At 35.9% G+C, this 66,911-nt stretch overlaps 14 protein-coding genes and 1 pseudogene across 15 annotated transcripts in view; 10 read left to right on the top strand and 5 right to left on the bottom strand.

Annotated features, from left to right (window-relative positions):
* Positions 1 to 7,162: 7,162 nt before the first annotated feature.
* Positions 7,163 to 8,173, top strand: LOC108837740 (ethylene-responsive transcription factor 4). The gene has a single exon (XM_018610760.2). It carries the CDS (start codon positions 7,222 to 7,224, stop codon positions 7,846 to 7,848), a length of 627 nt encoding a protein of 208 aa, XP_018466262.1. The 5' UTR covers positions 7,163 to 7,221; the 3' UTR covers positions 7,849 to 8,173.
* A 2,446-nt stretch (positions 8,174 to 10,619) lies between these two features.
* On the bottom strand, positions 10,620 to 16,078 carry LOC130495007 (uncharacterized). The gene is made up of 3 exons (XM_056985894.1): positions 14,392 to 16,078; positions 13,482 to 14,158; positions 10,620 to 13,313 (listed from the first exon to the last, which is right to left on the bottom strand). Exons 1-3 carry the CDS (start codon positions 16,076 to 16,078, stop codon positions 10,620 to 10,622), a joined length of 5,058 nt encoding a protein of 1,685 aa, XP_056841874.1.
* Positions 16,079 to 18,121: 2,043 nt separating this feature from the next.
* Positions 18,122 to 21,171, top strand: LOC108861373 (probable protein phosphatase 2C 39). Its single transcript, XM_018635222.2, has 6 exons — positions 18,122 to 18,356; positions 18,781 to 19,026; positions 19,108 to 19,384; positions 19,465 to 19,619; positions 19,696 to 19,845; positions 20,842 to 21,171. Exons 1-5 carry the CDS (start codon positions 18,312 to 18,314, stop codon positions 19,831 to 19,833), a joined length of 861 nt encoding a protein of 286 aa, XP_018490724.1. The 5' UTR covers positions 18,122 to 18,311; the 3' UTR covers positions 19,834 to 19,845; positions 20,842 to 21,171.
* A 1,044-nt stretch (positions 21,172 to 22,215) lies between these two features.
* Positions 22,216 to 25,264, bottom strand: LOC108861372 (proton pump-interactor 2-like). Its single transcript, XM_018635220.2, has 8 exons — positions 24,916 to 25,264; positions 24,413 to 24,818; positions 24,152 to 24,328; positions 23,913 to 24,059; positions 23,637 to 23,831; positions 23,443 to 23,541; positions 22,831 to 23,352; positions 22,216 to 22,753 (listed from the first exon to the last, which is right to left on the bottom strand). The coding sequence occupies exons 2-8, from the start codon at positions 24,752 to 24,754 to the stop codon at positions 22,457 to 22,459; spliced, it is 1,779 nt and encodes a 592-aa protein (XP_018490722.1). The 5' UTR covers positions 24,755 to 24,818; positions 24,916 to 25,264; the 3' UTR covers positions 22,216 to 22,456.
* Positions 25,265 to 27,228: 1,964 nt separating this feature from the next.
* LOC130495266 (metallothionein-like protein 3) lies at positions 27,229 to 27,969 on the bottom strand. The gene is made up of 3 exons (XM_056986769.1): positions 27,816 to 27,969; positions 27,589 to 27,636; positions 27,229 to 27,511 (listed from the first exon to the last, which is right to left on the bottom strand). The coding sequence occupies exons 1-3, from the start codon at positions 27,863 to 27,865 to the stop codon at positions 27,412 to 27,414; spliced, it is 198 nt and encodes a 65-aa protein (XP_056842749.1). The 5' UTR covers positions 27,866 to 27,969; the 3' UTR covers positions 27,229 to 27,411.
* A 1,111-nt stretch (positions 27,970 to 29,080) lies between these two features.
* Positions 29,081 to 31,778, top strand: LOC108858914 (probable ubiquitin-conjugating enzyme E2 25). The gene is made up of 7 exons (XM_018632766.2): positions 29,081 to 29,231; positions 29,583 to 29,699; positions 29,783 to 30,448; positions 30,524 to 30,587; positions 30,672 to 30,811; positions 30,889 to 31,200; positions 31,309 to 31,778. The coding sequence occupies exons 1-7, from the start codon at positions 29,187 to 29,189 to the stop codon at positions 31,600 to 31,602; spliced, it is 1,638 nt and encodes a 545-aa protein (XP_018488268.2). The 5' UTR covers positions 29,081 to 29,186; the 3' UTR covers positions 31,603 to 31,778.
* Positions 31,779 to 32,735: 957 nt separating this feature from the next.
* On the top strand, positions 32,736 to 33,759 carry LOC108861370 (thioredoxin M4, chloroplastic). 2 transcript variants are annotated; one of them, XM_057010251.1, is made up of 2 exons: positions 32,736 to 32,982; positions 33,260 to 33,759. In XM_057010251.1, exons 1-2 carry the CDS (start codon positions 32,871 to 32,873, stop codon positions 33,571 to 33,573), a joined length of 426 nt encoding a protein of 141 aa, XP_056866231.1. In that variant the 5' UTR covers positions 32,736 to 32,870; the 3' UTR covers positions 33,574 to 33,759. The 2 variants fall into 2 exon arrangements, with proteins under 2 accessions (XP_056866231.1, XP_018490720.1); XM_018635218.2 differs by having other exon boundaries at positions 32,743 to 32,982; positions 33,254 to 33,759.
* Positions 33,760 to 35,168: 1,409 nt separating this feature from the next.
* On the top strand, positions 35,169 to 36,808 carry LOC108861369 (expansin-A12-like). Its single transcript, XM_018635217.2, has 3 exons — positions 35,169 to 35,361; positions 35,575 to 35,884; positions 36,206 to 36,808. Exons 1-3 carry the CDS (start codon positions 35,229 to 35,231, stop codon positions 36,516 to 36,518), a joined length of 756 nt encoding a protein of 251 aa, XP_018490719.1. The 5' UTR covers positions 35,169 to 35,228; the 3' UTR covers positions 36,519 to 36,808.
* Positions 36,809 to 39,348: 2,540 nt separating this feature from the next.
* LOC108861367 (choline transporter protein 1) lies at positions 39,349 to 42,440 on the top strand. The gene is made up of 8 exons (XM_018635214.2): positions 39,349 to 39,614; positions 39,699 to 40,203; positions 40,278 to 40,461; positions 40,547 to 40,620; positions 40,715 to 40,828; positions 41,091 to 41,717; positions 41,796 to 42,023; positions 42,112 to 42,440. The coding sequence occupies exons 1-8, from the start codon at positions 39,433 to 39,435 to the stop codon at positions 42,292 to 42,294; spliced, it is 2,097 nt and encodes a 698-aa protein (XP_018490716.1). The 5' UTR covers positions 39,349 to 39,432; the 3' UTR covers positions 42,295 to 42,440.
* Positions 42,441 to 42,552: 112 nt separating this feature from the next.
* On the top strand, positions 42,553 to 43,389 carry LOC108861368 (uncharacterized). The gene is made up of 3 exons (XM_056986400.1): positions 42,553 to 42,706; positions 42,873 to 43,007; positions 43,090 to 43,389. The coding sequence occupies exons 2-3, from the start codon at positions 42,929 to 42,931 to the stop codon at positions 43,200 to 43,202; spliced, it is 192 nt and encodes a 63-aa protein (XP_056842380.1). The 5' UTR covers positions 42,553 to 42,706; positions 42,873 to 42,928; the 3' UTR covers positions 43,203 to 43,389.
* A 479-nt stretch (positions 43,390 to 43,868) lies between these two features.
* LOC108861366 (ribosome biogenesis protein BRX1 homolog 1) lies at positions 43,869 to 45,420 on the bottom strand. The gene is made up of 6 exons (XM_018635213.2): positions 45,043 to 45,420; positions 44,762 to 44,965; positions 44,575 to 44,676; positions 44,401 to 44,469; positions 44,219 to 44,317; positions 43,869 to 44,131 (listed from the first exon to the last, which is right to left on the bottom strand). The coding sequence occupies exons 1-6, from the start codon at positions 45,382 to 45,384 to the stop codon at positions 43,994 to 43,996; spliced, it is 954 nt and encodes a 317-aa protein (XP_018490715.1). The 5' UTR covers positions 45,385 to 45,420; the 3' UTR covers positions 43,869 to 43,993.
* A 1,530-nt stretch (positions 45,421 to 46,950) lies between these two features.
* On the top strand, positions 46,951 to 48,238 carry LOC130512910 (NAC domain-containing protein 55-like; annotated as a pseudogene).
* Positions 48,239 to 54,606: 6,368 nt separating this feature from the next.
* Positions 54,607 to 56,607, top strand: LOC108861364 (NAC transcription factor 56-like). The gene is made up of 3 exons (XM_018635211.2): positions 54,607 to 54,975; positions 55,087 to 55,394; positions 55,773 to 56,607. The coding sequence occupies exons 1-3, from the start codon at positions 54,786 to 54,788 to the stop codon at positions 56,328 to 56,330; spliced, it is 1,056 nt and encodes a 351-aa protein (XP_018490713.1). The 5' UTR covers positions 54,607 to 54,785; the 3' UTR covers positions 56,331 to 56,607.
* A 7,551-nt stretch (positions 56,608 to 64,158) lies between these two features.
* Positions 64,159 to 65,666, top strand: LOC108861363 (auxin-responsive protein IAA19). The gene is made up of 3 exons (XM_018635210.2): positions 64,159 to 64,645; positions 65,020 to 65,113; positions 65,204 to 65,666. Exons 1-3 carry the CDS (start codon positions 64,246 to 64,248, stop codon positions 65,292 to 65,294), a joined length of 585 nt encoding a protein of 194 aa, XP_018490712.1. The 5' UTR covers positions 64,159 to 64,245; the 3' UTR covers positions 65,295 to 65,666.
* Positions 65,667 to 66,803: 1,137 nt separating this feature from the next.
* LOC108858912 (coleoptile phototropism protein 1-like) overlaps positions 66,804 to 66,911 on the bottom strand; it is a 2,039-nt gene continuing 1,931 nt past the window's right edge. The window contains exon 2 of the mRNA XM_057010365.1: positions 66,804 to 66,911. This exon is cut by the window's right edge and continues 516 nt beyond it. The gene's annotated coding sequence lies outside the window, so the exon portion shown is untranslated.

The raw sequence follows: 66,911 nt of genomic DNA, 5'->3' as shown, positions 1-66,911 counted from the left end.
TTGCTCCCTGGCATTTTGAATAGAACTTTCTTAATCTCCTCTTTCGAAACCTCTTTCATCAGCTTATCGCAATCTTGTGTATTGCACTGAAAATCCAGCAAAGCTTTGAGTCTGTCCACTGTAGCACCTTCAAAATTCAACGGTTGGGCAGTCATAAAATCTTCAAAAAAGGTCTCGGCTTCCTTCTTAATCTCCTCTTTAGTTTTTACCAACTGACCATCCGACCTCTGGATCTCATAGATTGTGTTATGAGCTTCTCTCATTTTAGCAACACTATGAAACACCTTGTTGTTTCCATCTCCAACATCAAGCCAGTGAAGCTTCGACTTTTGTTTTAGATACTCCTCCTCCAACCCAGCCAACCTCTGCCAAATCTTATAAGCTTTCCCTTCTTCTTTGATATTCTCCAATGTAGGATTTTCCAAAGTGTCCTTCTGTCTCACGCATAGATACTGATAAGCTTCTTTCGTTCTCCTTGACAAGTCTCCAAGTTTGATCTTACTAAGCAATCTCAAAGGATTTTTGAGTACTTTGAGTTGTTTAGTAAGTCGAAACAGGGCTGTCGTTGAGTGGAATAGAGGCTCTTGATTTTTCCAGTAGTCATCTATCAACGGGAGGAATTCCGGCATTTTGGCAATAACATTTGTGAACTTGAACGGTTTCCTTCTTCTCTCTTCCTCTTTCACAAACTGAATCCTACAACGAAGATGGTCAGAGCACCCACCAGCTTCGAATACACAATAAGCATTTGAACCATTCAGCCACTCTTCATTGATCAAGACTCTATCTAGTTTCTTGCAAATAAGCCCCTCTTCACGCTTATTACACCATGTATATAATGGCCCATGACCTCCCATGTCCGTTAGCCTGCATAAGTTAGCCATCTCCTGAAATTCTCTCATACCAGAGTGAATTCTCGATGAATTTTCAAAGTCCGAATGCTCCCTTCCATCTAGAATCTCATTGTAATCTCTCATTATTACCCATTTCGTATTTCGAAATAAAGGAGCTTCATCGTGATCCTTTATTTCTTCCCATAATCTTCTTCTCTCTTCCACCGTGTTCAAAGCATAAACAAAAGAACACATAAACTCTTCTGACTCCCCCGGTAGCAAAACTGCACATGTTATCATCTGATTGCTCTTGAAAACTGGTGTTACTCTAACTGTCGACTTCCAAACCACCCATAATCTTCCAAGCTGATTATGCTCATAATTTGCCATAAAATCCCAATCTTGAAAAACACTTGAAACAATCTTTTTCGCCTTACTCTCCTTAACTCTTGTCTCAATCAAACATCCAAACAGAAAATTATTATTCCTCACCCAGCTTCTAACTACATCATGCTTTATATACTTGTTGAATCCCCTCACATTCCAAAAGAAACCCGCCATCTAAAGATTTTTGGTAGAACCCCTTTCAGAAACAATCCGATGATTAGTCTTAGATTGTCTAGGAAGGTGTTGACGTGTTTTCCCCCTTTTATTCTCCTTCAGCTTCCCTTCTATACTCTCTTCAATTTTCCTTTGATATACTTCCTCAGCTTCTTCATTATTCACCTCTTCCTTATCTTCATCTATAACTTCAACCCCATTTTCATCAGTATTACTCAACGCAGCATATCTTGAAGGAGTTATTATTTTCACTTGACCATATTGCAGGTTTTGTGAATTTGGGCTTCTTCCTATCTTTTCCATCGAAACTGTTTTCCATTCTTCCACTTGACCTTCCTCTATTTCTTCTATTAGATCATTCTTTTCCTCACCTGTTTTCCCACACTCAATCTTCTTATCATCAGTGTCTTTACCCATCTCCACAGCATCCTCACTACTGCTTTTCTCCACTATAACTGCCTCCCCTGAACCTTCACTGCAGCTAACCACCATCTCTTTTTCAGCCTTCTCAATATCTTCTACTTCCACTACTTGTACTGTATTATTCTTCTCACCTCCAGCCTCCTCTTTGTTAACTTTGCAGAAAGTGACATAGTGTCCCCATCTTCCACACTTAGTACACTTCGGCGGCAACCACGGGTATGCGAAGTGAACCGTTGTTTCCTTCCCCTGAATGTTGTATGTTATCTTCTCCGGAAGTTCCTTTGTCAAATCTGCCAATACAAAAACCTTTGCCATGTCAAAGTTTGTACATGCTATGGTTTCTGGATGCAGATGATCTGGAATCCCTGTTGCACTGGTAATGAAACTCAATCCCTCCCATGAGTACATGTTCATAGGAACATTAGAGACATGAACCCAGAGAGGAACGAGTCCCGCCTTTGATTTATCTTCCTCCGGAGCCCAGTTTGATACCACCATCGGAACACCTGCTATATTCCACATCCCACGCCTAACAATCTTGTTTCGGATCTTCTCGTTTGTGATTCTTATCCTCATTGTAGTAGCATCCATCTCATAAACTTCGATTTTCTGATTTTTTTCACCAAACGCCCAAATCTTATTAACAATCATGTGAACCTTCGCGATGTGAGGAGCTGTTTCCAGGAACCTCGCGATCACGAAATCTTCCCACAATGGACTCGCCTTCTCGATGATATCCGATGGAACCTCCACTCTTTTTTTCCCCTCCGTTTCTGAAACTTCAAACTCGTATTTCTTCAGAACTTGTTTCTTCTGTGCAACCTCTGCCCATGAACCCTTTCCTTGCTTAATCGGAGGTGTAGAGTCCGTCGCAACCTCCTTCAGATCCATCTCAGCCGCCTTAGAAGGCAGCGGAGATCGAGAACCTTCGATCGCCGTTTTCGTCTCCAAAATCGCACTTTACCAAAACGCACCGTTTTTTCCGTTTTAGCTTTCTATGTTCTCCTTATCTTCCGATTCATGCTTCAACAGCGAGTTATTTAGGTCACAGCATTCGGAGAGCAACCTTCCTCACTCATCTTCTTGAATACTTCAAGAGCCTCTGCTGGGGTTCTCTTCTTCAAACACAATGCATCAGTGACGTTATTGGCTTTTATTGCTATGGATAGTTGCATGGCCTTCTTTGTCAATGCATTAAAATCATTGTCCCGTAGCTGACAACATCTGGCCTGCATTCAGAAGCAAATGATATCTTTCCAAATCATGTTGGCTTCGTTAACATTTCTCAAGACCCACATCTTATGTAGCTGAAATAAGATTTCAGATTTTACATTTCCCTCCCATTTTCGCAAACTTTCTGAGTTTCAATCTTCCAACTATTGCAGTTAACAAATTTTCCTGATAATTAATCATTGCATTTAACATATAAACTATTATCCCCTTTATATAAAAAAAATTGCAGTATATATATGATTGAGCAATACGTTAATTTTGTTTTTAGCATAGTTCAGTACGGGTCCTTATCACAATTTAATTTATTGTGATAAAATATATTTTTTAAATCAATAATGATTAAAACGACTTTTTATTTTATTATATATATTCTACATTAACTTATTTTTTTATTAATAGAAAATTTATTAATTTTATATGTTTTGATATTTATTCTAATTAAATATATAAAAATATAAATTTATTATAAAATTTTTGAAAGAAAATAAAAACCACAAAAGTGGACTTCATCCCATTGTTTCGTGGATTTTGGGTCAAGCCCGGCACTGGAATAGCTATGTTATTAAGGATAGTTCTTACTCTTTTTATAGATTGGTCATTGGTAAAATAAAGTTTTATGCAAAAATAGTTCTTGTAATACTTCCCTTTATTTATATATTAAATATACAAACCGAATATATAGGCATTATTAGTGGATATTAAATAATACCTTAAATGATAAATAATCCAATGTTTTTGTAGATCTTTGACAGTAATAAAAGACTACTACTAGTATTACAATATTTTAAAACAATAGATTTTAAATTTATATATCCAGAAGATCCTATGGCCCAAGAAAACCCAATCCATTATCCATAAAGTGGAGACATTATGTAGCTGTCGTTAAAGTGAAACAAAGAATATAATTAAATCAATTAATCATAATTTAATTAACTGATCTTTAATCTTAATCACACGTCTCCCTGCCGTCAAGAACAGATGGTGGGCCCACCGCCGTTGGAATCTTGACTAGCCAACACGGCCACCATTCTCTCCTTGTCTCCTGATCATTCTCCACGCGTCTGATTGACCGTGTGGCACTATATATTTGTTTCTTAAAATATAAATATTGATTAATTATTTTATTTAGTGAGTGCACTAGTGGGGCCTTGTTGCTTTTAATAAGTTTTTGGAAGAGGGGCGGCTATATTTTTTTTTTTTTCCGTCAAGGATTTTAAATTAAATATAACAATGGGCCAAGCCCGATTACACAATCGAATCCATACAAAAAGCCCAAACATAATAAGGCCCAATACAAAACCGGTCGACGAAAATCGGGATATGCGTCAAGGAAGCCTGTGGCTGGACACGTGGATGCATCTGCATCGTCAGCACGAAAAACAACGCCACCGCCTCGACTTGACCAACACCGTCTCTAACCGTCACCGGAGCACGACCACCGACCCTCGATTCATCGGAGCTCATCACCCGCAGAGCCTCTGACTAAACCATCTCAGATCTTCAAGCTTTGTCCTCTCGTCGGACAGCTTCATCACCGTTCGTCGCTCACTGTCTGCACGCCTGGAGATTCCATCGAACTATCGAGATCTCCTCAGCCTATGAACCACTTCAAACCCTAGACAAATGAGAGGCGAACCACCACCATCACCGGAGAACAGAACCTCTCCCAAACCTCAACCACGAGCGAAACTAACAACCCGATCCAAAAACGGATCGCAAACCCTAACCATAAAATTCTAGGAGACCTAAAAGCCGGCGGAGCAAGACCGTGGAGACCTTCACTCCCCGGGAACAGAAGCCGGCGACAGAGAAGTTGAAGAAACTTCCTCCTCCCGGAACCAAGAGCCGGCGGCGACGGAGCTGTTAGAGCCTCCGCCTCCCGGAAAACCAAAACACACGATGAGTGGACTTCCCCCTCCGAGCTTACACACGACCGCGTCATTACTCCAGACGCAGAACCACCGCTTGACTCGGTTGACTCAGTGAGTCACCGACATAAGAAGGCCTGGAACAGAGCTCAGACAAAGCAGCCATGGTAGGGAGATGAGAGGAAAGCACGAGACGGACGACTTGACGGATGGGTTAGGGCCTCCGGCGACGGCACGCACGCTCACGCGCCGGCCGTTCGCCGGAGCCTAGAGGGCAACTTTCTCTCTGACCCACCAACTTGTATTTTTTTAACAAAAGAAAATGTAATAAAAAGAGTCAATATCAACGTTGAACTAGAGTTGAGTTGAAGAAGTCACCCATAGGACTTTTTTCACGCGATCGCCGTCGGCACGTGTTTGACGGTGAGATTCACGCATTTACATGGAAACGCAGTTTCTGAGCCGCGCATCTCGCCACACGTTCAGATTTTTTTGCGTTATATGGTTATAGTTTTCTCACATCTTCACAGGGGCAACTGCAAATTTATTTCCAAGTTTTTGCATTCATTTTGGCATATCTGACTGTGCCTAATATTTTCTAGTTCTGTAGATACTTCTAATATGAATTAGATGGACCAGCTTCGCCTTAATGTATTTTTCAAAAACAACTGAAACAACCATGAATAATCTCTATTTTTCGAAAGCTAGACTACGATGTTGCCTATAATATCGACTCTGTAAGTGAAACTACCAACAACTAATAGTTTTCATTTATCAAAGTTGTAGCATAAAGCCTAATATTTTGGATAAAACCTATGCATTTGTATATATATTGTGTGTTGATAACTTATTTGAACAAATATAAATTCTAAGCATAAGCGTGCAAATTATCTCTTTTGTAAGCGTGCAAATTCAAATGCAGCAGTAGTAAATTGTATTCGTTATCTATTACTATTATTTATAAGAAAGCAAACTATCAAATCACGTGAGCAAGGCAACAGTTTTAACCAAAAGAATCTCTGATTAATGTGGAGGTAATGTGAGTGACTTTGATAATTAAAATGTGTGAAACAAGATCATTTTTGATATCAATGTATTGATATCTTTCAACCAAATTTCTACTGTAATCATATTTACCATATCATATTTTTGTCGGATTATATTATTTCTCAATTTATTGTTATTTTCTTAATATGATATATCATATTAACTGTTATATTATTGTTTCTGATAGACAGTATTAAATAAAAGAATCTCTAGACGAAAATAAAAATATATGAGATCTGGAACAAAACGATTCAAGTTTAGAGTATAACTGACCTCGTAAAAAAAGTGTAGATATGGGATTGCATTTTTAGTTCCATGGATTACAAATTGAAAAAAAAAGAGAGAAATTAACGAGTACACGGGAATTCATTATGTGGGAAAACAGCAAGCTCCGTGCATTTTTTCCGTTAAATGTGTGATATATTTTCCTAGTTTCTGTATACTGCCTTTAAAGTTTGAACCACTGTGCTCAAAAGAAAAAAAAAGTTGAACCACCTTTTGTTTACTTCGGATAGGTTTTCATTTAAAGTAATGATACTCTTGGTTATACGAAATGGATAAATGTTACATTTAACATCAAATATTTACGAACATAAGAGATACTATTAATTGAAGGATTTTCCACCAAGGGATAAATAGTTCTAAATATGTATTGATCCAAATATGTTTAATAGTAAGATCTGTTTAATAAAAAAATTGAATGCAAAGATAGAATGATTTAATTATATTAATGTTAAAATATTCATCAATTAAATGAAAAGATATATATATACACACACACATATATATTCCACGAATGTATTTTGTGTTCGTAAAAAAAATGTATTTTGTTAGTATATGTTTCTATTTTTAAAGCATGTATATGTGCAATACCATGTGCTGATATACATTTTAAATAATTCAAAAAAAAAGATATACATTTTAAATATGAGCTAAAAGAATGAAAACGCTTGGGTGGTAAAAAATAAAAACAAAACGAAGGGTTAATAAGAAAACAAGGAATCTCGAAGGAGGACAAAGACACACGTGGCAGAGGGTAAGTGGAAGATAAGAAGAAAACCATGAAAACCGCTGTTCTTGTAAAAGAAGCCGCTAAAACCATTTTCAGGCTTTGACTGTTCACAACAAAGCGCCCCAAAAGGAGCGTCGCTTTTACTCTCTCTCCATCTATATATAAACAACACCTCCTCCATCTCCCATCTTCAATTATCACACCACTCCCCTCCCTCTCACCTCCTTTTATTTATTTAGTTATTATGGCCAAGATTGGTTTGAAACCAGACCCCGTTAACACTAATGCCAAGGAGATTCGTTATAGAGGCGTTAGGAAGCGTCCCTGGGGCCGTTATGCTGCTGAGATCCGAGATCCCGGTAAGAAAACCCGAGTCTGGCTCGGTACTTTTGACACCGCGGAAGAGGCGGCGCGTGCGTACGATAAGGCGGCGCGTGATTTCCGTGGGGCCAAGGCTAAGACCAACTTCCCGAATTTTCTTGAGCTGAGTGAGAAGAACGGCGGTTTCGAGCGTAGCCCTAGCCAGAGCAGCACCCTTGACTGCGCTTCTCCTCCGACGGCGGTCACGCCGGCGAGTGATGGTATTGTTCCGCCGCAGCTCGAGCTTCGCCTCGGCGGCGGCTATCAGATCCCGGTGGCGCGTCCTGTTTACTTCTTTGACGTTATGGGAGTCGGCAACGGAGGTCGTGCTCAGCCTCCGGTGGCGTCAGCTTTTAGGTCGCCGACGATGCATGTGGCTGCAAAGGTGGCTTGTGTGGCTCGGAGCGACTCTGATTCGTCGTCGGTTGTTGATTTTGAAGGCGTGATGGAGAAGAGATCTCAGCCGTTAGATCTAGATCTAAACTTGCCTCCTCTGTCGGAACAGGCCTGAACTTATCGAAGGTGGTCGTGGTCGTGTTCATCTCCGACGGTTATGCGTTTTTTTTTTGTTTGGGAGCTGAGAAAAGTTCGTTTTTCTCGTAGTTTTTTTTTATTCTCTCACTCTACAATAATTATTATCGGGTTTAAAAAGTTAAATCGGGAGAGAAGAATATAATTTTAGCTGACATGGATCGTTATGTACATATTATTACATAACTGGAGATCTGAACTTTTGTTGTGTGCTTTTTTGCGACTTGGTTTCACCATGTTGTTCCTCTGTAGCCTTTTATTTTGTTATTGCAAATTTTATATCAATAATTTGGTAATCTTCGTAATTATGTTTATCTTAATTTTCACTCCGCAATTGTTTCTAAATATCTAAAATCACTTATTTTTTGGTATAAGTTTGATTAAAAATTCTGAAATTACTTATTTCTTCATTTGGCATTGATTTGGTAAAATCGCAAAAATAACTGAAGTTGGAGTATATGATAAAACTTAAATAGATACAATACAAGTTTCCGGCAGACATTTTTCTAAAAATATCAAAAAGAAAGTTTCCAGCAGACACGCAGCCGACGTGTGTGGAGCCCTTTTTCTCTGCGTACTTTAGAAAAAATAATTGCCGTTTACGTCACCATTTAGGGACTGCATAGAGAGTACGAACTACTCCTTTTCTTCTAATTGCTGAGTTCGAAATTTGAGTTTCGAAAGATGAATGAATTGTTCGAAAAGATGAATGAATAAAAAAGAAGATGAACGAATATTAATACTCTTAGGTTCTGACAGAAAGAACCTACATTTTTAAATAGATAGATTCTGCTGTTCAAAAGATAAGTTCAATACCAGATAACAAGAGAAGGTACTAGTTAAAATTTTCTTAATTAAAAAAGGTTCTCCGTTTGAGTAAAAACATAATTTAAAAAACAACTAGCAATGTGTTTTGTTTTTGTTTATATGAATACTTGTTAACAATACCAACCTATCAAGATTAATGGTACTATATATCTCAATCTCACTATTAAGATATTTCCAAAAATATATAAAACTGAGTGGTTTCTAGAGTCATTATACCCGTTAAACTAGTCATATACTCCCTCCGTTTCAATATAGTTGATGTTTTAGAAGGATAATTTTGTTTCAAATTAGATGAAGTTTTGAGATTTTAAGGTTAACTTTAACTTTATTGGAAACTGTTCAACCAATTAGATTTTACTAGTTTTTTTATTATTGGTTAATTGATTCTAAAATAATATTTTTAAAATATTTTTTTAAAAAAATCTAGTTTTCTTAATATTCGTGCACTAAGGCAAAACATCAAGTATTATGAAACAGAAGGAGTAATTTATAAAATATTTATTACCCCCTATTATTTTCCTATATGGACATGACATGGCTCGTTAATAAGTTTTTTTTTTATTCTTTCCATTGGTTTTGATTTTGAGCGTGAACACATTATTGTTTATTTCTGTGAAAGTATTGATAATGCGATGCATTTGAATATGGGTTGGTGTAAGACGAAATGCGGTTAGGAAAATGGTAATGGTTGTGGGCTGGAGCAAAACGGCGACGTATAAGAGGGTGTGGGAGAAAGCGGCTTCATTATGAGAGGTAGAGAAGATAGGTTTGATTGGATTCTTGTCCCCAACTCTGCAATCAAAAAGGCAAAGAAACCATCTCTTCGTGATTCCCGCGTAAATCCAATGGTTAGATTCAACTCTTTTTCCACGTGGATGGATCTGAACATCCTGGAGTAATAAATATCAAAAATAAATAAAGGGCAAGGCGGCACCGACGGTGAAGCAGCACAAGTAATCCTTTTCAAAAGACCGAATCAGTGACAATGGTGCCCACATTTCCTCTTTTCTTTAGTATTGATGGAAACTATTGGTAGCGAGCAAAATAAAAATTCTTCAAAAAAACTTATAGGAACCAAGTCTTTTTTTTTTTGACAAAAGGGCTAACCAGTCATTTCTTTTTCTGATACGTAGAACTACTCAACTAGTATTGTACGAACATTTTTATTTCGAAGTGTTTCAACCCTGACAATGAAATCTTTAACTATAAAACGGAAATTATATTAATATGTATAGTTTGATTTGCTAATGTATTTCACAAGTGATAAGATTATTGGACAGTAGACAGAGAGTATTAGGGCCGGCGCGCATGAAAGGGGCATGGGATGTAAATTCCCTGTTGACGAGGTTTATGTCGGGATTCTTGGTTGTCTTCACGTGCATCTCCACCGTCCGATAATGTTTGATATTAAGTTTTTTTATAGTAGTCTATCATGTTTGTTTATTACCCACCCATTAGTTTACGTGAGTACTCCACACATTTAAATATTTTCATTTTTTTGAACTTAAATAAATAATAAATATTTTCATTTTGGTCCCTCATTTTATCATCTTGTCGTCTCACTCTCGTTAACTTTCTATATTAGAACTACATAATAATTAATTTTAGATTATTAAAAATTCTTGCTTGATTAAGAAAAAATGGTAAGATTATGAGCCATATAAAGCGGTGTTTTTTTTTTTTTTGTAAAAGGCCTTCTTAAATTTAAATGCAGAAAGAAAGAAATACATAAAAGCCATGGGCTTAAGTCTGTTTTTTGAGGGCTAGGCCCAGTACTAACCCCTTAAAGAAACACATAATTAGGAACTAAAGCCCAGTTGATAGAAACCCAGTAAGAGATTATTGATTGAGGCGGAGAAGTTGAGAAGGCTGGCAGAAGTATCGAGAGAGAGCGAAACCGTGGTTGGTGAGAGGAATGGAGAGTCATGATCGGAGGAACCAGAGTTGAGACATCGCTGATGATGCCCTCGGGTTTGCATGTCGGATACTCTGCAATCGGTTCCTCACCTGCTTGTCGATCAGGGAGAAGAGAACCTCCGGTGGTCTGAAAACTTGGTGATGGAGTCTTTTGTTGCGCTCAGACCAAATCCAGTAGATACAGGCTTGCATAGCTATTAGTGTCAGGCGCTTTGAGTCACGGTTCACCTGCAGAGCTTGAAGTTGAGTCACGATGCAGTCCCAAGAAGTAGATGTATGGAATCCACAACGATCCATCGTCTGTCTCCAAATAGTGGCGCTGTAGACACAGTCAAAGAAAAGGTGATTTCTATTCTCATGGCTAGTATTACAGAGTAAGCAGAGAGGGGTGACATTCATTCCCCATCTGATTAATCTGTCTTTTGTAGGGCACCGATCCAATAACACCAACCAAGTGAGGAAGTTATGACGAGGAATCCCATAGGAGAACCAAACGATCTTAGCCCACGTAACCGTTTGTTGGGGACCTTTGAGATAAGTGTAGACTTCGCCCATGTTGTATCTGTTTCTCAGTTTACCCTCTATCATCCATTCATAGTAATCTGCCTCTTCCGATAACGTGACTGTAGTCAAATGAACCTGAAGAGCCAACTGATTTTCTGTTCTTGCAGGCGGGAGAGACCAGTGACCATTAGTGAATAGAGATGCCACCGTTGCTGACCTTGGTATTCCCAGACGAGAAGAGCTAGCATTTAGAAGTGTGTAGAGGTGACCCAAAGGTGACCAGTTGTCAAACCAAAAACGGGTTGTCTCTCCATTCCCTAAACGACGATGAAGCAACGGGTATACTTGATCTCTAACCTTTATCATCTTATTGACTAACCAAGAGTAATTAGTACTCGTCTTGACTGTCCAGTAATTTGAAACATCACCTCGTAAAATTACCTCTTTGAACCAGCAGACCCAAACAGATTTAGGACGGAAGAAGAGCATCCAGACAAGTTTTAGCAAGCACGCAAGGTTCCATTTGTGCAGATCCTTAACACCTAGCCCACCTTGATCCTTAGTAAGTGTCACTGTTTCCCAGCTTACTCTAGCAGTGTGATGACCATCAATGTTACCATTCCATAGAAAAACTCCACAAAGAGAGTTAATCTTATTTATGCATGCTTTTGGCAGGATAAAGGTGGAGCACCAGAAGGTAGAGACACCTGCAATCACCGTTTTGATAAGAAGGAGTCTCCCTGCAAAGGAAAGTGCCTTGGCAGACCAAGATGAGAGCCGCTGTTTTATCTGCTGAAGTAGGGGTTGACAGTTCTCTAGATTGAGTTTCTTAGTGCACAACGGGACTCCAAGATAGCGCATAGGTAAGCTTCCACAAGGCATGCCAGTAGAAACTTGTATGGCTTGAAGTTCTTGTTCCGATACTCCCGAGGCAAAGAAACTGGATTTTTGTAAGCTAACAGCTAACCCAGACCTCTTTTCAAACTCATGCAGAATCTGGAGGACTCTCTGAACTGACTCCAAGGATCCATCAATAAAGATCAGTAGATCATCAGCGAAGGAGAGATGGGTCAGCCTTGTCTTGTGACACTGGTGATGATAAGATAAGTAACCAGACCTTGCTTCTTTGTCTAACATTAGAGATAGATAGTTCATTGCAATCACAAAGAGGTAAGGAGAGAGAGGGTCTCCTTGCCTCAAACCTCTTTTCCCTTTAAAATAACCGCTTACTGTCCCATTATAACCGACCATGAACGATGGTGTGCAGATACACGCTCTCAGAAGCCTGACAAAAGGAGCAGGAAGCTCCAAGCTTTCCAACGCCGCAAAGAGGAAATCCCACGACAGAGTGTCGAAGGCCTTTGCGATATCCACCTTTATGGTAATCCTCTTACTCCCTCTGTTCTTGTGGTAGCCATTGACTAGTTCACTCGCCAACACCGTATTCTCTACAAGTAATCTCCCTTCCACAAAAGCAGTTTGATTAGGCAAGATCAGGTTCTGAAGTATAGGCTTAAGACGTCTCACTAATAGTCTTGAGATTACTTTATACAGCGTATTTAGACATGAGATAGGCCGGTAGTCTGATACTTTAGAAGCACCAGTGAACTTTGGGACCAAAGACAATATTGTTGAGTTTGTTGCTTTGGGCAGGAAACCTGAGTTGAAGAACGTTTGGATAGAGGTGACGCACTCTACTCCCAGCAGTGACCAGGAAGCTTTAAAGAAACCCGAGGTGAGTCCATCTGGCCCTGGAGCTTTGTTAGGATTAAGAGAAAACATTAGCTTGGTGATTTCCTCAACGGTTGGCATTAATAGTATAGAGCTCCTTTGTTGGTGAGTACAGGTGATGGATGTAAGGCTATGGAACCAAGCAGACGGAGAGAACCATAGCGTTTGGAGAGTTTCAGGACCGAGTACTGCCTGGAAGTGTGAAATTGCATGAGCGCTCATCGCCAGGGGATCAGTGATCACAACACCCGAAGCTAGGAGGAACGAGCGGATTGCATTGAAGCTAGCTCTTACTTGACAAACCCGGTGGAAGTAGGTAGTGTTAAAGTCTCCTTCCCTCAGCCACGTTATTCTCGACTTTTGCATAAAGTAACATTCTTCTATCTGTCGCAGAAACTGCCATTGCAGATTCTGATCACGTTCCGCTGCAAATGTTTCTGGAGTTGGATCATTAAGGGCCTGTACCTGCACAAGTTGTAGCAAACGGTAAGATTCAATAACTCTTTGCTGGATGTTTGAGAAATTTTCTTTATTAAGATTTTTGAGACTCCTTTTTATGTTTTTTAGTTTCCAACACAGCGACGCAAGGTCTGAGGAAGTGCTTCCGGCGTGCAACCAAGCATCAGTAACAACCTCTAGGAAGCTCGGGTGTTTGGTCAAGTAGTTAAAGAATCGGAAGGGAGGGGTACCGGCTTGAGGGAGTTGGAAGGCTAGGTCAGTTAAGCAAGGTGTGTGGTCAGAGGGAGCAGGAGGGAGGAAAGTCGCAGTCGCATTCGGAAAAACAGTAAGACACTCGTTGTTGATTAAGCATCGATCAAGCTTCTTTGCAACAGGTGTGACATCACGTTTATTTGTCCATGTATGCACAGGTCCATAGTAGCGCAGATCGAACACTCCTAGCTGCAGTAGACAGTCACGAAATTGGAACATAGGAGAAGCGTGCCTACTGTGAGAGAAGCTGGAGTGTTCATGAGAGTGAAGTATCTGATTGAAGTCACCTCCTATCATCCAGGGTCTAGAGTCTAACCCATGAGTGGAATGCAAGTTCAACAACTCAACCCAAAGGTCAGTTCTTTCCTCCAAAAGATTTGATGCATAGATAGCAGAATAGATGATAGGAGAGCAATTAGGCAACCGAACTTCACAGGTGACCATTTGTCTTGACTGAGAGATCATAGTTACTTTAGCCGGGTCCTTCCAAATAAGCACAATTCTGCCATCCTCATCAGAGAGGTGATTAGATAGATAGTGCCAGTCTCTGCACAGGGTAGACATCAAGCGGGGTAGAGATAGTTCTTTTATATGTGTTTCTAATAGAGCACCAAAAATAGGTCTATGGCTATAGAGCCAATCCGAAAAAGTCCGATGTTTATCCGATTCATTTAAACCGCGAAGGTTCCAAAAAAAGAGTTTTGCACTCATTAGGAAGAAAAAGGGGTTTCTCCAGAGGCCTGGAGGGGGTCAGAAATAGAAAGTAAAGGTAAAAAAGGGTTTTTTGTAGATGGGTTAAGAAAGGGGGTGTTTTTTAAGTAGCTCAAAGTACCAACCTCTGGAAAAGGAAGAGAAAGAGAAGGTTTAGAGGATTGGTATGAAATTTTTGGTGGTTCAGGGGGGGAGAAAGTCGGAGAAGAACGGGTACGTTTAAGGGATGGTTTATGTGGTTTGTCAGAAGGACTTTCAGTGGAGGGTAGGGGGTGTTTTAGAGCAGAGGGAGGGGTGAAAGAGGGCGTTTTAAAGGCAGTAGGACTAGTGGGGAGGGAAGCAGATTGAGCCAAAGTCTTTTCAGGCGTCTTAGGAGGAATTGTTTTCTTCGGAACATACTGCTTTCCAGTTGTAGATTTTGCTGAATGTTTTTTCGGATTTTCTGAAGTTTTTTGTTTTTGCTTTTCCACAGGAACTTTCTCCATTGGCGGTGTATCTTTTGGTGGCGTGTAGAGTAAGCAGTTTCGAATGACATGTCCAAGCTCCTGACAATGAGAGCACTTGGGAGGCAGCCATGGATAATCAACTTGGACCTCTACCACTTCACCGCTTTGTCTTTCAAACTCGACCACATTTGGCAATGGCTTGGTAAGATCCACTTCCACTTTGACGTGAGACAAGGTCAAGCTTACTAGATTTAGCGTGAAATCATCAGTCTCTTTAGGATCACCTATCAAACCAGCAACCAACCCAAGGCCTTTGTTGTAACGCAGGTCCAAGGGAACACCAGTGAGGTGAGCCCAAATCTTTATTGAGCTAAGAGGAGGGGTAGCAGAGGAGTGAATCGACGTCCATTGAGCGGTATGGAACATCGAATCACCTACATACCAGATATTTTTATCCAAAATTTTCTGTCTAAGAAATTCACTAGGAATTCTAACAAGAACAGAGCGCTGCAGGGGGTTATTATGCATCTCAAGCCTCCTTCCTTTGGCCCACATGTGACTCAGGACACTTTGGATGTGCTTGAACGGAGGAGGGCGACCATTAAAGTAGCACACAATGAAGTCTTTGTGGAGCTCAGCACCTTTCTCAAAGACAGCATCCGGTATGAGCACACGAGGTCGACCTGTATCAGAAAACATCACAGGAGCCTCTCTTTGAAGGGACTTATCACCTCTCAAGCGAAGTGTCTCAGCTAGCGTAGATGGATGGTTCTGAAGGGGTTGGGTCGAGGATGGAGGAAACTGGTGGGTTTGGACCAAGGGGGGCTGTGGAATAGTAGGAGCAGAGACAGGAATGGGAGATTGAGGGTTGATGGGTAGAGGCGGATTAGGGTTGTTTGCAGCAGGGTTTGAAAGTAAAGGAGAGTTTTGGTTTGGTGGAATGGTTTTAAAGCGGGAGTTTTGGTCAGTTGGTGTAGGAGAAGAGTGGTTCAGAGTGTTGAGAGAGCTGGAAGTTGAGATAATGGGAAGAGAGTTAGGGTTTCCTGTAGCTAAAGGAACAGTAAGGGTAGATTCAATTTCGGCAAAGGAGCCAAACTGAGTAGTAGTAGTAGAGATGACTGAAGCTGGGGGGGAGCCCAAAGCTGAAGCCATAACAGTATCAACTGGTGAAGAAGTAAGGTGAGATCTGCGGAGTTCAGAGCGGGAAGGAGGTGGGGAAGCGGCTAAAGGTGGGAAGAGGAGAGGAGAGAGGGGAGAGTTTGGATCAGGAGGGTCAGGGGGACGAGGGGGAGCATCTCCAGAGGTTGAAGACGATGGTTGCACGGCGGAAGCACGGCCAGGAAGCACCCAGCGAGATTGCATTGGAAGACGTGTCAGGGAGAGTTTGACCTTTCCACTATCCACTTATTGTTTTCTTGGTATAAAGCGGTGTTTTTTACTCCCTTAAAAAATCGTTTTTTCGAAAGAGAAAAACTATATAAAGCGATAAATTTATACGGAGTATTAGAATTAACAAGATAGACGTTAGTTGCAGATACGGCTATCAAGATCAAATCACAATAATTAAAAAGCTACAGATATAAATACGTATTAAAATATTACTATAGTGGGAATAATTCATTTAAAAGTTAAAGACACGTGTGAAACAAGATTAGCTGCGGCGGCCGCTTTACATGGGCTAGGACCCACACGCTTCATACTAAGGTCATCCAGAATCTCAATCCCAACCAACCAGATTTTTTCCCTCCTTTTCCTTCTCACCCGATGCCAAGTCGGCCATTTACACCACACTTACTATTCATATTATTGCTTGTTCGCCCCTCTCTTTCTGATATTTACTACCACAGTGCCATAATTATCAATAGAACTAACACAACCACTTATGGTACAACTGCATTAATCAAACTTCCCAGACCCAACAAGTACAAAATTAGTTTCAAAAGTAACATCAATAACCGGGGTAACATTAATTAGAGTTTTTGTAAGTTATTCTTTCTAAGCTAAAAATTAAAAAAAAAACTTTATACGACTTTAAATCTGGAATAAATAACGTACAAATTAAGTTATTTGGTATTTTTAGCTCTTAGCTTCTTCAGTTGTTGTTGTGCTGGTAGGTCTTTCTCTCTGCTATCTTTTGAGTATCTTCACTGTTTGACTAGTGAAAATTATTTAGAATCATTATCTTTGTTTTGCAATTTTGTTAGTACAGTTTAATGTTTTATTGTTGTTGCTCTTTTCTTAATTTTCCATGCTATAGCACTTTTTCTTATACTTTCAATAGAAAATCTGGCATTAAAAATAGGGAGTTATATGGCATTTTCATCAAATTAAGTTTCAATGCAATTTGTGGCAAAATATCACTAATAAAAAGGTAGGAGTTGGAACGAAGAAGAATAGAATACACGATGAGAAAATTTTGTTAAAAAGTTCCATCCAATGGGAAGCTGCCACGGTAGTTGCTTCACCTGGACACATGTTACCAATTATGGGAACAGGTGGCGCTTTACGATGTCGTAACGTGACAGACAGTCACAATAGAAGATGGTTGCGTCGGCTGAGTGCGCTGATATTCCCACGTGTGGCCGCGCGCGAAGTAGGTCCCATACATAGGCTATAGGGTCCAAGTGCTATGTTGACGCGGCGCGTGAGCCACGTGTTGGTGTTGTGGTTAGTACAAAACACCTTATTGGAACTCTGCAAACAAAAGAAGGACCACTTATTCCATTTACGTATGTATTTATATTCATACGGTAACACTCATTCGTGTTTCCTTTCATTTTATTTATTTATTTATTTATTTCGTTAATGATTGTGAGAGGTCACCGCTACCGTTAAAATGCCGTTAGGTCCGCTGAACTGTCGTCTTTCCGTGAAACTTCGAGGAAAGCTTATTGGGCTTCACGTGTCCTTTTGACATTTACAGTGACGCCGTCAGTTTCTTTTTTTATATATATATTAACAGGATTAGAATTATGTAAATAGTGTTTATGAACTTGTATAGTAGTTTGATTTCTGGTTCTTTTGGTTTAAGGCGTATCTGGTTGGTCTAATTGAGTCATTTATATAAACCAGGCCAATTGTACATTTGATTAATTAGTGAGAATGGATTTATTTACTCATATGGAATCAGATATATGAACTTAATACTGAACAACACTAACTTTTCTCCAAGAAAGCAAAACACGCAAACTAATATATTTGTAAACATGAATATATACTACGTATTTTTCATCTTCTTGTTTTGTAACCCATTCGCAAAGAACCGAACCATATCCAGACAGGAATAATAACCAGCCTGAGTTAAAAGTATTAAGAGAATCTCGTAGAGCCCATTTAACGGCCCATGTAAAGTTTCATTTAGAAACATTTTTCGGCCGTTTATTATAGTTACAGGTTTAGCAACAACGGTGGGGGCGAAGACGTCAGTCAATAGTAGCCACAAAAAGCGGCGACGGAAGCTGACTTGCAACTAATGAATGACGTTCGTGTCATCTTCCCCGCCATTCTCTCTCTCTCACTCCAATTATGCATTTACGCCCGTTCTGATTACGTCAACATATTACATTAATTATAATCGTGATCTCATCTTCAAGCCATGACCGGTAAGGAAGTTTTCCACAAGATGAAGGAATCCGTCATGGTATTATTTCTTTCTTGTTTCCCACGTTTCTTGGAAAAAAACCGCTTACGGTTCAAGATCTCGATAACCAGCTATTATATTATTTGAATGATTAGATACTTTTTACCGATCAAACGTAGCTAGATTCCATGTATCCGTTAGAGTCAGACAAGCTTGTTATTGTTGGAATCTGAAATGAGCTTACGGTTCTTGATATAGTTAGGGTTTCGATACTCGCGGTTCTTTCTTCATTCCCACGTTACTTGAAAATATCGCTTGCGGTTCGAGATTTCGACAATCTAGCCATTATAAAGTATCTACAGTCCATGTATCCGTTAGATCCAGATAAGCTTGTTGGATCTGAATACTAGACATACTTAGGGTTTCAACACTCTGTCTTTTCTAACAAGAAAATTGGCCTTTGTTATTATCTTTTTTGGTATAGGAGAAAGTTGGGCTTGGTGGGTCTGCAGATTCAGGGAAAGGCAAGAGCAAGATGTCAAAGCAGATCACACATGGTTTCCACTTGTTGAAAGGGAAAGCTCTCCACGAGATGGAGGATTACGTGGTAGCCAAGTTTAAAGAAGTCGATGACAATGAGCTTGGCCTCTTTGCTATATTCGATGGGCATCTCAGCCACGAGATTCCTGACTACTTGTGCTCCCATTTGTTTGACAACATCTTGAAAGAGGTAGGTTAACTTCTCTAAACCTGCATGTAAGTCTTGTTTTAACTTTTAGGAATATGAACTTATATAAAAGCTTGCATGCAGCCAAATTTCTGGCAAGAACCTGAGAAAGCGATCAAGAAAGCTTACTACATAACAGACACTAAGATTCTGGACAAAGCTTCTGACTTGGGGAAGGGTGGTTCCACTGCTGTGACTGCTATATTAATCAACTGTCAGAAGTTAGTTGTTGCTAACGTTGGTGACTCTCGAGCTGTTTTTTGCAAAGGTGGTGTTGCCAAGGCACTCTCTGTTGATCATGAGCCAAACATGGAGAAAGATGAAGTAGAGAACAGAGGCGGATTCGTTTCAAACTTTCCTGGTATCTTCTTTTAGTTAATATACTCTAGTCTTGCTGTTGTTGCATATGCTTGAAGTTCTGTTTTTGCTGAAAACATTCAGGGGACGTTCCTAGAGTTGATGGTCAACTGGCTGTCACAAGAGCCTTTGGTGATAAGAGTTTGAAGATGCATTTGAGTTCAGAACCATATGTTACAGTGGAGATCATTGGTGATGATGCAGAGTTTCTTATCCTCGCAAGTGATGGACTTTGGAAGGTTTTAGTTCTATCACAATATTACTCTCAACAAGGCACTAGCTAGTACTGTTGGCTGATTATTTAGAATCTTATAGGTCATGTCTAACCAAGAAGCGGTTGACTCGGTTAAGGGAATAAAAGATGCAAAGTCTGCAGCAAAGCACCTTGCAGAAGAGGCTGTTGCAAGAAAAAGTTCAGATGATATCTCAGTGGTGGTCGTGAAGTTTCAGTGAGGTCGCTTCACGGTTAGTCGTTTGCTCCTTTTCAAGTAGCATTCTTACACATAACAAGGATGCAGTCGAGACTAGAGAGTTAAAAACACATCATAATCATTTCTTGAAACATACAAGATCAACTAACATAATTAGATGCAAGAGTATGGAAACATAACTAAACTTTTGTAGATATATATTGGTGTAGGATTCAGTACCACTAGTCACTTTACTTCTCTAATGGAATAAGTACTTTATTACGTGATATGCTTACTCCCCCCTCTCTCAAAATGTTATCTCTATTGCATAAGCCTTCTGTGGTTTTGGCTACAAGCAGAACATATAGCACATTTAAGAAGAGCTGGAGATCATCATTTACTCATGGTCCTCTCTTCTAACTTTTATATATCATTAGAAGCAGACAAAGACCCTAATAAATGGTGACAACCTTTGTTGATGTAGACTATTGGGTTCCTCTGGTTGCAACCTTAGTGGTCATCTATTGTTTGGACCCATCTAGACAAAGATTAGACTTAAGAGGAATAATGGTTACGTTCAGTTTAAAATTCTATCTTGTATTCTTTGATTACATGCTCGTTTTTATTTGGTTTTAGCTTTGCCTTGTCTATGGTCTTTGGTTTAGGTAGTATGAATAGTGATCGGTTCTGGACCAATGCATATGAACTCATTTAGTTGATGCTTGTAAACTTCTACTTTCTTTCTTTCCTATGCATTTATTACTTTTACCTACAAAGATTATATTTTGTGGGAGTGCAAAATCACAGATTAAAAGATGGAAAGTAAACATTTGAGATCACTTTATATGGGAGGTCAATGCAACCGTCACTTGGAACAATTCTTGATAGAGATGCTGTGATGTTTAAGGTTTAGAGTTTCACTGCTTAAAATAGACTTTCTTCACATAAAATACCACCATAAAATGACAAAATCCAAAAAAAATTGAAAAAAAAAAAAGACAAAATCCTTACTTGTCTTTTAACCTTGTTGTTATTTTTTTCCCTTTGACAGGAGGGAAGAAGAGAGACCTCTGCTGATTCCATCGTTTCATGTCTTACTGGCACTGAAACAAGTAAAGAATCTTTGGGTTTGGACAGGCTAGAGAATCACAACTTGAAACGCAGCATTGGCGTTTCCTCCTTAAGATGAAATAATCACCACTTCTTTTTTTTTTGGTAAAATGTTAAGATTAATCACCACTTCTTTTTTACTCTTCTACTCTTTTTTCTATTCCAACTGTTAACTGTGGGAATAAAAGTTTACGGTTAAAGCTTTCTTCATTCTCTTTTTTTTTTGGTTAAACATTGTAACTTTTTCTTAAGTATACATTACAGCAGTGTATGAACGAGAAATAGTTAGACGTAGTGGGTAGTGAAAGAGACACGATCATACGACATAAAAGGTTTCACATGTCATGCTATTACTGTACTCAACTGCTTACGGAAGTCTGTGGAACGGTAGAGGACGGTTGACAATATACGACACGTAAACTAGTTGATGTGTTGTACTTTGTGCCTCGGCACTTGCTCATAACGGCAGTGTCCATGTTATTGGCCGTTCTAATTGTGCCCATTCAAGATTGTTATACTAGTGACTAAGAAATGCTTTCTTGTCATAATCAACAAGAAAAACATGCTCCAGATCACTAAGTACTTTTATTTCAAACACAATGGCTAGAGATGTCAATTGGGCAGACTATTAATGGGCGGCCCATGTCCAAATAGATATGGACAGAAATGGACAAAACCATATTGGACCATAATTAATTTTTGTCCAAATGGACAAACCCAATTACGTCCGTGGGCTACACTGGGCTTAATCATTTGGACATGGGCCGTCCAATAAACCTAAATGTCTAGGGTTTTCTAAAATTGGGAAAAACGCAAATCACTTCTTTCTTCACCGTTTTCGTCGATTTCGTGCGATTCTTCTGCGATTTCGTCGGATCTTCTGTGATTTCGTCGATCCTTCTTCGCCGTCTTCGGTTCTCCTCCTCCCTCATCGACTCTCTTTCTCCTTCATCGATTCTTCTCCGCTTTTGAGTCCCATTTGGGCTTATTTGGACAGCCCAACAAATCTAGTAAATCATGGTCTTATTTGGTTATGGTCCCATTTGGTTATGGTCCCATTTGGGCTTCGACCAAATTTGTCCAGCAAAAAAATGAAACCCATTCGGACATGCCCAAACCCGCCCGGCCCGCCCAATTGACATTGCTAACAATGGCATAACCAGAGTCAAAACTATCGTATGCAGAGATGAAGGAAGAAAAGAGTAATCTCTGAGGAGCATTAAAAGCTCTTGAAATTTCTCAAACTAGTTTGTTATACCATTCTGTAAAAACTAGATATAGCTTTTTGGCACATGTAACAAGACATAGAAATTGAGTTTTGTTGATATTACTTGTAATGTCTGATGTCTCACGAGATGTAACAAATGAAGTCTCTTGACTGTAACTATTAAGTGGATTTTCAATCCATAGAGTTCACTATATAGTGGATGTTTCACTATATCAACTAACATCTAAGGGTATGACACTATTAAGCTAACTTTGAAAGTCTATTAAGCAGCTCCTCCTTCCAATTAGGTAAAGTCAAAACCCTTTTAGTGTGCATTTCCTTCTTCAGTTCACCGTAAAAGTAAAACGCCAAGGGAGAGAGCCAGAGCAAGTGCAGCAGATGAAACCCCCCAAACCCAGTATTGATGTGCCCTTCTACGGTTTAGGATGGCTTTAGGGAGAGCTTCGGTTCCTCTTCCACGGTGTTTGTACCTGAAACTTCTCTTCTTTGGAAACATTGATCTCTGTTTCTCTTTCCCTGAGACCGCTAAACTCCTAACCTCTTCCAGCTCATTGCTTACTTCTTGTGATTTGTCTAGTTCAGAAGAGTTTGCTGCAGCTTTCTTCTTAGCTTTCTTCTCACACTCCTGAAAACAAATTAAAGAATTAAAAAATAAACAGAATAAATCAATAGAAAGAGTTTATGATATATTATGTAATTTACCTTGAGTTTCTTTTCAGCTTCCTTTTGAGCTCTTAAAGCAGCTTTAGCAGCAGCTTTCTCTTGTAGCTTCTTCTTCCTTTCCATAGCTAACTTAGCTTTCTCTAGCTGCTCTTCTCGTTTCATCTCCTTCAAAGTCTCTTCATCAACCTCTTCTTCTTGCTTTTTCGGGTTCTCATACACCGGGAACTCCAAATCTGTAACTACACTCTCCTCATCACTTGACCTGTTGAAATCTATCACCTTCTTCCTCACTTCTTTCTTTTGTTTAGCAGTGATTACAGTTCCATCTTGAGACGAGCTGGAGCTGGAGTCTTCTCTATTCCTCTTGTGCATTACCACCATGCCTTCTTTTTTATTCTTCACTAAAGCTTGCTTTTCTTGAACAACCTGAGCTTTGCTTTCTTGATCTCTAATCCGTCCATCTAAACTCAGCTCTCTTTCATAGAGTGAAAGAGATATTCTTTTCACGTAATCATCTCTATAAGCCTTGTCATTGTTCCAACTAGTCATGAATCTATCAACCTATAACCAAAAAAAAAATAGACAGAATCAAGAACAGTTTCTTGAGAGTCTCATTCACTTCAAGATCTGGATTAGATTAAACAAACAAACCTCGGAGCTAGAGAACACTTCAAGATCTCTAACGTTTCCAGAAGCAGCTAGTTCTTTAGCTTTCCTCATAACAGCAAGGCTCTGGAAATACGCAGCATTCTAACAACACAGATAACATCATGTTAATTACATCTCTGAGATCATTATCCATAAATAAAGCAAAACTAAGAAAGAGACAAAAAAGGCTTGTATACCCCTTTGTCTCGTTGTATCCTCAGCATTTTAATCCTTTCATATGATCTGTCTCTCAGCTCAAGTACGTGCGCCATTTCTACATCCAACATCATCATCTTGTTCTGAATCTGTCCCAGTTTTTCACTCAAGCGGTTAATGTTCCATGTAGTGGCTTCAAGCTCCTTCTTTACTTCATTCAGTTCCACAGCCATTAACTGATGAGTGTCAAAACAAAACAACTCACATCATTAGATTCAACAATGTTGGTGAAAACCAAATAAGTCAGAGAGCTTTACCTTGAGACGGTCTATGGAAGCTTCTTTCTGCACAAGAGAATCCTCATTTGATACTATCTCGTTAGACTTCTCTGTCTCTTTAAGCACCCAGTGTTCTTCCTCCAAACCAATGCTTCCATGTTCAATCACGTAGTGTGCTATGTAAACCTGCATCCACCACCATTAAAACATGTCTACAATCAGCAAACTAAAAAAAAAACCCTTTTTCTTGTTACGCAAGGAAGGATTTAAAGAATCACAAGATGATTGAGTTCCTCCATTGAAAAGCAAAGCTGGTCTGTGCTAGAGCACCGTTGATTCCGTAGAGCTTCCTGCAGAGCATCAAACTCCTTCTTCTTCTCCTCGAAAACCATTTTATATCCTTCTGATTTTGGACCCAAACTCTCCATTTGAGCAAACAAAGACGAAATCTCAGCCTACCAAAAATAAATAAATTTTGTAACGTAAACATCAAGCAACACGATTAGGGCAACAAAGAAAGAACCAAAAGGCTCACTCACCCTTTCGGTTTTCTGAGCATTTGAGATATCAATCCGGAGTTTATTATACTGGTAGATCTCTGAATCAGCTTCGTTGATCTTGGCTTTGATCTCGGGATCATCGTAAGCCGGTCGCTTAACGAAGTAGAACGAGAAAGGCTTATTAGCTTCAGGCCATTCTTCTTCAGCAGCACCTCCCGGCGAACTATCTCCTGAAAACACAGTGCCGTCTTCTTCGGTGGTGACCGTTGATTCACCGCAGTTTGAGCCACTTGATTGGTCGCTTCCGAAGAGTATTAGGTCGCTCATCTCCGGCGGAGACACCACCTCGAAGCCATCACAGAGTATAATCTGCGCACCCATTTTTCAGGTTCTTGTTTCTTACTGTAAGAACCGCGAGAATGAAACTGATATCGAGGCAATAGATCTGAAGAAGAAAACGACAGAATCGAGGAGAGAGATTTAAGACAGTGTTTGACCTTATAGGGGGGCTGTAAAAAAGAAAAAAAGTTGTCGGAATTTACCTTGGAAATCAAATGAGTTTCAAACAGTTTCTTCAGAATATCTTTAGGGTTTTGTCTGAAGAGAAAAATATGAAATCTGATCGGATAACGGATCTTGGATCCTGGATTAACTAATAATAGTAACCTAAATCGTTCCTACTCCGCCGTTACGACTCGTTCTTTATTAACTGTACTCCACAGCATTCCTTCACACCTTGCAAATATAGATTATTTGTACAGCAAGATATTAGGAGATATGGGTTCTCAATAGTTGTAAGTTTCAGTTTATGTCTCTGTCCAAGATCTTTAAAAAGAGAGAGAAAGAAACTCTGTTTTTTATTCTCTATCACAATGGAGAGAGAGAAGAGGAGAGATTGGTTCAGACAGGTTTTTCTTTTGGCTATGTATTCAAATCTCATGTCTTTTAATACTTTTATAATAAGAATCTCTAGAAATATCATTTTTAGGATATGTAGATTTAGTCAATAGTCACCCTCTATTTAAGGAGAGAAAATATTTCCATGTGATTTATCTAATCAAATTTGAAAAACGTCTTTTTTAATTACAGTCAATAAAACAGTAATTAGTATAATATATCATGAATTACAGAATATATTTTTCTAGACCAGGAAAGGGCAGGTTCTTAAGATGTTTAGTGATAAGAAGAAAAAACACAGTCCATAAAGTTTGCGAGGTCAAAGTCAACTCTTTCTCTTTTTTTTGTTGACAATGTCAACTCTTACTACTAAAAAAAACTTTTTAAATTAATAATATTAGAACTATGATATTTATTAATTTATAAATTTATTAATTTTTTTATAAATTAAAATTTATGTTGTTCAATTCAATTCAGTTATTTGGTGTGTAGTAAATATGTATCATAAATAAAGATGCATTTAAGTATAAATGATAAAAATAAAATATTTTAAATTTAATTAATTATTAGTTAATGAAATGTACTGAAAATATTAAAATATATTGTTCTGAATTATGTTTTAAAAATTATGCATTTTTATGTACGATGGAGTAATATTATCTTTCTATTTTATGAATTCATATGTAATATAATATAAGAAAATAGTTTTATTATTATCAATATCATTATATTGCAGAATATCTTTTACTTGACCTGGAAATATTGCCTCTTAATGTTTATTGACAAAGAAAAAAAAATTCTTTCCATAATAGTTAGTTTATGATGGTCAAAGTCAACTCATATTACCATATAAGTTAACTATTGACTGGGTTGACTAGTTAATTCTATTTCTATTTTATGAATTGCAATATTTAAAATATTTTGCCAAAAAAAAGTTTTTTTTATAATTGTGGAGAATTCCATGACACCTTATGTTTAAATATACAATTAATCCATCTAAATGACACGGTTAGGTGTGGTCAAACGAATCGAATACATGGTGAAAGTTGCAAGTAAAATTTTCTTTACTATTAAGCCAAAACGATTTGGTTAAAGAAAAAAAATTATTTCTTGACTAAGATAAAACAATATTTATTTTATTCAGGAAATATTTTAATTACGTTTGTCAAAAAAATATATTTTAACTACGTTAATAACATACGTATGAATCATAGTATTAAATGCTGACAAATCATATGCCATTGACCATAACTTGACATAAATACGATCGTTCTAGATAAAATTGTTCTGACTCACTGCACTGAGAAAGCATATGCCATTGACCATACCCATAACGTTTCCTAAAATCCATTTACTATAAAAGTTTAAGTTGATCAATATCATAGTTGCTTGCCTTATCGCATACCAAAACCAGTAGGAAACTGACGGGACAAGTTTAAGTTGATCAAATATCAAAGTTTAAGTAGAAATTGCCTTTTAGTGGACACACGTTACGTAAAGAGAAGTTAAGCAACGGACGGGACAGAAACAAAATGTGTCAACAGTTTATAACCCGTTAAAGTTCTCGAATAAGTACGTTTTATTGACTAAAAGCTATAATTATAAATTGAAATATATACCGCAAAATTGAAATATATACCGCAAATCAAGTCAACAAACTTTAAATGCAAGATTCTTGGGCATGGAGACAAGACAACGAGAACTAACATGTAGATAATATGATATACTCCCTCCGTTTCATAATACTTGATGTTTTACTCTAGTGCACAAAGATTAAGAAAACTATATTTCTTTAATAAAAAATATTTTAAAGATATAATTTTAAAATCAATTAACCAATAACAAAAAAGAGTGTAAAACTTAATTGGTTGAACAGTTTCCAATAAAGTTAAAGTAACCTTAAAATCTCAAAACTTCATCTAATTTGAAACAAAATTATCCTTCTAAAACATCAACTATTATGAAACGGAGGGAGTATTAGATTATAAGGGGCCATAAACCGATTACATCACACACCATAAACCATAATACAGAGTCATAAGAAAGATATGAGCTTAGTGAACAAAAAAGAAAAAAAAAAAGAAAGATATGAGCTTACTAGATGAGCTCACATCAACATTTATTCATATTACATTTTGATTCTAGTTGCAAGTGCAGTTGACGCAACTGCAGGTAGAGCCACACTTGCATTGGCAACCGTTCTCTTCTGCACCAACGTCCATGAACATGGCTTCCTTGTAGCTGCAAAACAAAACCAAAATCATCATCAACATAACCATCACCATAAGTCCATAACCGTAACCATCGTCTACAGTTACCTCTCCTGAGTCTCGACGATGTCGAATGTGTAGCTGGTTCCCTTCTTCCTGCAGTTAGATAAAGAGAAAGCATAGGTCAATCGCAATCTCTAGATCATAGTAAGAAAACAGAAAGAACACATAGGTTTTAGTCTCTTGGGCATAAGAAAACGTTCAGATTCATCAACAAATATTGAGATTTTTTTTTTTTTTGGCAGAGTGGTGAAACAGAAAGAGAGAAGACTTACACGCACTGGGTCTTGTCAGCACAATCGCAGCTTCCGCACTTGTCCGACATGATTTGTTTTCTTTTTTCTTTTCTTAACTGAAGTTGTTTCAGGTCTTGTGTGTGTTTTGTGTTGCTTGTTCTGCTTTGTGACCATACTTCAATTGTTATGTAATTTATACATGGATAGACAGTGGAGAATCTTGTGCAAGTTTATGTGGCAACCGAATATTTTTGGGTTACGGAGAAGAGAAGGCTTTCATTGCCAACCTCTCATGTCCATTTCACTCTTTTCCCACTATATATATTCCATTATTCCTCTATTTCCTTTTTTTTGGTAATCCATTACTGCTTTTCTTTCGTGCTTAAGTATAGATTTGGAATATTGGATTAAGGAAGAGGTAAATTTAAATTCTTGCGATAACTACAACTTACTGCAAATTACCAAAGTCAGTATTATATAATCTCGTCATTCAGAAACTTGATTTTTACGTAACTTACGTTATGATTTACCATTACTTTTGTGACAATGGTCTTTCAAATTTAAACTTCTTAAATTTTTATTTTTGTGATATATGTTATAATATTTGCTCAATTTGTCTAATATTCACCAGAAAATCTCGCATGATTTTTTCACCCGGAACACTCTCCAGTCTCCAGAGTTTTCTACGCCAAAATTATCAGAAACCAAGATTGTATATCAGATGACACAACTCCTTCACTTCAAAAAGACATTGCGATACATATGCTTTTAATAATTGGTGTGGTATCAGAAATCAGATTGACTACTCGTTCGGCTCAAAAAAATGCATCGCTACAAATATGCCTTTGTAAACGACAAATTCCGAGAGTGCTAGGCTTGAATTAGAACAAATCTACATTATGGTCTTTGATAGATTTCATGATCGAAATCATAAAGTATTTTACATGGATTTGCTATGATTATTAAATAGAAGAGTTCCCATCCGTTGGATTTACCCAATATTTTTTTTATCTTACATCCTGCGGCTACAAGCGCATCTACAATAGCAGAATGAGCTACATTAATCATCACTGCTGATATATCCATGTCAGCATTAAAATCGGAACCCCCCAATGAGGACTGGCCACATCATCTTAGACTTGAGTTTCCGACGGAAACTTTCCGTATTGACTTGTTGAAAATTAACGCAGAGCTAAAAAACAAATTAGCAAATAATACTTTAAATAAAAATTTAATATATTAGTAGCTTTAAATTAAAACGCTTCTAGTTAAGTTTTCCTTTTATAATTTAATTAGGATTATGATTATGATTATGATTAAATAGGGCTAGAAGAGAGAAGCGTATCTTCGATTTCTTCTTCTTTTACTTCTCTGAGGTGGTGGCAAATCCAATTCTCTGGAAATCTTTCAATGGAGCCTGAGATCGTTTGTACAACTCTAACGCCAACTAACAAGGTTAATGATCATATTGAATTTGCATCTATTTAATTACTCCATCTAGGTTTACTAGACGGTAAATCTGTTTAAGTACTGTGCATCCCAAAATTTACCGATTTACCTAATTCACACCCGAAAGAAACGTATTCGTTTCCCGATCGGCTGTGTTTATTGTGATCACTAAAAACCCTAACTGACTGTTCTAGTATTCAGATTATTATAAGTTGTACTTATCTTGTTTATTTTATTTGATGTGCATTCTAAGCTGATTGACTTCTTTTTTTCTTTTTTACTTGGAACACATTCAACTGCTTAAATAATTGTACAAAACTCGCAAAAGGCTTTGCTAATCAATTGGATATTATGTAGGACACAACTCCAGATGCAATGCAAAACGGTGATGTTCTTGATAACAACAGTGTTGATAATAAGAACAAAGGGAAGGCTATACAAGTGGGATCCCTTTCTGACGATGAGCAATTAGAGGTTAAGTGTTTTGATTTTTCCATGTTATTCATTAGTGTGATAACTCCTTTCTCAGCTAAAAACGACATTATCTTTGTCATTAGGAATCTGCTAGTGAGGGTTATGACACAACTAACAACAATGAGTCCAATCCTGGATCCTCTCCACTATCAGATAGTTTACTAGACCCAGACTCTTTGATCTACGAAGACGATTCTGATCAATATGGCTATGAGATGGAAGAGGAGGAAGAGGAGGAGGAGGAGGCTGATGATTACGTCTCCGAGTATCAAGCCCTTTTTGATGCCAAGGAGAAGGAGCTCCCAGCTGGTGTGGAGGTGACAATGGATTGGCTTCCAAATTCTAAACCAAGTGGAACCAGCAAATCTTCACGTGAAGAACACGGTATTGAACCAGAACCTACCATCAGCAGCAGCTCCAAGAAACCAAAAAAAGGAAGTGCTTTACAAGGATTCACACCGAACTCTGCTTACGCTTTGCCACAGATTTATCTTAACCCTCAGCCTCCTGTTCCAGCTCCAGCTCCTGCTTCTTCTTCTTCTAGTGCATTTCTGCCCACACAAAAGAAGCCAAAAGGAATTTATAATGCTCGGCCTGGGGTGCAAGAGGTTATTTCAGATTCGAATACGTGCAGAGTTAAGAGAAATATGGACGATTATCTTGGCAAGTTTGTGTTTTTCAAAAGATTTGACATCGTCGACGATTTGGTGGACCACCATTATGCTTCCAATGGAACAGCTTCAACGAAGGTTGCAATAAGTTAAACAATTAATGTTCTTTTGAATTTTTAATAACTGACGCTATTTATTTTCTCCTACTTTCAGCATTCAAAGGAATGGGCTAAAAGGATACAAGAAGAGTGGAGGATTCTTGAGAATGATTTGCCAGGTTAGTGTAATAATATACAATACATACACTGCTTAATATTAGCAACTTACTTAATTACTTTTTATTTTTGTTTTGTTGCAACAGAGATGATATTTGTCAGAGCTTATGAGTCTAGGATGGATCTTTTGAGGGCGGTGATTATTGGAGCTGATGGAACTCCTTACCATGACGGTCTCTTCTTTTTCGATATCTTCTTTCCAGATACATACCCTTCTGTACCACCGGTAAGTCTTTTTGAACTGTCTCTAAAGTGTGTGTTTTGTTGTCTCATTGTGAAGTTCTTTTTTTTGGTTTTGTTTAGCTTGTTCATTACCATTCTGGTGGGCTAAGAATCAACCCCAATTTGTACAATAGTGGGAAAGTGTGTCTGAGTCTTCTCGGCACTTGGAGTGGTGCCGCGAGTCAGATGTGGAACCCCACCAAATCTACAATGTTACAGGTTCTTGTCTCAATCCAAGGCCTAATCTTGAATCAAAAACCTTACTTCAACGAGCCTGGCTACGAGAGGTCAGCAGGTTCTGCATCCGGGGAGAAAAGTTCTAAAGCTTACAGCGAAAACACATTCTTACTTTCTTTGAAGACAATGGTCTACAACATGCGGAGGCCACCCAAGGTAAAAACAAAAATTAAAAATTAAAAACGCATCCATCCACACTATTTCTTGTATCGCAAGAAAAAAATCTTGAGGCTCTGATTCTTGTGTTGGTTTTGAATTTCGCAGTATTTTGAAGACTTTTCGTATGGGCATTTCTTCAGCTGTGCTCATGACGTGTTGAAGGCCTGTAATGCTTATAGAAACGGAGCTCCAGTGGCATCTTTGGTGAGGGGAAAGATAAAAGAGGGGGAAGTGAGTGATGAGAAATGTTCTGAGAAGTTTATGACAGATGTGGCTACCTTTGTGGACACGATTTTGTTGAAGGAGTTCATTCTTTTAGGCGTCCTTGGTCTCGAACCAGAAGAAGAAGACAAACCATCAGAGACTAAGGTTGCAGAGAGCAGTAGCAGACGAAAGTAGAGCATAAGAACCAGAGCATAGGACTTAGTTCAATCTTTCTTTATTAGCATGGATCCTCTTCTTTTTTCCTTATATACTCTTTTCTGCTAAGATAGGCGTTTTAGAGAAAAAAAAATTGTTTCACAAAAATAATTTTTTTTATGATTTATATGCAAAAATGGTAAATTTTTAAATAATTAGTTGAGATTATTGAATTACTATTGGTTGAAAATTGTTAAAATTACAGAACGATGCAATCTTTTTACAGCAAACAATGCAATTATAATACTGTTTTAATGTGTTTTTCAAATAGTCAAAAAAAAAAAACATACGCTCAGTTTTCAGAGCGATATTCTCTTAGAGAAATGAGCGTTTAACCATGAGCTACATTCTCTCAGTGAAGTGAGTAAAAACGTTACCATATAAGTTCGATTTTGACTTTCAAGCCTATCTTCGTAATCAAAGATTTTTTTTTTCTCCAGGTTCTTCTTTTATGGTTTACCATCTTTTGGTTTTCACTTTTCGGGAAAATTAAAAAATAAGAAAACAATTAAAGGGAAAAAGTATTAAGTTATCTCATCAACACTTACCATTACGTTTGTTATTTTTGAAAAACGAAGTTCGAGATTTAGATAAAAACATCCCAAATCAAATAATTTAAAATGAACTTTTGGTAGAATGTTTGCTATACATAATTGCTTTTTTTCTTTTATAGTTGAATTTATGTAATTGTTTAACCATAAATAGAAATATATTCATATAATTTAAATATGAAAAAGACTAATACACAGCATTGTCAGGCTTTAAGTTGATAATTATTATTTTCTTTTGTTTATATAAATTTGTCACTATTACTCTTTCTTCTCTTTTCTTTTTTGTTTTAAAGGTTTCTTTTGAATTCCAAGTTGCGACACATCTCAAAGTTTTCATAATATTCACTTTCGTCATTTGGTACTTATGTATTTAACTAAATTTTAGAAAACAGCAACGAGTTTATAAAGCTCGTGGGAAGAAAAAAACAAATTGGTATATGTTGTTATTTAACCGGAATTGGTTTTGTAACATAATCGGTCTAACCAAGAAGAGTTTTTTTCAACGGTGCCGCTATGGTGAAGAATGATGTGGCGAGGATTAAATCATAAAGAACAATTATCCACATCGCATTTGTGTGTGCTCTCAGTTTCTCGCCTCATTCAAATCGAGCAGCTAAAACCAAACAAACGTTTCTCTACCACTGAAACTGTGTGTCTGAAAAAAAAAAAAAAAAAAGAAACTGTGTGTCTGCTTCAATGGCGTCTTTGCTTGATTCCATCACCAAAATCCTGGTGCTTTCTCTGCTGATCACGTCCTCGATCTTATCTGCTTCAACAGTTACGGTTGGTTCTCACGTCAGGTTCACAGGTTTGGTTAATCTTAATTTTAAAAAATCAATAATTTTTTTTTTCTTTAAAATCAATAATTTGGGACCTACAGTTTATAAATAGTTCTTTAAAATTTCGGCTAAAAAAACGAATGGTTCATATGGCTCTATGTATAATCTATGATGGTGAATCTATAACTGTTAGGTTAAACTAGATTTTTCCAGTTTAGTAGTCTGAGGACGACTTGCACAAAAAAGAAAAAGTAATTCACTTTGAGAGATCTAACTGAACATGTTTGTTTGATGGCGCAGTACCAGACCTGTCTGATTCAGAATGGCAAACCCAGGTTCTCGAACCAGATGTCCCAGTATTGGTCGAGTTTTGGGAACCAAGGTGTGGACCATGCGCTACGATTCACCCCATCGTTGACCAACTAGCTAAGGACTTCGCAGGCAAGTTCAAATTCTACAAAATCAACACCGATGAGAGCCCAAACACAACCAATCGTTATGGAATAAGCAGCGTTCCGACCGTGATCGTATTCAAAGACGGTGAGAAGAAAGATAGTATCACTGGAGCTGTCTCTAGAGAGACATTGGAGAAAACTATAGAAAGGTTTTTGGTCGAGTAACAAAACAAATTTGACTCGTTCTCACTTAACCACCATACTATAGTTTCTCTGTAGTAATTCTTGTTATGTTTTGTGGGTTTACTTTGTCTTGTTTGATAAATAATTAAATATAAAAAAAAACTTCACCGACTCCATTAATGGAGAGGATGAGAAGCACTACTCCATGTGGAACCACATGTTATTGTTCTTCCTAAGCTTCTATAACTCACCGTACAACCTATACATGCATAAATAAATGTCTTTGAGTATGTAGGCTTCCGTACTCTTTGATTCTGTGTACTGCATAGGACATGTAGTAATGCCACGCGGGTCTATCCGTCTATGTCAATATTATATGTGTGTTTCATTTCTATTTTAGTATTTTAAATACTATGTGCCTTGACATGTATATAGTAATTAAACAGTAATGAGAAAACGCGTTGTTTTATGATTAATTTCAATTGGATACCCACATCTTATCAGTAGACTAAAACAGGTCATTCACAAAGAGTTTTGTCGTGAATTCTCATTAAATGCATCTGTAAACTTAAATCATAGGAGAATGTAATTTGAAATGTAGCAGCTAGATCTCAAACTCTTATAGAAAACATCAATGAGTAATGAACATACGGACATGACGAAGCCTTAACTAAATACTCCCTCAGTTTCAGAAAGATAGATGTTTTAGGAAAAAAAATTATTTTAAAAAGATGTATTTTCATATTTTCAAAGCATATTTTGTCAACTAATAATGAAAAATTGTGTGTTTCAAAACATTAATTGCATTTCTTGAAATTCTATTGGTTTAAAAATATAGAAAATATAAAATTACAAAAAACTATGCATTAATAACTAAGTTTTAATATGTTTTCTTAATAAGTGTGAAAATCCTACAACATGCATCTTTAAAAAATAGAGGGAGTATTCAGCTATATATCAGAAACGTTTAATGTCAACCGTGCCAATCTTTTTCACTGATATATTTGAAATATCCGAACCAAATGGTAGTTGCTGTCAGATACCAAGGCATTAATTACCTAACATAGTATATAATATAGTCTCTGTTTAGTAGCACTATTTACTATACTACTAGTGCTAATTGCTAAACATATGTATCTTGTAGTATTCAAATATTGGTATTTAGATGCGTATTATGGGTAATTCTCCACGAAAGCTAAATTGTTATTACATACTGTAGCTATGAACACATATTAATGGTGTTTATTTTTTTTTTTTTATTGGGTAATGTTGTTTAAACAACTTCCACCAAGTTAATAAGGAAAACTAACTACTCCATGTGACATCAAGTTTTCCTATACTTCTAACGAGAAATATTATATACTCTCCTGCGTTTATACTGATATTCAATTATTAGAGAATTTTCAAGAGTTATAAAAAAAATAAAGGTTCCAACTAAGAAAGATAATTTTATGCAAAAATAAAAATAAAAACTAAGAAAGATAACGAACACATGCATGAGAATGAGATTGAGAGACTACGGTGCATGTAAGTGAAATAAGTCGTAATAATCACCGACAAAACGCGTTATTTATTAATACTGATCACTATAAAACGAGTCCAAAAGGCTTCATTCTCCATCAATCAATCACTTTTAAACTAAAACATTTTCTTTCAATCTCGCTTTGTCACAATCAAGAAAAATATAAAATATTGATATGGAAATGAAGGGGAAATACTTGGTAACGATTATTCTACTGGTTGGTACGTTAAGTGTGGGGATGTGTTCTAATGGCTGGATTAGTGCTCATGCAACGTATTATGGTGTTAATGATAGCCCTGCCTCACTTGGTAAAAACTCCATTTGTGCTATATAGTTTAATGCTTTTGTTTTGTATATTAAACTTAAACTTTCTAACCAACTTTCGTTTCTTGGCTAATTTGTTATTGAACTCACAGAAAGCTTGCTAAAGTTGGTTTTACTTACTTTAAGTATGACAGCAATAACTATTACTATTTTTCGTCAAAAAAAAAAAAACTTAATTTCGATGAATACTATTATAGGCGGAGCTTGTGGGTATGACAATCCTTACCACGCCGGATTCGGAGCCCATACGGCGGCGCTAAGTGGTGCGCTATTCAGAAGCGGTGAGTCATGCGGTGGGTGTTACCAAGTGAGGTGTGACTATCGGGCGGATCCGAAGTGGTGTCTCCGAGGAGCCGCAGTGACGGTGACGGCTACAAACTTCTGTCCATCGAACAATAATGGAGGTTGGTGCAATCTTCCTCGCCACCACTTCGACATGTCCATGCCTGCTTTCTTCCGCATCGCCCGTCGCGGCAATGAAGGCATCGTCCCCGTATTCTACCGCCGGTAACATAATATATGTTCTATTTGTTCTAAAAAGAACATATAATATTCCATTTCTCATTGAGTTTGTCAACTGATGCTCAATAGTGTTGTTTATAGCTAAATTCCACATAATACTATATCAAATGTATATTTTTTTTTTGCTAAATATATCAAATATATATAAAAATCTCAAACGCAAATAAACAATATTTCCTCTAGCTAGCTAACTCATCTCGTTAAAACTTTTTTTTTGATAAAAACATATATAAATAATTAAGTCACATACAAATATAGCATCATTCAAATCCTCTTACTAAATTTGTAGTGTGTCATATTATGTAGGGTGGGATGCAGAAGAAGAGGAGGTGTGAGGTTCACGATGAGAGGGCAAGGTAATTTCAATATGGTAATACTATCAAACATTGGCGCCAGCGGCGCGGTGAAAGCGGTTGCGGTGAGAGGATCAAGGGGAAAGACTTGGCTTCAAATGACTCGTAACTGGGGTGCTAACTGGCAGAGCTCCGGCGATCTCCGTGGAAAGAGACTCTCTTTTAGAGTTACTCTTCTTGACGGTAAAACGATGACGTTCGTAAACGTTGTTCCTTCTACTTGGTGGTTCGGTCAAACCTTCTCTTCTGGAGGCCAGTTTCACTGAGTACAAGGTCTTTGATACAATTACGAAGTCTTGCTTGCTTTTTATTATTTGTGAGGCTAATTTTCAACTCTTTGCTTATTTATGAACTTCGCCCTTTATTTTTTTGGGGGAATGTTCCTTTGATCTTTATTTTATTACTAATAAATAATTCCATGCTTAATTTCTTTTGTCGAAGTGGTTTCTCATTTATGTATGAGCATTACTCGAAAGGTTACAAGAGTTTTGCTGAATCTAATACTCCCTCTGTTTTTTAAAGATGTATGTTTTAGGAATTTTTTTTGTTTCAAAAAGATATATTTTTCATATTTTCAATGTAATTTTTGTCAACTAATTATGAATAATTGTGAATCTCAAAAATATTAATTGCATTTCTTGAAATTTTATTGGTTTAGAAATATAGGAAATATAAAATAACAAAAAACTATGCACTAATAAGTAAATTTTAATATGTTTTATTAAAAAGTGTGAAAATTTCAAAACATGTATTATTTAAAAACAGAGGGAGTATTAATGGAGACAACATTTTTAATTAGCTTCCAATTTTATTACAATTAGATATCTTAACCAAAACAATTGACAAGAGTTTAGTCAAAAAAAAAACAATTGACAAGAGCAACTAAATGTAATATGATCAAGAAATCCACGTGTTATTTATTGTCACTTGTCAGTACAGTCTACCTGTACCCGTAACTGGAAACAACTCTTTTGCTAAAAATGATACTTGATAGAAATAAAAATATTATACCAAGATGAATAAATATACAATAAATATTTGGAAAAAGCAAGGAGCCCATGCTTTTCAGTTTTCTGATACAGTACATTTTTTATTATATTCTCCAAGAGTTGAATTTTGAAATACAGAAACAATAGTAATAGTTATTGCTGTCATACTTAAAGTAAGTAAAACCAACTTTAGCAAGCTTTCTGTGAGTTCAATAACAAATTAGCCAAGAAACAACAAAACTTTCTCATAATTTTCACTGGTTAACCACATCTAGTTCTATTATCATCAGATTGACACAAGCTTTTAAGAATAATTTATTATTTAAATGAAAACCAATTTTCTATTTCTACACATAACTTTGTTTTGCCATCAATTAAGTTGTAGTGGCCCTTTTCATTCATGTTTAAATAATATAAACAACTGAAAAAGTTGAATAAAGGAATATTTAATCAAATGAATGGAGACAACATTTTTAATTAGCTTCCAATTTTATTACAATTAGATATCTTAACCAAAACAATTGACAAGAGTTTAGTCAAAAAAAAAACAATTGACAAGAGCAACTAAATGTAATATGATCAAGAAATCCACGTGTTATTTATTGTCACTTGTCAGTACAGTCTACCTGTACCCGTAACTGGAAACAACTCTTTTGCTAAAAATGATACTTGATAGAAATAAAAATATTATACCAAGATGAATAAATATACAATAAATATTTGGAAAAGCAAGGAGCCCATGCTTTTCAGTTTTCTGATACAGTACATTTTTTATTATATTCTCCAAGAGTTGAATTTTGAAATACAGAAACAATAGTAATAGTTATTGCTGTCATACTTAAAGTAAGTAAAACCAACTTTAGCAAGCTTTCTGTGAGTTCAATAACAAATTAGCCAAGAAACAACAAAACTTTCTCATAATTTTCACTGGTTAACCACATCTAGTTCTATTATCATCAGATTGACACAAGCTTTTAAGAATAATTTATTATTTAAATGAAAACCAATTTTCTATTTCTACACATAACTTTGTTTTGCCATCAATTAAGTTGTAGTGGCCCTTTTCATTCATGTTTAAATAATATAAACAACTGAAAAAGTTGAATAAAGGAATATTTAATCAAATGAATGGAGACAACATTTTTAATTAGCTTCCAATTTTATTACAATTAGATATCTTAACCAAAACAATTGACAAGAGTTTAGTCAAAAAAAAAACAATTGACAAGAGCAACTAAATGTAATATGATCAAGAAATCCACGTGTTATTTATTGTCACTTGTCAGTACAGTCTACCTGTACCCGTAACTGGAAACAACTCTTTTGCTAAAAATGATACTTGATAGAAATAAAAATATTATACCAAGATGAATAAATATACAATAAATATTTGGAAAAAGCAAGGAGCCCATGCTTTTCAGTTTTCTGATACAGTACATTTTTATTATATTCTCCAAGAGTTGAATTTTGAAATACAGAAACAATAGTAATAGTTATTGCTGTCATACTTAAAGTAAGTAAAACCAACTTTAGCAAGCTTTCTGTGAGTTCAATAACAAATTAGCCAAGAAACAACAAAACTTTCTCATAATTTTCACTGGTTAACCACATCTAGTTCTATTATCATCAGATTGACACAAGCTTTTAAGAATAATTTATTATTTAAATGAAAACCAATTTTCTATTTCTACACATAACTTTGTTTTGCCATCAATTAAGTTGTAGTGGCCCTTTTCATTCATGTTTAAATAATATAAACAACTGAAAAAGTTGAATAAAGGAATATTTAATCAAATGAATGGCGTTAAAACAGTTACATTTGCAGATCTCACAGAGGGAATAATAAGAAAAAAAGAACACTTTCGTTTTAAAATGGGTTACACATTAAGGAAGGAATTAAAAATGGTAAAAAACACTCAAAGCCCATCAAAACCAGACATGGATTCTTTTCATGTTCCCACGGAAGATAGATTGAACAGTAACCACATTAAATTTATATTCTTTTACCAAAAAGAAATTCACTTTTAATAATAACACACAAACACAGTCTAAAAGACATTAATACCCTTCAAACACTTTCACACTCTCCTTGAACAATGAACACTTGAGAAAGAGAGAGAAGACACTCTTTAGTCTTTACCCTCCTGTGCTTGTTCTTCGAGGGTTTTCAGACAGTGGAAAGAGGAAAAAGATGAGAGGACCTCTAGGAGCTGTGATTGGAAGATACACCTCAAGTGATGGGAGTGACAAAGATGGGATCATCAAACACAACAGAAAGTGCAGAGACATTACCTTCCTCGTCATCTTCATTGCCTTTTGGGTCTCAATGATTGTCAACTCCAGCTTTGGTTTCAACCAAGGAAACCCATTAAGGTAAAGCTCCCATGGAACTAAGCTTAAAGCCAAAGTCTGTGTCTTTAGTACTATTTGTGGATTAAAGTATTGATTTTTCTGCAGACTCACATATGGATTAGACTACGAAGGGAATGTGTGTGGTAGCAACCACCGTCACCGTGACCTTACTCAGCTCGAGCTTAGATACTGGCTAAACCCTAACCAAGTCTACGAAAGTGGTCTGAAAGATGGGGAGCTCACATTGGGTAACGCTAGGACTATCTGTCTCTTGGACTGCCCTGAACCTTCGGATGATACTCTCAACTGGGTCTGTGACTATCCAGACGGCGAGATACGTCTCAAGATGGATGATTGGATCGACAGGAACTATGATTACTTTGAGTTTCTCACTCCTGAAATGAGGAACTCCTCTCTTCAGCTCCAGGGTCCTTGTTACCCTATCATCTTCCCTAGCGTCAATGTTTATTGGAGCTGCCAGTATATAGCTCGTGCTTCGAACTCGTCTCTGCGCCATTGGCAGCAGATGGGTGGTGTGAGTATTCAAGAGGATATGATCATTGACAAATCTATCAGAAGATCAATGAACTCTCGTGCCTCGGTTCTAAAGGTCAGTACAATTGATCATCTTATATCTACTGACATGAAGAATGTTTGTTCTAAGCGGTTTATATTTAATTGCAGAGGTATGTGGCTGATATTGGCAAGTCATGGCCAGTATTGATTGTATGTGGAGGCCTTGTCCCGTTGTTTCTATCCATTGTTTGGCTGCTCCTTATACGTCATTTTGTAACTGCCATGCCCTGGATAACTGTTGTCCTTTTCAACATGCTTTTAATATCTGTCACCATCTTCTACTACTTGAAAGGTTTGGTTTTAAAGAATCGCATGTCTCTCTCTCTCTCTGTGTTTCATGTTACTTTGGAACTCAATATGTGTCTTTTTTTTTGTAGCTGGATGGATTGGGGATGATGCTGTAACACCTATCATCGGTGAGCATGATCCATACATTCATGTGTATGGTCGAGTAAGTTTCAACATCATCCACTTCTCAAATACATTAAATTATGAGACCGTTAAGTCTCAATGCTTATTTGTTGCACTTTTGCTTTGTTCTCCAGGAGCTGACTCATGTCCGTATAGTCGCCATTCTCATGACTTTCATCTCAGCTGTTGCTATCCTCACTTCTATAGCCATCATTCGCCGTATCCTTATGGCCACATCAGTCCTCAAGGTGAATATTAGTATGGTCACTAGTATGGCTTTTAGCTAAAGGGCTAAGAGCATGTTTATTGGGGGTTCTTAGCGGAATATAAGAACACGTCTTTAACTTTTAACTAAAAAGCTAAGAACCGGCTCTTAAATATATTCCGCTAAGAACCCCACCCTAAGAACCTCCAATAAACATGCTCCGAGGCCACTCCACTTTTTATGGCCAATTGATTTTAAGTTGGAAGCTCGTGATAAGTCCAAACTTAACAAGTTTTTTATTTCAGGTAGCTGCTAAAGTAATAGGAGAAGTGCAAGCTCTGATTATATTCCCAGCTATACCATACGCGATGCTAGCAATATTCTATATGTTCTGGCTATCAGCAGCTCTCTATCTATTCAGTTCGGGTCAAGTTGTTCAGAACAACTGCAACAACACTAACTGCTGCGCGTACGATCTCGTTTTAAAGAAAGTGAACTGCGAGCATTGCTGTGGTTACAGCATACGTTACACTCCTCACATTACAGTTGCCATATTCTTCCATCTCTTTGGCTGCTACTGGGCCACACAGTTCTTCATTGCATCTTCAGCTACAGTGATTGCTGGCTCTGTCGCTTCCTATTATTGGGCTCAAGGGGAAGAAGCAGCATCGCCAGAGATACCGTTTCTTCCTGCTTTCGCTTCGATGAAGCGGCTCGCACGCTACAACTTGGGATCTGTGGCTCTTGGTTCGCTGGTTGTCTCTTTTGTGGAGTCTGTTAGGTTCATTCTCGAAGCTATTCGTCGTAGAACGAAAGTGAGAGGGACCACGCCTGATCACTGGCTTAGGAGAATGGGTTATTACACTTCACGTGGTTGTCTTAAAAGCGTTGAGTGGACTATCAAATCGGTTAACCGCAATGCTTACATAATGGTAAACAGAAGTCTCTTACTTACTTTTTTCTTGTTAACAAAAGCAAAGCAAAGCTCAGTTTTTGATTCTTGTTTTCAGATTGGTATAACAGGGAAAAGCTTTTGCAAATCATCTGCGATAGCTACAGAGCTGATCATAAACAACGTAATGAGGATAGGGAAGGTGAATGTAATAGGAGATGTGATATTGTTTCTAGGGAAGCTCTGTGTGAGTCTCTTCAGTGCTCTCTTTGGGTTTCTCATGTTGGATTCACACAAGTACCGCTCTTCTCACAACAAAGTCTCCTCCCCTCTCTTACCCGTTTTGGTAAATTAAAACAAAAAAACTCAAGTGAATAATAGGTTTTGGGTTGTGAGTTGTGTGACACAGTCTCTTTTGTGTGTTTATGCAACAGGCATGTTGGGGTTTGGGGTATGTTGTGGCTACACTATTCTTTGCGGTGGTGGAGATGTCGATAGACACAATCATACTTTCGTTTTGTCAAGACTCGGAAGAGAATCAAGGGAATGCTCAGCATGCACCGTCTCTTCTTCTTGAAACTTTAGATAGCAATCATTATGGGGAAGATGGTTATTAGAGACTTGTCACCACTGACTGATAGAGATTCCATACTGTATAAGTTTTGTTTCTTCTTTTATATGGTTTCAAGAAGTGGAATCTTATCTTTTATGTCAAAACATTATTATTATTATAAGCCTTTTGTAATGTCAGATGGTTTGATGATGATGATCTTTGATTCTGAAACCAAAATATATAGGGGTCCTTATTACATGTTAGATGCTACAATTAAAAAAGAAAAAAAAGGAAAAAAATGTGATTTTTCGAAAGTTTGAGAAGGCATTTATTAATATGCACGCAGTCTTTTATGTTTCTTTTATTATGGATTAACTCTCCATAGTTTTTCTCTTATCAAAAGAGCCCCTTTTATTTCATTTTCCGTCTTCGTTTCTTCCTCTTCTTCTTCCCACCGTCAACTATTGCGTATTCTGGTAAGCTCTCACACCCCTAATATTCTCATCCTACGTTTAGAGCAATCCCACGGATTTGATTCCTCGTCTTGGTAGATAGATAGGATATTGTTGTTATCCGACACCGAAGCAGAAGCCTTTAGGGGACTCCAGTGAGCTGAAAAATTGTCCCTTTGATGTGTTGCAGTCATAAAGTTTTCGTCTTTACCGGTAAAGGTACAAGCTTTGACAGCAGAGGAAGTAATGATGGGTTCGAGAGGAGTTATCAGTGATAAGTGGTCGATGAGGATTCTATGGGGCTGTGCACTTGGAAGTGCTATCGGTAATCATCTTATTAATCACACTCCATATGTTTTTTGTTTCTCAGAGAGACACCATTGTTAAACCATATATGGTTGTTTTAGGTTTATACATGGTTGCTGTTGAGAGACAAACCCAGAACAGGGCACGTGCTTTGGCTGAAGGTATGAGAGCTGCTGAGTCAGAAGGTGGTGGTGGTGGTGATGGTAGTGTCTGAATCTACCCAAGTTCCATCAGTTGAGTTTTTTTTTGTTTTTTTTTAGATGTATGGTAACATCTTGTTTGTTCCATGTGCTGGTTGCAGTTTCTTGTTGGCAAATCTAATCTCAATAAGGTTTGATACTTGAAGTTGCTAAACATACAAGTTTGTGTTATCAAAAAAGCCTCTTGCTTTCTCTCTTTCATGCTATGTGTGTTCTGTTAAGTAAAAGTCTCGCATTCTTTAAACCCATGATGGGTTTCTTGATGCCTGGGATGGTTAGTTTGAGCAAGCGAGCAAGATCATGAGTTGTTCAATGTAAAGCCTGGTGATCTTCAGCTGCAGACCATGTATAGTGAACCAGAAGAGCCTGGTCACCGAGGTCAAGTCTGATTATAAACCGCAATTCATGTGGTGTGAGGTAGAAGAACCTGATCCTGAAGAAAAGCTTGATCGCAAATAAACTGCTGATCATAAAGTGCAGACCATGATAAATGAACTAGGAAAATCCTGACCACACAGTTAAGCCTATGGGGTATGGTGTACTTGTAGGTAGGGACCATGGAAATGGAAATGGAAATGGTGTTGGCTATGGCAATGTATATAGCCTTTGAATCTAGAGATCAACAAAGAAACTTTTGCTTCTATTTTGCTAAGCTTGAAAAAAGTCTTTCCATGAACTCATTAATTTGAAAAGAAAAAACAGATATAAATAAAACAGAGTCAAGAGCCGTTCATACAAAAATGTGTTGATGATTCTATGAATGTGGAAGTTTACAACAGCAAAAGAATTGATAGAACTCTATCTATCATTCATCATCCTTCCACATGTCTGCAAATTCATCAGGCTCCAATGGGTTGGAAAGCTCATGCATCTTTTTCCTCGTTTTCGCTTTGATCTTCTTTGCAAACTTCCCAGCCTTATTTCTTTTCTCCAATGCTCGAATCTTTAAGGAAACAAAATCAAATCGTAAAACATATGATTTACACAAATGTGTTCTCTCAATCAAGCTGTTAATAGACAAACTCAGTACCTGGTTTGGAGATACATAGAATGGGTTCTCGTAAAGAGTTGGACCTCCAAAGCTGCCTCCAAATATCTTAATCGGATTTAAACAAAACCTTGGACCAACCTATCATCAAATTTTAACTTCAATCAACATTAACTAATCAAAATCACGTAAACACTATTGTTACTAAACAGTTATAGCCAGACCTCAACAAGTGTCATTTTATCCAGACCACCTCTTGCAACCTTGTCTGCCTCATTATGAGGTACCGATATCTGCAACAGACAATTTGACTAAGTTCAAACCAAACTGAAACACCAGTTGATCTAATCTCAAAAAGTGTAACAACACCAGTTGATCTGATCTCAAAGATAACCAACCTGGTAATTACGGAACCAAATATGGTCATCAACAATGGAGAAAGCAAACACATGGTCATGGTAAGGTTTAGACTTTCTATGTTCCTTGGGGATTCCAAACACCTGAAAGAAAGAGATAGGAGAAAACTAACTAATCAGATCATGATGCATTTAACCAAACACAAAACCAGGAAGAAACATAACAAACCTGCGTTAACATCTCTTTCAGAAGCTTCCAGTGTACATCTTTATCAAAGTTAGATGAGAACGTCAAGAGTGGGCGTGACCCTTTCAGATGGTTTCCAGTTAGTTTCAGCTCCTCCATTGTGTGAACAGCATTAACCAAGAACTTAACAGAGGGTCCACTAGGAGACTTAACCATCCACAAGTAAAGATCTTTATGCTTCCTACACTGAAACCCAACAACAAAAGATATCAACTTTAAAGTTTACTAAGCCCAGAGAGAGGTGATAAAGATTGAAACTTTACCTCAAAGAACAAGCATGAAGAAGAGCCTTTAAGCTCAACAAGCTCATTAAGAGTGGCGCCTTTACTGCTCTTAGCTTCGACCTTACTATCTTTCTTACAGTGAGGTAGAAGCGACACGATGTTCAGCATAAGGTGTCGGTACCTGAAACTTATGCGACGTGAGCATGTGACGAGGACCTTCTCTTTGTTCCTGAACTCAGGCGCTGGTTGTTTGGGTTCCTCTGCATCTTGGGCCTTATCTTTCCAGCCCAGTAGAGTTCTTTTGGGTCTCTCCGGAGCAGAGTCGTCTTTCTTCAGTGGTGCCGCCTGTTCGGTCTCGCTGTGCTTTCTCTTCTTCCCCATTGCGAGACGACAAAGATGAAAGAGAATCGGAAACCAAAAGTATCTTTTTAGGGTTTTAGTACCGAAGTGACAACTTGTTTCGCGAGCAAACGACGACGTTTTAGTGATTAAAATATGGGCCGAGATTTTAATGGGCTTACAGAAAGTAGAAGAGATGGGGATAAGAAATTTCGGTCGTTGTTTATTCACCCAACCATATTAAACTCACATGTAAAAGGTTGTAAACTACAGAATGTCATCTTGAGATCGACGTCATAGACTTCGTTTATACGATTTGCTCTTATGATAGATGCATGACCGAAAAGGAGAAGAACAAATCTTAAAAATTTTACTTTGACCAACCCTCTCTTTCTAATCATTTGGTAGTGGTATCATTTAGGGCTGGGCAAAATATCCGTAAATATTGATTCGATCCGTTAGTCGTTTTGATTCGATCCGAAAAATCCGAATATCCGTAACTTAACGAATCGAAGCAAATACTAAAATCTAATATCCGTCAAAGACGAAACAAATCATAAATACTAATATTTTTAGAAACGGATATCCGATCCGATCCGTTATATACATATATATGTATACATGTTTATAAAATTATATAATATATATACTTTTATATCTTTATATAAGTTTTATAATATTTTTATTCACTAAATTAATTATTTAGTTATTAAAAATTTTGAAAGTATGTAATTTTTTTAAAAAATTTAATGAAATAATATTATTTTATTTTAGATTTTCTTCTTTTTCTATATTTTTATTTTTATTTTTTTATTTTTTTATTATTTTACGGATCGAATCGGATATCCGGCAAAAATTAGGATATTCGCGGATATCCGGTGTTCCGGATATCCGAAGAGTTACGAATTGAATCGGATCGAAAAATCGAATATTCGCAAGGTACGGATCGGATCACAGATATCCTTAAAACTCCGGATATCCGCTCCGTGCCCACCCCTAGTATCATTAATCGATATTTTCAACTCGCACGTGCCCATACATATACGATGAGAAAATTATGTAACAAAAGCCACTTAATTTGCTGAATATAAAACCTTAAATTTTTTTTTTTGGCAAAGGGATATATACATATGAATCTTTCAATTACGTACGTGTATTTTCTTCTTTGACTAAAACACAATTTGGCACAGACCCATTAGAAAAAGAAAGAATATTCCGTTTGTTTTCAGAATATTATATATACTTTCCCTATTTTTTATTCAAATAAAGTTAGCGCGTAAATTGCAGAAAATCACGAGTCTTAACTAACAACCTAATTTTGATTTCAACGTACAAAATATCGTGGAGTTTGTGTGGATATTAATTAACATTTGGGTAACCTTTAACAAAAAGGAGAAAAAGACACTTTAGGTAAACAATAAAAATCATTCGATGCATATTGACACATAAAATATTTAATTAAATAATTAAAACAATATAATATCATAATGAATCATCGTTAAAAAAATAATAATTAATACAATAAATATACTTTTTTTTTTGCAACTTACAATAAATATACTTTCTTGCAAATATTCAACAAACCCAAATGATCCCATAAATCCCGACGCTGTAACTTATCCAATTGTCATGATAAACTCAAAGTCGGACCCATGTTGTGTCTGCACGTTAACGAAGATTGATCGGTCGTGTAGTAATCTCTCTCTCTATATATATATATACAAACGCACACACAAGTAGCAGAGCTTTATATCTCTAATGTGAAAATACTCAAAACATAAAAGAAGATAGTTAATTCAAACTTCAAAGAAATATCAAATGGGTATCCAAGAGCTTGACCCGTTAACCCAACTAAGCTTACCAGCGGGTTTCCGGTTTTACCAAACGGACGAAGAGCTGATGGTTGAATATCTATGCCGGAAAGTAGCCGGTCACGACTTCTCTCTTCAGCTCATCGCCGAGATCGATCTATACAAATTCGACGCGTGGGTTTTACCAAGTTCGTTACCTTAACCCCGGCTGTGTTAAAACTAGATATGGTTATTATAACTTAAGTGTTGTTTTTTTTTTTTTTCAGGCAAGGCGTTATTCGGAGAAAAAGACTGGTATTTCTTCACCCCGAGAGATAGGAAGTATCCAAATGGGTCGATACCTAATTGGGTTGCCGGGTCGGGTTACTGGAAAGCCACCGGCACGGATAAGGTTATATCAACGGAGGGAAGAAGAGTGGGTGTCAAGAAAGCTTTGGTGTTTTACGTTGGAAAAGCACCAAAAGGTACCAAGACTAATTGGATCATGCATGAGTACCGTCTCATCGAACCCTCTCGTAGAAATGGAAGCACCAAGGTAACCTAAACTAAATAAAAAGTACATAAAATTAATTGTATTTATTATGAATTCTGTTTATTAATCCAAATGTAACATACAATATTTATATTCTTTCCATCCAGCTTGATGATTGGGTTTACGCCGAATATACAAGAAGCAATCAAGCGCACAAGATCTTCACAATAGTAATTTAGTAACCAGAGAATACAGCCATAATGGTTCGTCGACGTCATCTTCGTCTCATCAATACGAAGGCGTTCTCGAATATAAATCCGGGTTTCTTAGTCTAGTCAGGGAGCCAAGCTTTGACTGGGCGAATTCCACTGGACACAACTCGGCTCCCGAACTCGGATCGAGTCATAATGTTCCAAGTCTCCGTTACGGCGACGTTGTAGCTGTCTATACAAGCGAAGAAGGCAATAAGGCGCATCAACAAGCTGAGGTGATTCCCCGGTTTAATAACTCGGGCGTGTTGTCTTATGATCAGGGATTCAGTGTTGAACCGGTAAACGGATTCCGACACTCGGGTCAACAACCTAGTGGATTCGGTTTAATGTGATTAATATGACGTAATAAAAATTAAGATAGTTTTCAAAAATCCTAGCAAACCGGTTAAAAGGAACTCTACCTCAGTGTATCTCCTATAACCAATCTGCTTTTGTCAAAGATAGACTGCTAGTGGAAAATTTGCTACTTGCAACTGAGATTGTTAAGGATTACCATAAGGATGACATCTCCCCTCGTTGTGCCATGAAGATTGATATTGCTAAGGCATTTGATTCAGTAAATTGGTCTTTTCTTCTTGGTACGTTGAAAGCTTTACACTTGCCGGATCAGTTTATAAGATGGATTGAGCTTTGTGTATGCACTCCATCTTTCTCTGTTCAAGTCAATGGGGAATTAGCGGAATTCTTTCAAAGTAAAAGGGGGTTGCGTCAGGGATGTGCACTTTCTCCTTATCTCTTTGTTGTTTGCATGAATGTTCTATCTCACATGATAGACAAGGCAGCTGCTGGAAACCAGATTGGATATCATCCTCGGTGTAAAAATATTCTCCTAACTCATCTATGCTTCGCTGACGACTTATTGGTTTTCACTGATGGAAGTAAACGATCCATAGAAGGGGTTCTTAAGATATTTGAAAAGTTTGCTATGATGTCGGGTCTTAAGATAAGCCTAGAAAAATCTACTCTCTACACTGCTGGGATTTCAAATAGCCAAGAGGAGGGCATTCTTGCAAGATTTCCTTTCGAATCAGGTAAATTACCAGTAAGGTACCTGGGTCTCCCTCTCCTTACTAGGAAAATGACTATAAATGACTACATGCCTCTAGTGGAGAAGATCAAGAAAAGAATGAAGTCTTGGACAGGTAGGTTTCTTTCTCATGGGGGTAGACTGCAGCTAATTAACTCAGTCATTACTAGTATGGCAAATTTCTGGCTCTCTGCTTTTAGTCTCCCAGGAAGTTGTTTAAAGGAAATTGAAAGGTTATGCTCTGCTTTCCTTTGGTCTGGTCCAGAACTTAATACAAGTAAGGCTAAAGTAAACTGGAAAGATATTTGTTTGCCAAAACAAGAAGGTGGCTTGGGGATTCGACCGCTTAAAGAAATCAACAATGTTCTATGCTTAAAGCTCATCTGGAGATTGTTTTCAAACAGATCGTCTCTTTGGGTGAGTTGGATTCATTGTTATCTTATTCGGAAAGGCTCTTTCTGGTCGGTTAAAAATAACTCTGTTGCTGGTTCTTGGATGTGGAAGAAGCTCTTGAAGTTGAGGGATTTGGCGAAGCTTTTTCATAAAATGGAAGTAAACAATGGCAAATTTACATCTTTCTGGTATGATATGTGGTCTGATCTGGGTTGTTTGAGAGATTATCTGAGAGATGGTGGAAGTATAGAAATGGGAATAAAGGAAAATGATTTAATGGTTGAGGCTTTTAGAAGACATCGGAGAAGAAGGCATCGAATTCAAATCTTCAATGATGTGGAAGAGGAGATAGAAAGAATCAGAAGAAGTGTTAACCAAGAAGATGATATTCCATTATGGAAACAACCAGACAATAAATTCTCCAAGCAGTTCTCTACAAAGAAAACTTGGCTTAGTCTTCGTCAACCTCTACCCGAGTGTACTTGGAGCCGAGGTATTTGGTTCCCTTATTCTACACCAAAATACTCCTTCCATATGTGGCTTGCTATAAAAAACAGGTTACAAACTATGGACCGAATATTACAGTGGAATAGTGCAGTCGATGGGGTTTGTGTGCTGTGTAAAGATGTGCAGGAAAGCTGTCATCATCTATTCTTCAGTTGTAGTTACTCTAGTAAAGTATGGAGAGAAGCTGTGGGAGGGATTTTGAAGGAAGATTTCACTACTCAATGGCAGGAGATAATTGAGATTGCATCCCAGGGTAGAAGGAACTCTACTGAAACTTTTCTTTTCCGTTATGCTCTACAAGTGTTAACTCATTCTATATGGAGAGAACGCAACGCAAGAAAGCATGGTGAGCAAGAGGTGGACGCTAGAACACTTGCAAAGATAGTTGATAAGATGATTAGGCTGAAATTACTCCTAGTGAAAGGTAAAGGAAAGAAATATTTGGAGGAAAGTCTGTCTACTTGGTTCGCTACAAGAGGTTGAGTAGGGTCTGTTGGTTCTTGTTTTGGTCCACTCTCTGTGAGGAGAATCGTTTTGATGATAAAAGGTAGCATGGAGAGCATTCAAATCTTTTGGTTCTGAGTTTTTGTTTTCTCTGTTGTGGGGAAGAGAGGTAAAGTCTCGTCAGTAGCAGTAAGGTTTGAAGCTTCCAAGTTTGCTGAGTCGTTTGTTGAGTTGTTTGCGGGGGATTTCCGTAGGGAGTTCGAAGCTAGGAGTAGTCGATTCTATCCCTTGCTATGATACTCTTACTCTTTTTCCCCACTAGAGTTTTGTCCCATTTGGGTTTTCTCTAGTGTGGGTTTTAATGAGGAGAATATCATAGCTTCCCAACTTGACTTGTTTCACATGGTCAAGCTTGAGGGGGATTTGAATTTTGAGATTGTATTGCTTGTTTTGAATTGGATTTTGGAGCTTAGGTTTTTCCTCTTGCTTTGTTTCTATTCTTTAGTTTCAAATATGATGCACTTGATGTAAAAAAGTTTTGTTTGAATAAAATTTTACATTCATTCAAAAAAAAAAAAAAAAAAAAAAAATTAAGATAGTTTAATGTGAGTCAGATTAATTAATCAGCTAATATAATGTTGTAAATTGGAATTCTTTGGGGTTAGACGTGCGTTCCACTTGTATACTTTCTAGCTGGATTCTCATTCTTCGTATTGGTTAATTGATTCTTTATCAAATATGTAAGGATACTAATATGGTTGATCTCATCGACCCCTTCGCGGTCATTGATGACAAACAACATGTCATGAACACGATAGTAGAATAAAACAGTGATCGTTTCGCTTTGATCTATCGTTTCATTTATCGAATTCATCCAGCTGTTTGAGCAGCAGTAGCAAAAAGATAAGTTAGGTCGAAATAGTTGATAATGTCTAGCCTAAACCACAGGTCTACTTTTTGTATAATCATAAGAGAGAAAATTTTGGCACCAGATAGTTGTGCAGATAAACTCAATAAATCTAAATGGATATGTGTAATGTTTAATGGGAAATCGGACAGTGATGGATTGTGGATTATCAACAGCTAACCAAATCTTAAAAGCCAATCAATCGGTTTTTGAGATGAGATTGGACCGTTGGGGATTCCAGAAATTGCACGTGTGACGATGTGAGTCAACATATGCCAGCTTGGAATAATTTCTTCCTGAAATAGTAACTGTTCACCCAACGTACAAGTTTCAAACATAGCAACTTTTTACTCGTCTGACCGTATATTCTCTTCTTTTTTTTTGAAAAAACCGTATATTCTCATTTTCATAGTTTTTGACCAATTCTCATTTTTCGTAGGTCATTATTTTATTTAGTTATATTTATGTAAACATAGAAAATAAATTACTGAATCTGAGATGTTTTTTTTTCTTTTTTTGCAAAAATCTGAGATGTTTTCTTTAAGAAAAAATGGCCCGAATAACCATAACTAAAGTATATATAGTTAGGTATCTATAAAATATATAAATTAGAAACAAAATAAAAAAACAAATTTTATTTTTTTGATTAGCTAAATGATTAAAACTAATAACAACAAAAAAATATCCAAAATTTTAAAACCTATTTTAAAATAAAAAAAAAATATTTCTTTTATATATTGTGTTTGTTATCTGAAATTTTTAATAAACAAGTAAAATTTTTATTAGATACTTTAATGATTTTCATATATACTTAAAATAATATCAGATTTGTTTAAGATATAAAACTTTTATATATTATGTTGCTCTCTTGAAATAATATTTTCTATTATAAAAGTCAAAAATTTAAGATAGAAAACAATTTATAATTAAATATTAATTAAAAAATATTTGTATAAAGATATTTTAAGGAAAACTATAAAAGTTAGAGTGATTAATATCATTTATATCTTTAATGAATAAACAAGTAAAATTTTATTAGATACTTTAATGATTTTATATTAGTAATTTCAGGATTTTAAAAAATAAGAAACTTTTTATAGATTGTGTTCTTATCTTAAAATAATATTTTTATTATAAAATTTAAAAAACTAAGATATAAAAATTACAATTAAATACCAATCAAACAAAAACATTTGTATAGAGATATTTCTAAAATATTCATAATATATGAGTGTTTTAAAACCTCAACACAATATATATATATATATATATATATATATATATCTGAAGGAAAACTATATAAATAATTTGATATTTTATTTTTTATTTTTTTTAAAACATAAACAATAACTTAGCATGATGGTTTTTTTAATTAATAAAATAAAATAATAAATATTCTTAAGAAAAGTATGACATATTACATATTTTTCGTTTTTAGAAAGATAAATATTTTATAATTTTCATATATATTAAAAATATATATTAAATTTAATTATAAATGTATTATTTTTTGTGAATAACAATTTTGCATAACTCTTAGTCAATAGAAATTTAATAAACATCAGTTTACAAAATTTCATTAAATAATAAATTGAAAAATATATATATTTTTGAAACAATTTTTTTGGATATTTATAAAACAGAAGGAGTATGAAGTATAAAGGTCTTTTTCCACACCCACCAGGCCCTCAATATCCACGTCATAAATCTGTTACCTTATGTGGCAATTATTTGCGTTCCACGTCGCCAATTGTCACGCGTAGATACCGTCTCCACTAAGAATCACACTTGTCGACTTTTCAATGGTAAGTTAGCCAGTAACGGTGGCTAGAGAACAACACATAAATTAACCTTAGTTTTTCTGACAGCATACAACCCGAAACTATAAAATTGCGTACTGTTCATTTTGCACTATATATCGACTATAGGACTTTGATATGTTATTTTAGATTGTCATCAACTAGCGAAAAAGGCGATATATGCTAGTTGACAAAATAAGGCGATATATGCTACTTTTTATCATCATATAATATAGTTTTGTCGCCACCAAAAGAAAATAGCAACATACATCGTTTTCCACGTTAATTGAGCGCCTCATCTCCGTTGTTGTAGCTTGTTCGTGTCGAGCTTGTATATAAACGCAGAGAAATATTGATTAATCAAGCCATAAATGACTAAGTAGCCCTTATTCAATTAGGTATTTAGGTTAATCTAGTAATTACATAGACTCGACATGATTAGTCAGGCTATGTATATGTGTCGCATTGTCGCCACATTTAAATCTTATAGTGCACTCAAGTCACACTAAAACTGGCTGAAATATGGGAATTTATACTTTTTAAATTTGCGCTGATTAAATTAATTATGGATTGATCAAACAATAAACTGGTTAATAGTAACAACTTTTGATTACCTAATAAACTTTTTGAAGATCATATGTTTAAATTAAGTTAAAAAGATCATATGTTTAAATTGCATTGGAAAAAGTTTCAATAAAAATAATAATTACTCCCTCGATTTTAAAATGATTCATGTTTAAAAATATTTTTACTTTTAATGTATTTTTATTAAAATAATAGTATTAAATTTTAAACTTCAAGCTTTCTGCAAAATATAATTGTAAATTTCAAAGAAATTTGTGTTATTAAATTTTGATTAGTTAAAATTATGAAAAATAATAATCATGAAAATAATGTAATTATCATCAAAATTTAAGATATTTTTAATATATGTAAAAGTTCAAAAACATATATCTTTTAATACGGAAAGAATATATGATATGTGTTCTGTTTTATGACATATAAATTGTGATTTTTGTAACTAGTAAAGATAGAGATCATATGATGTAAACAAAGAAGATAGATATCATATTATAAGGCTAGTCTTTTTTATTATTTTATGGTTTATTTATTTTATCTGATGGTACAATTATGATTTACAGATATTTTTTTATTCTTAATAAACTGTTTTTACTAGAATTTAAAATCCAATTTTTCGTATAAAAGCATCAATAAATAACAATCAGTTCAATAAACGTATGTTTATATAATATTTATCTATATTTAATACTCAAAGCATCTCTAAATCACCTTTATAGTTATTTTTATAATATATGTAGAGAAAATTATTTTAACTCATTTTTGTTTTTCTCTAAAATAAAGATTATTATATTTTATTTTAGTTATAGAAGAAGAATAGTATTTTTATATTTTTACTTTATAATTAGAGTTTATTATTTATTAAAATATATTATTTATTTTTATTAGAGAGTTATTTTATTTTCTAAAATAGTAAAATACATTGAAAATAGTATTATTATTTACATAGACACAAATCGCTATATCATAAGCACCTAATATATATAATAAAATAAAAGTTTCCAATAAATTGTACACCTTAAATTTTCGTGGGTGTGTGTATATAGGAAAAAGACAAGGATTAAAACCCATAAAGGAACGGTAACGTCGACTTTGTGAAGCATTTTTCTGCACACCTCCCCCTAAAAAAAATATCTAAGGAAAAAAAGGAATAATCTCAGAGTTATATGATATGAGCTTTTCGTACAATAGCAAAAGCTACCAAATCTTCCGATCCCGGTACTAAATAACCAATGGAGAGCATCGAATCTTCAGGTGGTCCTACGCCGCCACAACCTAACCTTCCTCCAGGATTCCGTTTTCACCCTACAGACGAAGAGCTCGTTGTTCACTACCTCAAACGCAAAGTGGCCTCCGCTCCTTTACCTGTGGCCATCATCGCCGAAGTTGATCTCTATAAGTTCGATCCATGGGAACTTCCTGGTACGTACCATCATCATCCAAGTTTTCGCATCTTCTTTTATTTATATAAAATTTTTATTTATTAGTTTTTTTGTTCTTATTCTTGATTTCTTGATTTTCTTTTGTTTGTAGCAAAGGCTTCTTTTGGAGAACGAGAATGGTATTTCTTCAGCCCTAGAGACCGGAAGTATCCAAACGGAGCGAGGCCAAACAGAGCGGCCACGTCGGGATACTGGAAGGCGACGGGGACTGATAAACCGGTTCTTGCCTCCGACGGTAAGCAGAAGGTGGGCGTGAAGAAGGCACTTGTCTTCTACAGTGGAAAGCCTCCAAAAGGAGTTAAGAGCGATTGGATCATGCATGAGTATCGTATCATCGACAACAAACCAAACTACAGACCACCAGCATGTGACTTCGCTAACAAGAATAGCTCTCTCCGGGTATGTAATAACATAGTAGTAATCAACACCGGCTTAAGAATTTTGGGCCTTTATAAAAAAAAGAATTTGAGATCTTTCAACAAAAAAATTGTTCTAGACCTAGTTGAAAATTAGAATTTTTAACATAGTTTTAAAAGTATTTCTATGAGATTTATAAAAGAAAAAAATTAGTTTTGAAAATGTATAAAACTAAATTTAGTTAATAATATATAGATATATGTTTGTAAAAATCCCAATTATTTTTAACATAAAAAATTTGTAAATATTAATTTTTGATATCATGGGGCACTTTGCTTAAGCCGGCCTTGTAAGTAACTTCTTGATTCAACTATATCGTTATTTGTTTTATCTGATCTTGGAATAATTTGTTTATGTTAGCTTGATGATTGGGTGCTATGTAGAATCTACAAGAAGAACAACGCAAGTCGACATGTGGATAACGATAAGGACGAAGGTATGATTGATTATATCTTCAGAAAAGTTCCTCCCTCATCATCAAGTGGACTCCACCACAACGTCTCTAGGTCAATGAATATCTTCCCGGGGAAGTCCTCCGGTGGTTACGGGATTTTCTCCGACGGTGATTCCGGTTTGTACGACGGAAGCAGCATGGTCTGCAGCAACGGAGCCGGTTCAGTCAATGTCAATGTCTCTAATGGTAATCCTAATGGTTTGAATCCTGCTACTTCCTCTGGACCCATGATGATGATGGCGAATCTGAAACGAGCTCTTTCGCCTGTAGCCGAGGAAGAGCAGGATGCATCTCCGAGCAAACGGTTTCACTGCGTAGGAGGTGGAGACTGTTTGAACATGTCTTCTTCAGTGATGGAGGAGACTCCTCCACTGATGCATCAGCAAGGTGGTGTGTTAGGGGATGATGGGTTATTAAGAACGGCATCGTATCAACTTCCTGGTTTAAACTGGTACTCTTCTTAAGAAAACGGTTTGTGTTTCGCCGTGTGCAAAATTTACCGGTCATATGCATCATATACTTTGAGATTAGTTTATATATTTTGGGTTTAATTAATTGGTCATAGGGGTTAAAGGAAAGAGGTTTAGAGATGGTGACAAGTGAGGCATAGATCATATTCAAATATAGTCTTACTTAAAAAGTACAATTTTTATTTATTTAAATGATTGTGTAAAAAATTATACATGCTTAGATGCTCATAAATAGTTTGTATTATTGTATAGATTAATATAGTCCATCCTACCAATTATATTTTGAGTGTGTATTTTATTGTGGGAATTGATTAAGGAGTGATAAACAAACAGATGTGCAACTCACTACAACAAGAAAACACATTTGTTGCAAGGGAAAAAACCCTCACAATTCCCTTGCAAATCGTAATTTGCAAGGAAGTTGCAACGGAAACATATTCCTCGCAAATCCTTTATCGCAAATAGAAAACGCTTGTAATTTTCTCGCAAATTTGCAACGGAAAACGGTTCCTAGCAAATTTACAACGGAAAACGTTTCTTCGTAAATTTACAACGGAAAACGGTTCCTCGCAAATTTGCAATGAAATATATTTCCTCGTAAATTTGCAACGGAAACACAATTTCCTTGCAATATTTTAAAAAAATATTAAAATAGAAAACACAAATAAATGTATATAGAATATATATATATATTTGGTTTATAATTAAAATCGGGTTATTAGTTGAAACGGTTTATTAATTAAACCAGTTTACAAAATTTAAATTTTATCAAATGAATTTTATTTATAAATCAAAACTGGTTTATTACAGTTACAATACGTTTACAAAGTTAAACCAAATAAAAAAAATCAAAACAAACAAACAAACAAAAAGTAAACCTAGATCTATGGATCTTTCTAAACTGGTTTTCATAACCAAATCTAACCAAAACTTAGAAAAAAAAACCAAACCTAGATTTAAAAAAAAAAACTAAACCTAAACTTCTTATATCCAGGGGAGTTGTAACCCCGAAGATGGACTCGTTCTCCAGAGCATTCAAATGAATTCTAAATCATGGACTCATATCTACGTTAGATGAATAAAATAATATGACCTAGTTTCGCATACCAGAAAGATCGAACCTTAAACATGTTATCATTTTAGGTCCGTCCACTACCACTAGACCATAAGACATGTTTAAAGCGTCGAAAGATCTAAAGAACATTGCACATGTGCCCTAGGTAACTTAGATCTTTTTCAATGAAGTAGGTATATTTACTCCCCGTAGGTAGCTCACAATTTTAAGAGAATTCAAAACATAATCACGAGATAGAGATGTCAAAAACATGTCCAAAAATACTTAATGGCTAGCTATTCGGCGTTCATATAAAAGCTTTAAATCAAAACCTTTGATCAATCACGACCTTTCTGGGCTTTTTACTGAGAAGAAAAAAAGTCCGCCTTAAAAGTGATTCATTATATATGGTTTGTAATGTAATCGTATGACCCATGGCTAAAATAATATTTGGCGACGTAAAATCAAAATTCAAGCACTGAGCAGGTTGACAAACATAAAAATGTGTGGGTAAAATGACACCCGCACCTGAACATATCTGGAAACACACTTAATTAGGGGGTTATTTGTTCAAATCATATTATTAATTACTGAGTAAACAATTACTAAAGTTAAAGCAAGATGAATATGTAAATATTTTGATCATATATAAAATTACAGAGTACAAAACATACGCGTTCTAAAAAAATACCAGAAACAATGGATAAAGATGGACCACAGACTTCTGCACCAACAAACTTTTTGTATTTTTGATCATTTGTATGTTTTATAATACAAATTTAAAAACACTGATCAAAAAAACATTTATGGTATGTTTAATAGTTTTAGTAATTTATAATTTTAAGAACATTTAATGCTAAGTTTAAAATATAAATATTAAGTTGTCAATATGTTTTCAATTTTTTCTCAAAACATCAAAGCAAACTTTGAAATTAAAATAATTATGTATTTTATATGATATATACTTTATTTAAAAGTTAATATATATATATATATATATATTAAATAAGAATTCATACTTATATATTTGTAGTTATTTGTATCTTGTTATAAAATATATTTTAAACCATGGATCACAAAAATTTTAATATAAGATTTTTAATAACTTAGTTATTTATAATCATTTTAAAAAACTCAAAATATAACACATAAAGAAAAATCTAAATTTTTATTATAAAGTTTATTGGTTATTTAATTTATTTTAATAAGTTATAATTTTAAAAAATGATAGAAAATAGACTAATTTTTATAAAATAGTTGTTATTCAAAATTATTAATTTTCATATATATCTAATCTATATTAGAAAATTTCATGATTTTTATATAAGGAAATCAATGAAAAACATTAACAATTAATTTATGATTAATTTAATAAAAACTTATTATATATTTAGATAGAACAACATATTTTCTAAAAATTTTAAATTTTAAAAAAAATTGCGATGATGACACGTGGTTACAAAAAAATATTGTAATATTTTTATTTTAGTATATAAGGAATATTCTATATAATAGGTTACAGGTATAAAACACCTTTCAGAAATTTTGAAATCATTAGTCTTAATTTTGGAAATCATAGTGTTTATTTCAGGAATCACTTGCCATACTTTTCATGCCCATTTGTTATCTACATTCTAGAAAATACATCCTTCATGCTCAACCAATTCCTTGGAATAACTTGTTCCCAAAGGGAATCATGCGAAATATCATTTGTTTTCACCTCAGACGAGTTTTAAGAAAACGGATTGTAGAAGAAAGATTTAATTTGTCTAATTAAATACAATTAGCAAACTAAATAAAACAAAGCGATTGAAATGAAATATAGAAAGGTGGAAAAGTGAGAGGCAAGGAAAATGCACAATGCAGATCGACGACAGCTAGTCATAGAAAACCACAACAGCTGTTACATCGCAAAATGTATTTTTAAAAAATTATAGTTGGTTTACTTTGAAAACATTTGTAAACAACAGAATATGTGAAAACGAAAGAGAACTTAAGTGGTGTCACTAAGTTAGTAGTGCAATTGATTACCACAAAACCACACAACTATAATTTCCATTACTCTGCCACACACAAAACACAGATACATGTGTGATGTGTGGATTAGAAGTTTTTGTCGTGGATTAGAGATTTGAAATATAAAGAAAAAAAAAGTAAGAAGAAAATATTAATGAAGGTAAATAAGGGCTGGTTGGTGGAGAGGAAATACAAGGATGAAATATTGACAGATCTGGGAAGATGAACAAACGCTGTCTTCAACTCTCTATTGGCTACATGACGATCTTTTGATTACGATAGGAGTGAACTTTTAGAAACCCTCCAAAATATATTTAATAGATCATTTATTATTGCAGGAGGATAATAAATACTTTTATTCACAATTTCAGTTATATATTGAATCAGCATTACAACATGATGAGATTTATGGACGTCTTGCAACAAGAAACTGAATCGAAGATTATGACATTATACTACATCTAATTATCTGTAATTTTTTCTTTCATTTTGCTGGAGTGGTGCGTACATTTCTTTTATCGTATAGGTAGAAAAGGGATTGTTAAAGGGAAGAGTATTCATCTGAGTTTTCACAGTGCACCGTTGCAACAACCATTTCCGATATCAAAATGCAAAAAGAAAAAACATATAGTATAGTTATAATAATTTTATGCTAGTGGACATCGTTGTGTCTGAGTTTAAAAAAAACTATTGAATAGTTATTTAGCAAAAAAGAAAAAATCTATTGGAATAGTTTGTATTTTGTTACTTCTTTTAGATCCTTAACAAAATGAGGAATTTGCCCATTACAAAATGAGGAGAAGAGAGGCGCAACAGGCCAACACATATTCCTAAAGGAATCGGTTGCATTTTTGGGCTTTTATCTTCTTCTCTCACTTCAATACGGTTTCTAGGATCAGCATCCTCAACTACACAATCACAATCTTCTTTAGCGATAAAGCAATCGTTGATGCTCATCATATATATTTTTTTTTTGCTTAACTGTAAATATCATAAATGAACAAAGTTTACAAGTTTGAGTTTATAAACTACACTTTGTTAGACATGGCAAAAAAACAGAATAGAACGTGCTAACAAATTGGGATTTAACCGGCGTTTTGCTAAACTAGCCAAAAGGCCATGAGGTGCTTAAAAGCTTTCCTGCTCTCGCGAGCAGATATTGTATTTCTGACATTTCTGTCCACATGGTTGAAGAGATCCGTTGTGTTCTCCATCTGGTTCTTAAAGATTCTGTTGTTCCTCGCTGCCCAAATGTTATAGATGATAGCTTGGACAGCAATGCTTCTTAATGTTCGAAGAGACTTGCTTGGAGAGGAAGAGGTCCAAGCTAGTAACTGCATCCAAGAGTCGGAGTGATGTCCAGGTTCAGACAATTTAAGGAGCATTCTCCTCCAGATGTCCCTACTAAAAGAACAGTCGATAAAGAGATGGTCCCTTGTTTCATCAGAATTGGAGCAGAGGCAGCATGAGAGTGGGGTAAAGCTCATCATATATTGCTATCTATCTTGTATAAGTAGCCGTGTTTCTATGGTCAGTTTGTTCAAAATATGGTGGGAAACTGCTAACAGACGGCGAGGTGAGTAACAAACTTTAGCCACTAAGTTTTGTAAACATCGATTTTAACTATCATTAATTTTTTTTATGTGTATACAACTTAAGTTTTTGCTGATGATAAACTCTTTTTTCTATTATTGGCTTAGTTTACACGACAAAAGAATGGCTCGACAAACTTTTTAAATCAGGGAACTCGTTACTTCGTATTGGGTTCTATGAGATCTTATTCTCTGCTAAGGAATATTACGCCAAGTTCACATGTATTATATATGGTTCTCTATGGCTAATACTTTTCTCAATAAAGATATCAGTTATGTAATCAAAACTTTAACCGCAGAAACGGGACATGTGTCGGCAGATTCAACGCGGGCTGATAAACTAGCGAATTCAAAGTCCAGCCATGCTCTAGTTTGGTTTGGTGTAATTTAAAATATACGCTGTTCATTTTTTTTTTTTTTTTTCTGTTTAAATACTCGTTAGTAAGATGCAAATATGCATGGAAATATGCTAACATTTATTGGCAATATAAGTATGTTTTCTCCCTTAATATCCGACGACTATTCGTGTAATAAAAAGAATACTTTTGACTTAAAAAATTATTTGTTCGATTATAGAGACTAAACGATCCGGCCGCTAAACACTTGCCCTTTTATAGCGTGTTGCCTATTTGTCGGACAATATAAAATTTTAAGATTTGCTGAACATTTTAAAATATAATAGTTGATGGTCATTATTTCTGTTTTACGCGGTGTAGTTCTAGATGTCGAAGAAGAAAATTCAAATTAGAAATTTATAATGGATTTTATTAGTAATATACAAATAATTTAGATATTCTATTTACCGTCAAATTGATTTTAAATTGAAAGACTAAGAAACTAATTATCACTAAACTACGAAGTGAAAATAAAGCATTCATGGTCAGGGGCGGACGTACGTACACCGGTACGGGGTCACGTGCCCCCTACTGTTTTTAATTTTTTTTTGAATAAGCTTAATTAATTTGATAAAAATGTATGCAGTTTAATGAAAAAAACATAAAATATGCCCCCAGCTCAAAACTGTTTTTGTTATTTTTAGTAGTTTGCCCCCAACTAAAAATGCGTCTAGATCCGCCACTGGGTCTACGAACAAAAAACACAAACATCGTAGGTAAATCCAGGGCTTATAACATATGGTTGAACCACTCTCATGATTATTGTGATATACGACTATATATATACAAGTACACTTTTCGCTCGATCGGCTAGAAATGTATTTTTTTTTAAGTGTTTCTAAATCTGAATTTTAGTGTAAATTTAAACTCTTTAACCAGAAAAAAATTGCACAAAAAACAGAAAACAAGAATAACAATTGAAGTTTAAAATTCTTTGTATGAGAAGGTATGGTTTATGTTTGAAAATATTACAAATATAATCAAATTAGTACTGGTATCATGCGTATGAAAACTATGGACTTGCTTTATGGTTGACAAAAAGCTGATTTATATATGAAATTGTTTGGTTCAAGTAATTCCTTTTTTTAATGAAAAAATTTTGAGGGCCGCAGGGAATGCACCATGCGACTTGTGCTTTTCCAGCCGCTGGACCGTATGTTCCAGTAATTCTTGTTTACTAATAATATGTACGTTTTTACAGTTTATGATCATGCGTTTGAGATGTAAAGGCAAACGTTTCTCTGTCTCAAGACATGTACCAAGAAGTTTAATATGTATATATAAGTACCAATTTTACAGGTTCTGAACCGAAGCATATTATCTGGTTTTACATCTCAAACGCACAACTATCCTCTTTTCTATCTCAAACTGTTGTTTCTTAGTCTTTGGAAACATTAAAAGTTAACTAGACAAACAAGAAATATGGGAATAATGACTCATCTCTCTCTCTCTCTCTTTATGTGGTTGTATTTCATATAATTTCACGTGGCCCAACCTGTTAATGTTCATCAATCAATCAAAGTTGTAGACAAGAGTGAACCCACACTACACACGGTCGATCTTCTTTTCTATGCGTGTGTCCCTACATCTCTTAAGCCCATCATTACTTCTTGTGTTTTATTGGTACGGTGAGCAAAAGATAGTTAGAAATAACCCAACAACGCGGGTCTAGCTAAGTCTGAACTCATTCGAGACTTGTTTACTCCGCTCTAAGTCATTGGTTTGGAAATGTCTGTACTGTATTAAGAAATCCTAACTTAACACACATGGTTATTGGCTGAGATTAATTCTTTAGGAATTGTTTTTTACATGCAGACTACAAATAGGATTTACAATAGGTATTTTAAATCTGGACTAGCTCTCGATCTGATCTATACCAGTTAAAATCTAATACGATTGATCTGAAAGTTGAACCAAATTATAATCTGATTTAGGTATCTCAAAATCAGATCAACTATAAAGTGAACTACTTAACAAAAAACAAAATCAAACAAGAACTTAGAAGCTATTCATTACAGTTTAGACTATGGACATAACTGATACAAACTTGGACCTGGACCAAAACATAAAACACATGCTATCTCAATCATAACTAGATTAATATTGTAATCTCTAGTGATTTAAGAAAAACTAATATCGTACTATATATAGTACCATCTATACAAAGTATAGTTAGTGTAAGCTCTTTCTCCATGTGAGATTTATGCGGTGACCCATCAAAATCATTGCTGAAATGTCTTATAGTTAAGCTATAAGTCTGTTAATTTCCAATTAAAAATAATGGAAGAAGGATAACAAACATATCCCAAAAATGGTATAGGATTTGATTTTATAGTCATATACTCTGATTAGAAATGTATGTTTTTAAAAAGTATACTGTGATTTACTAGTTAGAACAAGAATCTCTACAAAAGGAAAACACATGGGATGTTAGGAGAAAGAGATTCAGATTCTAATAATCCAACGGTCAGAGAAAATTCGAAAGAAAATTTTCACAACCGTAGGATCTGTTCCCTTAACAACCTTGTAGTGCCGGTCTTTATTAATTTCGTAGAAAATTAGAAAACAGCACCAAACTTATGTCTCTCATGTGACCGACCACCGCAACATCAGTTGACCTGTCTTTGCCCCCACTTTGTCTCCCCACACAAACTGAAACTTAGATATCAAACTGACTTAACGTGTCGATTTCTGAGTGGTTTCCATTGGTTTTATCGTGTGGACCAACGAAGCAACACATAAAAGCACGACGCGGGTAGTGTACCATTACTACAATAAGAGAAGTGTGTGCGAGAAGAAAGTTCTCATATTTCATAACTATATCGAATAACAAAAAAAAAAGAAATTAAGAAATGGAGAAAGGTGGACTCGAGCTTGAGATAACTGAGCTGAGACTAGGTCTTCCGGGGACGGAGAAGATGATGAAGAAGAGAGGTTTCACGGAGATGATCATGACGTCTTCGGGAAGTAATAGTAATCAATGTGAAAGCGGCGTCGTTTCATCAGGTTGTGACGTAGAGAAAGCTAATGAGTCTCCGGTTGCGAAAAGTCAGGTGGTGGGATGGCCGCCAGTTTGCTCATACCGGAGGAAAAACAGCTGTAAGGAAGTTTCAACGACGAGAGTGGGGTTAGGGTATGTGAAAGTGAGCATGGATGGTGTGCCTTACTTGAGGAAGATGGATCTTGGTTCGAGCCAAGGTTACGATGATTTAGCATTTGCTCTCGATAAGCTCTTCGGTTTCCATGGCATTGGTTAGTAATTTAATTCTCTCCTTAGACCATGTGAAACAAAAAGAAAATTAATCCGATTGTAAGAAAGATCAGTTTAAGAACTTAAGCGTTTTTAAACGTAACTATGCAAGAATTATAATTAGGTTAAGTAATACTGACGTGTTAACAATTTTAGACTCTTTTATCACGATAATTTCAGATTTAGATTATTTAGGTTCAATCCTGGAAATCTCTGATGATGAGTTTTAGCTTTGATGATTTGTCTGTGGTTTAACTCCAAAACCGTCTCATAATATCTGAAAATAGCAAGGTTTTTATACCAGAAAATGGACTTTTCTACTTGTCACACACAATACAAGAACACCTAATTAATATCTACATATATATATGTGCAGGAGTGGCCTTGAAAGATGGTGATAACTGCGAATACGTGACCATATACGAAGACAAAGATGGAGATTGGATGCTCGCGGGAGATGTACCTTGGGGGTATGTTCATATCTTTTGACTTAGATTAGATCTCATCACAGACTTTTATATGTCACAGTTTAAATTTATATGGGTATTTTGATTTTACAGAATGTTCATAGAGTCATGCAAGAGGTTGAGGATTATGAAAAGATCGGATGCTGCAGGGTTTGGGCTGCAGCCTAGAGGAGTAGACGAGTGATATGGTGACTTGACCAAGAAGCAAGGCACTGGTTGAATAATTTAACCTTTAAATTTGATCAAGATCCTTTAGAACATTTTTCCTATTCATGTTATATATAATATTCAGAAATGATATCTCCCAGGGAGGGTTAAGGAAAAAAAATATATATATATATGTTATAGTGTTATTCTATAAGATAATTTAAGTTATGGTTTGCATAATTATCTACAGAAAGACAGCTACATATATTTCTTGAGATTGAGTTAAGACATTACTTTGTTTAAAAATCTAATGTTATTCGGATCCATGTAAGTATAATACCTGGCGGAAACCTTTGTAGCGTTTCCATGATTTCCTTCAAATTTGTTAATTTCAGCATAATTGACTGTTTATTCGGATCCATAATTATTATATCAAATACACCGACATGTCGATCCTTTTTCCTCTATGAAACGAACCCATATGATTTGTTACAACTATGACCTACCTGTGTTTTTGATTGGTAATAATGCCATGTGCATTGCAAACCAGAAACATCAAAAGTTCAGCCCATCCCTTCCAATTCAACTTTTTGTTTGGGCCCAAATTAGTATGTCCATGATTACATATAAAGACTTTTGGATTCGTTGTAATTTTTGCAAGCTTCTAACATGATCATATGGTTAACAAAAGTTATGACCGTTTAAAGTCTCTTGTGGAAACAACCTAATCATCTATGGTAAGGGTATTCCCTCGTCACACAATGAACACACTAACTAACACTAGAGTCTATTCTCAGATTATCACGAATCAGGATGCTTCACTTTGTTTGTGGCATTGTTCATTAATTCCACACTGATTCGGCTTCCCCTCTTGCTTGGGGGGGGGGGGGGGGGGTTGTGATCATTGCTTCCCTTGCCAAGTATAACATCCTCATACTTTCTCCCTTTTGTTTTAGGTTTTAGTGTTTTTGTTTGTTGTCTGATTTCAGTGATCAGTTCCTGTCTATTTTTTGCTGCTTCAGTTCCTCTATTTAAGGAACCATTCAGTGAGGAAGATGAAGAAAGCAGGAGAGAGCGAGGGAAAGGAGATGTTGAGAAACGGCTCCATGTTTAGCTAGGAACCAACAGAAAAACAGTCCGCAGGATCTTCAAGTTGAAAGAAGCAAGAAGATTGATGAAATGATATAGATAAACTGGACCACAAGTTCCCTATACTTGAAAAGGTTAATAATGAGGAAGACCTGGACTAGCCGTTACAGGCTGACGAGGCAAACAATAGCAGCAACACAAACAAGATGGAAACAAGAACTGAAAGATCCCATAGAAGCAGAATGAGTTTTGATATGAAGAACACACCACACTAGAGAAGAGTGGTGGAGAGGCCAGAGAATACTAGAGCTGTCAGAAGGATTCCATCATCTCCTTCTCTCATCGTTAAGAACAACATCATCAGGTCATCTCTCCAAACAAACAAACGAGCTGTCAAATTCTAGACCATTTCTCCATAACATGCATTTTGTTTCTAAGCGTGTGATCAGTTTGGTGATTCATTGTTTATGTATAAAGAAGAATTTTTCATTGTTGCTCATTTATGCTTATTGTGTTGTTTCCATTATTAATGCAACATTATGACATAGATTTTCTCCACCTTGAA

This window comes from Raphanus sativus, chromosome 5 (assembly GCF_000801105.2).
Source record: "Raphanus sativus cultivar WK10039 chromosome 5, ASM80110v3, whole genome shotgun sequence".
Classification (NCBI taxonomy): Eukaryota; Viridiplantae; Streptophyta; class Magnoliopsida; order Brassicales; family Brassicaceae; genus Raphanus; species Raphanus sativus.
The sequence above is the reverse complement of the archived record's forward strand: the minus strand, read 5'-3'. Positions and strand labels throughout refer to the sequence as shown.

Coding starts and splice junctions, on each gene's coding strand:
- LOC108861370 (XM_018635218.2), top strand. CDS start 32,871: ATGGCGTCTTTGCTTGATTCCATCACCAAAATCCTGGTGCTTTCTCTG. Junction 32,983..33,253: donor TTCTCACGTCAGGTTCACAG/GTTTGGTTAATC, acceptor TTGATGGCGCAG/TACCAGACCTGTCTGATTCA.
- LOC130495266 (XM_056986769.1), bottom strand. CDS start 27,865: ATGTCGGACAAGTGCGGAAGCTGCGATTGTGCTGACAAGACCCAGTGC. Junction 27,637..27,815: donor GCTGACAAGACCCAGTGCGT/GTAAGTCTTCTC, acceptor ATCTAACTGCAG/GAAGAAGGGAACCAGCTACA. Junction 27,512..27,588: donor ATCGTCGAGACTCAGGAGAG/GTAACTGTAGAC, acceptor TTTGTTTTGCAG/CTACAAGGAAGCCATGTTCA.
- LOC108861369 (XM_018635217.2), top strand. CDS start 35,229: ATGGAAATGAAGGGGAAATACTTGGTAACGATTATTCTACTGGTTGGT. Junction 35,362..35,574: donor TGATAGCCCTGCCTCACTTG/GTAAAAACTCCA, acceptor ATACTATTATAG/GCGGAGCTTGTGGGTATGAC. Junction 35,885..36,205: donor GTCCCCGTATTCTACCGCCG/GTAACATAATAT, acceptor CATATTATGTAG/GGTGGGATGCAGAAGAAGAG.
- LOC108861373 (XM_018635222.2), top strand. CDS start 18,312: ATGACCGGTAAGGAAGTTTTCCACAAGATGAAGGAATCCGTCATG. Junction 19,385..19,464: donor ATTCGTTTCAAACTTTCCTG/GTATCTTCTTTT, acceptor GAAAACATTCAG/GGGACGTTCCTAGAGTTGAT. Junction 19,620..19,695: donor CAAGTGATGGACTTTGGAAG/GTTTTAGTTCTA, acceptor AGAATCTTATAG/GTCATGTCTAACCAAGAAGC.
- LOC108858914 (XM_018632766.2), top strand. CDS start 29,187: ATGGAGCCTGAGATCGTTTGTACAACTCTAACGCCAACTAACAAG. Junction 30,449..30,523: donor ATGGAACAGCTTCAACGAAG/GTTGCAATAAGT, acceptor TCCTACTTTCAG/CATTCAAAGGAATGGGCTAA. Junction 30,812..30,888: donor CATACCCTTCTGTACCACCG/GTAAGTCTTTTT, acceptor GGTTTTGTTTAG/CTTGTTCATTACCATTCTGG.
- LOC108861367 (XM_018635214.2), top strand. CDS start 39,433: ATGAGAGGACCTCTAGGAGCTGTGATTGGAAGATACACCTCAAGTGAT. Junction 40,462..40,546: donor CATCTTCTACTACTTGAAAG/GTTTGGTTTTAA, acceptor TTTTTTTTGTAG/CTGGATGGATTGGGGATGAT. Junction 41,718..41,795: donor ACCGCAATGCTTACATAATG/GTAAACAGAAGT, acceptor TCTTGTTTTCAG/ATTGGTATAACAGGGAAAAG.
- LOC130495007 (XM_056985894.1), bottom strand. CDS start 16,078: ATGCAATCTCGCTGGGTGCTTCCTGGCCGTGCTTCCGCCGTGCAACCA. Junction 14,159..14,391: donor TCTTCCTTTTCCAGAGGTTG/GTACTTTGAGCT, acceptor GTGCTCTATTAG/AAACACATATAAAAGAACTA. Junction 13,314..13,481: donor AACACCCGAGCTTCCTAGAG/GTTGTTACTGAT, acceptor CAACTTGTGCAG/GTACAGGCCCTTAATGATCC.
- LOC108861363 (XM_018635210.2), top strand. CDS start 64,246: ATGGAGAAAGGTGGACTCGAGCTTGAGATAACTGAGCTGAGACTAGGT. Junction 64,646..65,019: donor CTTCGGTTTCCATGGCATTG/GTTAGTAATTTA, acceptor ATATATGTGCAG/GAGTGGCCTTGAAAGATGGT. Junction 65,114..65,203: donor GCGGGAGATGTACCTTGGGG/GTATGTTCATAT, acceptor TTGATTTTACAG/AATGTTCATAGAGTCATGCA.
- LOC108861372 (XM_018635220.2), bottom strand. CDS start 24,754: ATGGGTGCGCAGATTATACTCTGTGATGGCTTCGAGGTGGTGTCTCCG. Junction 24,060..24,151: donor TGGAGGAACTCAATCATCTT/GTGATTCTTTAA, acceptor TGGTGGATGCAG/GTTTACATAGCACACTACGT. Junction 23,353..23,442: donor AAGTGTTCTCTAGCTCCGAG/GTTTGTTTGTTT, acceptor TTTTGGTTATAG/GTTGATAGATTCATGACTAG.
- LOC108861364 (XM_018635211.2), top strand. CDS start 54,786: ATGGAGAGCATCGAATCTTCAGGTGGTCCTACGCCGCCACAACCTAAC. Junction 54,976..55,086: donor CGATCCATGGGAACTTCCTG/GTACGTACCATC, acceptor TTTTGTTTGTAG/CAAAGGCTTCTTTTGGAGAA. Junction 55,395..55,772: donor ACAAGAATAGCTCTCTCCGG/GTATGTAATAAC, acceptor TGTTTATGTTAG/CTTGATGATTGGGTGCTATG.
- LOC108837740 (XM_018610760.2), top strand. CDS start 7,222: ATGGCCAAGATTGGTTTGAAACCAGACCCCGTTAACACTAATGCCAAG.
- LOC108861366 (XM_018635213.2), bottom strand. CDS start 45,384: ATGGGGAAGAAGAGAAAGCACAGCGAGACCGAACAGGCGGCACCACTG. Junction 44,966..45,042: donor CTTCATGCTTGTTCTTTGAG/GTAAAGTTTCAA, acceptor GTTGGGTTTCAG/TGTAGGAAGCATAAAGATCT. Junction 44,677..44,761: donor TGAAAGAGATGTTAACGCAG/GTTTGTTATGTT, acceptor TCTTTCTTTCAG/GTGTTTGGAATCCCCAAGGA.
- LOC108861368 (XM_056986400.1), top strand. CDS start 42,929: ATGATGGGTTCGAGAGGAGTTATCAGTGATAAGTGGTCGATGAGGATT. Junction 43,008..43,089: donor TGCACTTGGAAGTGCTATCG/GTAATCATCTTA, acceptor TGGTTGTTTTAG/GTTTATACATGGTTGCTGTT.